Source organism: Amborella trichopoda, chromosome 7, assembly GCF_054954075.1.
Source record: "Amborella trichopoda isolate Santa Cruz 75 chromosome 7, AtrichopodaSantaCruz75HAP2 v2.0, whole genome shotgun sequence".
Classification (NCBI taxonomy): domain Eukaryota; kingdom Viridiplantae; phylum Streptophyta; class Magnoliopsida; order Amborellales; family Amborellaceae; genus Amborella; species Amborella trichopoda.
The window spans coordinates 40894326-40957547 of record NC_142342.1 but is presented as its reverse complement, the minus strand read 5'-3'; the positions used below and the strand labels follow the sequence as shown (position 1 = coordinate 40957547).

The 63222-nt window shown below is 33.4% G+C and overlaps 3 protein-coding genes and 1 long non-coding RNA gene across 9 annotated transcripts; all 4 read left to right on the top strand.

Moving 5' to 3' along the window:
- The first annotated feature begins 7084 nt into the window (after positions 1-7084).
- Positions 7085-15788, top strand: LOC105420987 (cytochrome c oxidase subunit 5C-like). The gene is made up of 2 exons (XM_011626741.3): positions 7085-7168; positions 15367-15788. Exon 2 carries the CDS (start codon positions 15392-15394, stop codon positions 15581-15583), a length of 192 nt encoding a protein of 63 aa, XP_011625043.1. The 5' UTR covers positions 7085-7168; positions 15367-15391; the 3' UTR covers positions 15584-15788.
- Positions 15789-25586: 9798 nt separating this feature from the next.
- LOC18423012 (uncharacterized protein At3g17950) lies at positions 25587-29750 on the top strand. 6 transcript variants are annotated; one of them, XM_020668774.2, is made up of 5 exons: positions 25587-25679; positions 27512-27587; positions 27679-27719; positions 27827-27976; positions 28826-29750. In XM_020668774.2, exons 3-5 carry the CDS (start codon positions 27708-27710, stop codon positions 29327-29329), a joined length of 666 nt encoding a protein of 221 aa, XP_020524433.1. In that variant the 5' UTR covers positions 25587-25679; positions 27512-27587; positions 27679-27707; the 3' UTR covers positions 29330-29750. The 6 variants fall into 6 exon arrangements, with proteins under 6 accessions (XP_020524433.1, XP_006827625.1, XP_020524444.1 ...); XM_006827562.4 differs by lacking the exon at positions 25587-25679 and adding an exon at positions 25872-25993; XM_020668785.2 differs by lacking the exon at positions 25587-25679 and adding an exon at positions 25942-26105.
- A 3460-nt stretch (positions 29751-33210) lies between these two features.
- LOC18423011 (uncharacterized) lies at positions 33211-46695 on the top strand. The gene is made up of 5 exons (XM_006827561.4): positions 33211-33853; positions 34618-34684; positions 41127-41175; positions 42580-42624; positions 46502-46695. Exons 1-5 carry the CDS (start codon positions 33407-33409, stop codon positions 46563-46565), a joined length of 672 nt encoding a protein of 223 aa, XP_006827624.3. The 5' UTR covers positions 33211-33406; the 3' UTR covers positions 46566-46695.
- A 10430-nt stretch (positions 46696-57125) lies between these two features.
- LOC110007831 (uncharacterized) lies at positions 57126-59351 on the top strand. Its single transcript, XR_002282118.2, has 2 exons — positions 57126-57927; positions 58667-59351. It is a non-coding gene; the product is annotated as an uncharacterized LOC110007831 (long non-coding RNA).
- The last annotated feature ends 3871 nt before the right edge of the window (positions 59352-63222 follow it).

Below are 63222 nucleotides of genomic sequence, written 5' to 3'. Positions count from 1 at the left end.
AAAGATTTAAAACAATTAATAACTTAAGGGGGAATCACGAAAATACCCATGTTTTTTTAGGTAACGACAATTAATGAAATTTGTTTAATTCAGAATAGAATTACTTGTATGAAAACGGCGTTACTTTAAATGGTGGAAGGGAGTTAATGGCAATTTTGATAGGCTCTTTGATCATTTTAGAATACATGGAGAAATCCAAAACATTCATTGACAAAAAAAGTCCAAAAGATTTTGTGCCTTTAGTGGAAGCATGTTGTCCACTAAGAGTAATTTAAGGCATGTTTCACAAACCTGAATTTTAACATTCAGATTTTTAAAAATTAGAATAAATGTATTGTTGGCATTTCATTATTAAAATATATATCTATATATATATATATATATATTATTTTGTTCATGTTTGCCTTAGGGTTGGCAACAGGTCGTGTCTGGCTCAAACTAGACCTTGACCCGATTGGACCCAACCCAAAAAATTAAAATATCTATATATTTTAATATATTTTCATAAATTGACACCGGATCTAGACCCAGACACGAACCCAAATAGTGTTCGGGTCCAAGATTTGGATCTTGACCCGACCTACTAGGTCCAATTCTTGTATTCATACCCGGACCTTGTGGAGTCTACTTGTCTAATCTTGGGTCCGGTCCTTGGTCCATTGCTACCCATAATGTTTGGCTATCTACCCGGATTTTTAAAATCACATATACTTTTAATTTTCTACCATTTGGCTAATAATTTTTTAATGAGGTACTGGCTGATGGACTCTTAGTCCTTAAAAAGCTGGACTTCATAGGACACGGTTTTTATGAATCCATGTGGGAACGAGTCACCTCTCAAAAATCTCTCAAAAATCTATATTTTGGAGATGGATTGGTGTACTTAATTTTTAAGGACATGTAGTATCTATCATAAAGATCATGAATATGAAAAAATAAATAAATTATAAAAATTAAATATAATAATTTTATTAAAAAAACATGTGCACTGTTAGTTTCAATTGTTTTGAATGGACCACTTATTTGTATCCATTTTTAATATAAATAGTTTATACCCTGGGGATCGCAAATACAGAAATACGGTCCCTGCCACATGAAACAATTTTCCTTGTTTATATTCACAAAGAGGAACCTAACCGTGCTCGATCAATTTAGCGAGGGACAGATTTGGATAATAAGTTTGTAGCAATCCAAAAAAATTGCAAGTTTGTAGCCAAAGGTAAATAAGCCATCTGAAAAAAATAAAATAATTAAAAATAAGTAATTACTGTCACCTTAAGTGCGTCTTTGCCTGGGCCCCATGGCACCAAATCACAAACAACTTTTTAATTTTTTTTATTTTTTATTAAAAATGAAAAAGTTTACATAGGGTTGCAACCTTACAATGTAAAACTACGGATGCACCTCAAAAATCTATCGAAAAATGTTGTTTTAATGTTGAAAAACACTCTAATTGATCATCTCGACATCAAGATATATGACTATGAAAAATAAAAAGAATTTTGAGTCTTAAAAATAATGCATCTTACAACACTTTATCTAGACCGTCTATTTTCAAGATTTCCGTATGTTTATCTATCTACTTGATTTTAACCATTTTTTAATTTAAAATTTTACAATTAGATATGAAAAAAGATTTTGAGATAATCCTAAGAATATTTTACATCAAAATTATATGGTATAATAAAATGTAGTGGTGCACCGTAATTGGAGTGTTCAAGGTTGCAACCTTATGGAAACCACACCCATTAAAAATTCATATATAGCCACTATTCTCTTAATATTTCGCTATAAATAAATTTATTGCATCCCATTATTAAGGATTCTTTACGCAACAAACATTCAACAATGCTGATTATGTTTTAGTGAATATAACACAAACCAAAATCCTATTTTCAGTAAACGGCATCAAACCCACTTATACAAAACGTCCATACCCAAAACCCTATTTGCATTAAATAACATCAAACCCACTTGTACTAAAGGTCCATTAACACCAGCTAAGTTGAGAGAGAAAAACTCTCATATACAGATAGTAACAGTTATGCATATATACTTATAATACATATCAAAAACACCTAATCTTATCATAATCAAGAGATACATGTCCATACAAGATACATATCCGATACATCTCCATACGATAACAAAAAGTCCACTAAGGTTGCTGCTTCTCAAAACTCAATTGCTCTTCTCATATTGTATTCCAAGTGCTCCTAAAACCACAAGAAAATGAACCTACAAAAATAAATAATCATTAACAATATTTACGGCTTGATCTTGTTCAAACCGATCTTTAAAATTGCTTGACATCTTCCAAATCACTGTTAGATTGAAATTGTTATTAAAAAAGCTTAGCATGTAACTTGCTTTCTCTTGCAATCTCAAGCTTCAACAAAGAGACAGGGAGAGGCAATGGCCATAAGATTAAAGCCTTGGGGTTTGTAGAGAAAGGTTCGAGCTCGAGCTTCAACAAAGAGAGGGAAAGGTGTGGAGTGGCCTGAAGATTAAAGCCCTAGGGTTTTTTTAGGGTTTGTAGAGAGAGAGAGAGGGTCTCACCTAAAGGCCCCCATGTGAGACTTGAAATATAGAAAGAGAGTGTAGAACGTATTAAAACACTCAAAATATCATATCCCCCAAAATTCAACTCCTCCTTGAATTTTTAGAAATATAGATCTTGGTGTTTTACTTATATATTTTGAGATACAATTTTGGGTCACTAAACCTGATTTATTTCCTTTTAGGCTTAAATTTTTTTAAATTGCTCAAAATCCAAAAATATTCATATATTTAAGTACAATCAAATATATGCTCATATGGGAAAGGATGGCGTAGGACCCACTAGCCTACCGTTACACATGAACACAACAGCTTAAATTCAATCTGAGCTGATCTGATAGTCACGACTTCATTTTCATATTTTAATTTTAATTTCTTTTTTTTATAAGTTCAAATCACATGAAATTATAGGCAACTATTATTCTCATCAAGATGCATCTAATAAAAATATTAAAAAATAATTCTCAAGATATAAATTGATCAAAAAAACCCCTAAATGTTTTGTGGGTATTTTGGTCAATTAATTTTTTACAAAATATTTTTCTGATGTTGTTATTGGATTATCCTATTTTTAAAGAACAAACATCCAAAAGTTTAAGTGATTTTGATTTATAAAAATAAAATAAAATTCAAATATGAAATTTAATTGTGATCCTTGGATCTGTCCAGATTGAATATAAGTCATTGGGCTCATATTTATTGTAGGCTAGTGGGCCTACACCATCATTTATCTTATTATATACTAACCTCAATATCGTTGGGTTCTCTCTTTCTCACTCTCTCTTTCTTTCTCTCTCTTTGTCTTGTGATTATTTAAACATCTTAATTAATTAATTCCGTATCACATTTTCGGAGTGTCTAACTATATAATGCTGAAAAATATGAATTTATGATAATCCAAATGGGTAATGCACAATATGAATTTTGAGATTAAGATAAATCACATCGCATGAGTTGCGGTTTCTTTGTCAAATTTATATTGCATGGAACTGAACCAATATGTATGGGATCAATGAATTTTGTTTGGAATAATTTTTATTGTTTCAGTAGATATTCTGATTAGGCAGTTCAGGGTATTAGTTATTTCTATTATTTGAGTACTGTACTATCTTTTTTTAACTAGAAGTGGGCATTTTTCATGTTATTTCTTAATGGGCCAAGGCTCCAATACGATGTTGAATGAGTAGATGAAACCTACAAAGACCTTCACATGGCTGATTGGAGAGATTATTCTTTAGGGAAATTTATGAAATGAGATGAACAATTCAACACCTAACCTATATCTTTTGATTTAATCTCAAAATACTCATTAAAAATACATGGCCTTGAGTTGAAATAGCTACAAATGAGCAAAACGTTAAGACAGTTCACCTGATATGGGTATTTTGATAAATTCCCATTCTCTTTAAGTTTATAAAACTTTTGTGTATTTATACAAATATCTCTTTAAATTAAAGGCAATACAACACTTCATAGTTTTTGCTTTAAATGCAAGTTTTTTAGGTGATTAGAGAGTTTTTCGATTCTATTGCAAGCAAACTCATGTTTTTCGCATGACAAAAATCGTGTTTGGCATAATTATTTTTTTACCCCAAAATTATCTTATAGACAAAATTGTGGTTTTTTAATTAAAAAATAAATAAAAAACTTGCATTCCATGTGTTTGGGTATGCAAGGAAAAACATTAAGGTTTATCCTTCTGTGTATCAAACGCGGAAGTGTTACAACGATGGGGAAAGTTTGTCTTTTGGAGATAAACCTTCTCCCAATCAAACACACATTTAGAAGGGACAAGTATTGAATTTACAACATGTGGATGGATCATGAAATGGTGTACAACTATTTAATGGTTTAGATGAAAAGGAAACACACACATGATCATAATTCAATATAGAAATTAAATTTAATTTTTCTATTAATTGGATTGACATGGAATTTTGTAAGTACTTGTACCACACTTATGCACACCTAACAACGTATACAAATTAATTCGTGAAATTTAAAATAACCCAAAAACCCTTACAATTTGCAAAAGTATTTTTGTCAATTTCCTTTTTGGAAGATGTTTATATAAGGTTGCGACCTTTAAATTATAGAATTGGGGTGCACTATCCATCAGAAAAATATTGTTTTGATGTTGGAAAACTTTCTAATTGATTATTTCGACATTGTGATTATGAAAAAAATAAAAAATAAAAAGATTTCAAGTTTCAAAATAAATGCATGCAACACATTACTTGGAATGTCCATTTTCAAAATTTCATGTATTTGTAAATGGGATTGTCTACAAATAGACTATTTATTTTTTGCATATAAAGGTCACAATCATTTCCACTCATTAGATGTCAAATTGGATGGCTTTGAATGAGTTACAAAGATCGAGATTTTTTTTTTTAACTTTGTGTCTATTTAATAACATTGTTACAACCATCCATTTTTTGCATATAAAGGTCACAATCATTTCCACTCATTAGATGTCAAATTGGATGGCTTTGAATGAGTTACAAAGATCGAATTTTTTTTTTTAACTTTGTGTCTATTTAATAACACTTCTACAACCATCCATTTTGAAATTTAAGGTATAAGAATGAAAGTAATGTGAGACCCTCCCACACCCATGTGTGTAGCTCCCCAAATGACCACCATTAAATTTGGTATAGATTTTTTGAAAAGTCGAGTCTCACACTCATGTGATAAAAATTCTAGAGATATGTGCCAAATTTAATGGTGATCATTTAGGATCCTACACACATAGGTATGGGAAGATCTCATAGGATCATTACTCTAATAATGACTGTGACCTCCATGTATAAAAGATAATTAATCTATTTGTAAATAACCCTTTTATAAATTTACTTGATTCGAACCAATTTTGGAGTTTTAAAATTTATCATTAGAGATGAAAATAAATTTTGAGGCCATCTTAAAAAATATTAACACCAAAATTGTACCTTGTAATAAAGGATGCAGTTTTAGTAAGTCAGTCATAGTCCCTTGCCTATTTAATGTCCATCGCTAAGGTGGATGTAAAAAAATATTACATCTACTAAAAGTTAAAATGGATAGTGAAGAAAGGAATTCAAAAAAATAATATTTATCTTTTTAGAAGAAGAAAAATTCGAAATATAGATAATTGTTATGGTTGAGATTTCGAACCCTAAAAATTTAGATGGATAATACATCTTTGAGATATCTTTTGAGTGTGTAGAGTCACCCTTGTGCAAACTGATACCCTTTTGGGTTTGTTTTTTTGTTATTTATTTATTTATTTATTTATATATTTTGGGCAATTTTTAACGAGAGATTCGTAGAAGCCCAAATTTTTAGATTAATTGGAATTGTAGATCAAATAAAAAATTGATGCAATCGTAATGGTTAATTCTCGATGAGGTTTCTATTAAGCTTAGGTTTTATAAAAACAAAATAAAGCCTCACCTAAAATCTTCGTCTAGAAAGACAATAGAAATCTCCATGACATCAATTCTAATACCGACAATGAAATTTAAAATTAAAAAAAGATAAAGATATTGAAAATCTATGAACATTTATTTTAGGGCAAAGTAGGTAGTCTAGAAAAATAATTACAATATACACTATTTTATAGCTTGAAAGTTTATATAAGTGCTAGGCTCTAAACAATCAAGTTAAAGCGTACATCAAAAATTTCATCAGAAGAGGTTGTTTTGATACCCAAATATCTTCATATTGATCATTTATTGATCTACGCTCTTTTTTTAGCTTGAAATTTTATAAGAGAAATGATCCTATAGGACCCTCCCCCACCCATGTGTATACAACCCCAAAGTATTTCCATTAAATTTGGTATGGATCTATAGAAAAGTCAAATCCGACACCCATGTGCTAACTTTTTTAGAGATCCATACCAACTTTAATGGTGATCTTTTGGGATCTTATACACATGAGTAGAAAAAGGTTCTATAGGAAGGGTCTTATAAGATCGTTACTCATTTTATTATTAGAGATGAAAATATATTGCAAGGCTATCACAAGGATTTTCAATATTGAAACCGCAGTTCTCAAGGGTACGCTTTATTTTGATTGTCTATAGAACCGCACCTATAAAAAATTGATGCAAGATTGTTAAATTCTTAAGTTTGTATAAGGCCCAGGTTTTATGAAAACAAAATAAAGCCTCACCTAAAATCCTCCTATAAATTACTTTCGGCTCTATAAATAAATTGCTCTAAAATCAATTTCCATAATGGCACCAACATATCTTAAAACTAAAAAATTACAATATTGAAATCCGATGAACACTTATTTTTAGGATAAAATAAAAGGTTTTGATAATTTATTACAGTATATAATGAAATCCTGACAACCGTAATGTTCCAGCCAAGATAAACGATTTTCCAATATTTGAGAGTCGCAATTTTCGATTAGTTACTAGGTGAGGCTTTACTTATTTTGATAGGGCTGCAGCCCTATCAAACCATTTTCCTTCTTTTAATCTGCAAATACTTCTCCCTCTTAAAAACCCTTTCTTCAACATTGAAGAAGGGTTGGAAGCTCTTGAGTAACAACCCCAAATCGTCCAAGAAAACCGATTCTCACGTTTTCTCTCTCTTCTCTGAATTCCATTTCTGAGGTATGCAGAAAACTTCATATTATTTTTTGCTCCATTTTTTTATGCTTTTTTTGCCATAATTCTCTCTCTTGCAAGCCCTCTAGTTGTATGTATATTGAAAGCGATCCTCGTCCTGTGAAATTTTTCCCTTTTTTTTGAACAATTTTTTGTTGGGCTTGGGTTTTAGATAACATATTTCCTATTTTTTATTTCCTTAAATTAGTTGCTCGAGTATTTTACTTACAGTCTACCGATGATTTGTTTGCTATCATGCTTTTTTTGTTTTTTTGGATTTGTTTAATAAATCTATTTTTTTGTTTTGTTTTTTGCAAGCAAAAACAGAGAATCTCCATCCCTTTTAAGCTCCCTAGATAAATCGTTTAATCTCCTTTTCTATAAATTTTATTTCTTTTTTTTATGTATTTTTTTGTTTGTTACTATGCTGTACCCTTTTTGGATGAAACATTTCTTCTACTTTTTTTTTTTTTGATGAATCTATTTGAGGAAAAGTTGTATGCACCATATTTAATGCCGGGATCTACCATCTGTTCTCATGATGTCTGGTGTAGATGAACCGCAATTATTTCCAGTGCCGGTGATATTTTTATTTATGCTATATTTTTTATTTTCTTGATGAAGGTGACTATATTAAGCCATATTCTTTTATGCTAGAGAACACTTGTTTTGGGTAGATTGTAAATTGAATGTGATTCTAACAAATAAAAGGGGGGTCATGGCTATCTATTGTCGAAACCGAGTGAGGAGATGGATTTTAGTTTTAGGTGTAGCTGACAACTCTTTGTAGTAGTGAGATAAGTTTTAGTTTCTCTGTTGAGATGGATTTTAATTTTGGGCGCAGCTGACAACTCTTTGTAGTAGTGAGATAAGTTTTGGTTTCTCTGTTCCCAAACTGAAATATCCAAAATTATTAAAACTATGGATAAACTGTGTGTACTGATCTCCTTTTCCTGTACTTTTTATTCTATTTTTTTTGGAGATGTTTCTCTGTTCGGATTGGATTTCTCATTATATTTCACCCCTTGTTTATGAGGTGTCCAAACATACATTTTATATACTTTGGAACAAAGATTATTTGGTCGTTCCTGTTTGTTTCTAGGATGAAATGTTCCATTTTTATCATGAATCAATAAAAAATGGTTTTCTTTGTTCCGTTTTTCAACATGCTTGATAGGTTTAGGTGAATAGAAACAGGATTTGTATTTTTCAGCAGAGGCAAAAACCTCTTATGATCTGTTATTAGAAGTTCAATAAGTTATTAGAAGTTTCTTGTTTTGTATAGTTAAAACCCGTTAAGATCTGTTATAAATTGGGGTTTAGAGGATTTTTTTATTTACTGCAATCCTAGGATCTGCAAACTGGTGACCCAAATAGGTGATTGCATAACTTGGGTTACGCCCATAAAACAGGTTTTGCAAAACTTTTGTTATCGTAATCAATATATGAACCAAAACATGGGTTTGCATATGCAGGGAGCCAAATGAACCATAAGAAAATTGAATTTCTGTATGAAGATCTGATGACAGGATATATGAAAGTTCATATGTTTAAATCTCTCTGCACTTAGGAGGGAGCCCCAGTTGATAATTGTCAACTTCTTGTGGTTGGGTCGGTTGTTTAAGATCCGCAAGAACTGGGTTGGTGATACCAAAGTTTAAATGCCTACTAACTGACTTGGAATAAGTTTAAAACATGGAACAGGGCAGGGCTGGGACCGGATGACTCGGTCGAGTCCTAAGTTTAATCCAGTTCATCTTAAAAAAGCCACATTTTTCCAGATAATATTTGCTCATTTTTTGAAGCTCGGACAGAGTTGTACCAGACTTAGACAAACTCGATCATGATTAGGATCAGATGAGTCTCAGTCATTTGGAATTGGCAGGGTGCTGGTTCCAAGAGTTTTGGGCAACTTGCCAAGTTTTTAAACATTGTTTATAATGGATGTCAAGGGCTTCCCTTGAATGATCATTTTTATGTCTGAGTGATTGATTGCCACTAATCATCAAAAGAATGCGAAATTTGCAGATGAACTTTAAAACTAATTTGTGATCTTGACTTTAAGGTGCTGCAGCTTGACTCCTAGAATTTTGTTTGCACTAACTGTTGACCTTGGATATTAGCAATCACTAGGGAAATGTGGCGGTGCGTTCTCTAACTACCTGTTACATGGGTTTACTTTTCGTTGAATTGACAGAGGCCTCCCACGGTTTGTGTCCTACTTCCCAGTTTTATGTTTCTCCTGTATGTTTCATCTGTGTCATGAAGGTGCGTTATAGCTGGTTGCCCATTTGTTTACCTTGGAAACCATCCGTCCTCCAATGCCAGTGCATCTGCCTCCAATACTAGAGCTCTTATTGAACCTTCAAATAGAGTCTATGTTTGATATCCTTTTCTTTGGTTTTGGTCTTTTGGATTCTTTCTAGAACTGTCATGAACAGTGGTTATATGCATGAATGGTTTTCTTTGTGCTACCCGTAATTTGTAAATAGTTGAAAGTTGAATTAATGAATAATAGTGCATCTGTCGGGTATTGTTTAGTTGCATTTTTTAGTTGAAGTTAGAGAAAATATCCGACAAACCACCATGTGTATAGTATGATTCAATTGCTTGAGGATTTTGTAGTGCTCTTAGGTTGTTTTGTCAGGAAGCAAAATGCAACTCCCTTTGTGAATTGTTCGAAAATAACTTAGGGACCCAGTAAATATGGTTGATTTGTAGGTAGTTGCGGATCAGGTCCTGGACCTCACACTCATGAAGAAATCTTAACTTTGCTTTTGTCAACACTGCATGATTCATGACCTGGTTTGTGCTTCATGGTTTCCAGTTTGCACCTTGAAATCTGAAACCAATTTCAGATCTGGCTTTATTTGATAATGAGATCATGAGCGGTTGCATTTTGGGTATTGCGAGTTATGCGACTATTATTTCTACTTTATCTTTTTTGGTTAGTTACTATGCTTTTTGTTTTAGTGGTACGGTATTTTTATGCTTCTGTTTGTGTATATCTTTTCATGAGATGCACGCAAGGGCTTATTGATGCTTCCCAGTAGTGGAAAAGAACTTATGGCATGTGGGAGTGTGTATTAGAGGATTGTTGACACTTGACAGTAATTTCGAGCATGTAGGGAATCACAACAATTTCATCAATCATAGGGATCAAAGTTTATACCTTGGATTTGGTTGATGCCTTGACATAGCCTCTAGTTTATTTCACAGGCAAGACTTCGGCAGAGCTCAAGAGAATTGGAGGCTGAGTCTTTCCTAGAAATAGAAGAAGAAATTGAGGCAGGTGTGGTTTCTTATGACTTGAATGGAGACTTGGTGGGGTGCCACTCCAAGTGTTTCCTCAAATTAGAGGAAGGGATTGAGACAGGCTTAGTTTCCTATGACTTGGCTTGAGACTTATCAGGGTGGTACTCCAAGTGGACTTGGCAAGTCTGTGTCGACTCTGCGATTTTTAAAACAAAATTTGGTTAGAGAGCTTATGGCATGTGGGAGTGTGTATTAGAGGATTGTTGACAGTAAGTTGGAGCATGTAGGGAATCCCAATGATTTCAACAATCAGAGGGAACAAAGTTTTGTACCCCGGACTTGGCTCAGGACTTGACATAGCCCTGAGTTTAGTTGACTGGCCTCAAGACTTTGGCAGAGCCCAAGAGAATTGAAGGCTGAGTCTTTCCTAGAAACAGAAGAAGAGGCGTAAGAAACTCGGCTGGAGACTTGTTGGGGTGCCACTCTGAGTGGACTCAGCAAGTCTGTGTCGACTCTGTGATCTTTAAAACGCAAGTCTGTGTCGACTCTGTGATCTTTAAAACAAAAATTGAAAGGTATCCATATATTTTTGAGAAAAAATGCCCCATTTTAGATTAGTAAAGGCCCAAACTACCCTTGGTATAGGAGCAGAGTTGCATTATACTGTGCTTTGTACTAGTTGGACAAAGTCGCAACTTTTCTTTCATAGTTCAATTGAAATATTCACACTTCTGGTATGATTAATGTGGAGATGAGTCTTTGTGCCTGAAGAAATGGTGTATGTCATTAGTATTTCATGGAAGGCTGAGAAATTTGGCAAGGATAAAAAGAGTAAGAAAAACATGAGACCAGACGACCTGCATACTTGGTCAAGAAAGTGGTAAAGTTTGTATCTTTTGCAAACGGCTTGAGTCTGCATGTGTCCAATGCCACTCGTGGGTTGTGCTATCTGCAGTCAGTGTTGAACCTTATGGCACCACATGGACATTGAAGATGAGGGTTGCGGTGAAGTGGATTGAACCTCAAGGAGCAAGAAGAAAAAGTGTTACCCGTAAAACAGAAAACATAGAGATGCCAGCAATTTGGAGTTGATTTTGTGAATATTGAATCAAGAAGAAATTACATGACAGCTTTTGTTTCTAGTTTTTTACTCAGTATATATTTCTTAGGGGTTGACCCATTTGTGTAGAGAACTTGAAAGTTTTGTTCTTAGTAAGGAGCACATTCGTTTTTGTAGTTCTAAGGGAATTGGAAGTGACATCATGACTCCATTAATAACAGTCATGGTATCTCATGGGTGCTGCTTGCAGTAAGTTGTGTCTAGCATGTTCAATATTTAAAACCACCCCAATTGAGGAATTTATGGGTCTGATTAACCTTCCTTGGTTGGTATTTTTTGTTGAATATACATTAATGCAAGTGTTCCACTATATTTCGTTTGTGTATTTGTTGTTTCTGCATGTTTTAAATATAAGGCTATGTTATTCCATTGTAAAGATGGGTCTTTCTATATATCATACGAGTATAGGTCTATTTTAGCCAATATGATTTCTTTTTTATTTTGTTTGGAGAGCCAGTAATATTTAGTCTGTGACTCATTTTGTCCCATCCATGGTGGGTCAGTTTTAAGGCTTAGAATGTTCGTTGACATAATTGGGGCATTTTGGATAGACTTCATCATCACCATCATCATCAGAGCTTTATCCCAACTATTTGGGGTTGGTTACATCCTATTCCGCTATTCTGCTCTATCAAGGGCCATACCGCCAGTCAAACCATAAGTCACTATATCTCTTCTCACTACTTCCATCCATATCCTTTTGGGCCTCCTTGCCCTTTTAGAGCCTTCCAATTGCACTAAATTGCCCCCCCTAACTAGTTTAGTACTAGGTCTCAATATTTTGTAACGACTTGATACCTTAAATGTGCCTATTGGTATTGCAAGGTTGTCTAGATAGCGAAGTTGTGAAGCCATTTAGCCAAACTAGCTTAAGAATGCTTCAAATCAAGGAATGGTGAATTGTTAAGAAAGAAAGAAACTAGTTACAAGCATGGTTGTGTTATTTACTTCAACCATGTTGTACTAATTTTGGGTTAGTTACGGTCCACAGAAGGGAGTAAAGCTAGCATATTTATTTATTTTTTATTTTTTTGTGGGCTCTGGTCACCTTGCAGATGGATATGGTAAAACTAGGGTTCTGTTATGCTATGATCGTAGGTATTGTGGGTAGGTGCTCTCTTCTTGGATTGGGTTCACAGTCTCCAACTGGGTGGGATACTTTGATTCTTTATGAAAAGAAGCAAAAGTTTTCTATTTGTTTCCCCTGAAAAAGATGAAATGCAGACAGTCTGTGAGGTGAGGATAGCGAGTCAAAATATTTTGACAGTGAGATTAATTTCATGATATTTTCAGAAACTCCTTTGTTCAATTTTTGTCGCTTGTTCCAGTGATTGTGGAATAGTACATGTGGCACTGTCATGATATGTGAGGAGTTGATGTGAGAGGACTACATTTCAATTAGGCTTGTAACTTCTATAGATACTGTGAGTTTCTTGATGACTCACTTGAATGGCCAAAGGATACATTTGTTAGTTGTTGAGTACTTAGTTGTGGGTACTTGCAGTTGATTGGATTTAGGAAGCATAACTAACACTCCCTGGTCGATACCTAGGTGTTTTGTTGGGAAATTATTGCTTCGATGACTCTCTACTTCGCTCCACGAACTTGGAAGGTTGACTGACCATTTGGGATTGGAAGGTGTAGATGGACTTTAATATGTTTATTTTCTTAATTCAGAATAGTTGAATTTAAGGCAAACTCAGTCACCTGTTATACTCGTCCACATGGGTCACTAGAGTGGTAAAAATGTGGGAAACCTGAGCAATTAAAAAAGACAGAAAAAAGAACCTGGTATATCTGGCCCTTTAGGTAGTCTCGTCGGTAGTGTTTTATTTACCCCAGATTTTTGACATACATATTATTATGGATTCCTAGTCGTGTAACACTCTTCTTGCAGATCTATCTATGTAGTTGTATAGCATGTATGGCATACTATAATGTTTAAACTTTCGCTAATTGTAGATTAGTGTGTTTTATTGCTCTAGCACTTTACATTTGTTTTGGTTAAGTGATGCCTGTTTGTGTAAATTGGTTTAGAATACAAAGGATTGGTTTAGAATACAAAGGTGATAGAATGGGGGCTTTTGGTGGCAACTGTATCACATATTGGTGCATCTTGTGAAATATAAGTAACGGGCACTCTGGGGGAGATCTGTTATATCTTAAGTCTAACAACAGGTGCAGGTTACTGCCCAGGAAATGTCCAATGCAAATGTGTGAAAACTTGTTGTTTTGATCTGAATCAAAACGAATGTGTTATTTAAGTTTTGACTTTTGACACTGGAAGAAAAAGAAGTCAGAACTTAGTATCCCTTTGATTCTTCATCAAAAATTTAATATTCCTTTGTTCCATTTGTACGCCGAGAAAGGAAATTTTTTTCGCCCCGTTGTAGAGAAAAAGGGTCTAATGTCATGCATATGTGTTACTTGATTGCATCTTCTCTAAGGCTAGTAAGAGGAGAAAACCAGTGTGGTTTATTTTGTTTGCAATGTTACAATGCACGGAATGGACTAGTTGGCTCGACCAGTTTGGACTTTAACTGGACCCTGTGCCCTCTGTGAATCTGGAGATGTTATCTTAGTGGGTACACATTTGATTGCACTCATAAAAAAGTTTATGCATAGATACATAGAGTGTAATTTATATGACAATGATCTTCCACAGGACTCAGCAGTGGAACCGAACCAGCAAGTTTTCGAGCCCAATTCCACATTTTTGGCCTTCTGATTTTCTGGCTTGTTTGTTTTTCGTTATTTTGTTTTGGTTTTTTGGTTTTTTTTTTTTTTAATTTATTTTTAGGTTTCTTTCTCTATGTATAGAGTGCTATTCCCGAGCACCATTTTTGTTACATGATCTCAAAGGCTGGGCCTTTTGTGGGGGTTCACATCATGCGTCATAATTTTTTGGTATAGTAATATAAGATATCTTCGACAATTAAAAAAAAAAAAAAATTGCAGAAAACTTAAACAAGTGCCCATGGTGACTTAGATCTTGACTGTTTCCTACATTTGTCTTTATATTTTATTTTTCTGTGGATATTTTGTGGTGCTTGAGACTTTGAGATGCTAAAAGCTTTGGCTTTTAGTGCTTCTGTTGAACAAACTTGAGAGAATAACTCGTGTATTTCCTTTTTTCTTTTGCAATGTCTGATATTATTTCCTTTTTCTTTTCCAATTGATTGACATGCTGATGATTATTGCTCTAGAAAGTTTATCCCATTATAAATACACGGATTATATAATTGATGGAGCTTTGGCAACATTTTCTTTTTTTTTATCTTGATCAAAGTGTCACGATATTGTTAAGCATGTATATATCGTGTGTTCATTCCTTCTTTGATAAACATGCTGATATATTATTAAAGTGTACATTATTTTAAGGGTAAAGTCTTTGGCACGTTCCTATTAAAAGGTGTGCCCTTCGAAAAATCCATCGTAGAGATGGATTAGGATCTGAAACACACTAAGTAGCTCTAGATGCATAACCTCTGAAGATCCATGATTTTGCAGCTAAAAAATTAGTTTAGATATGATATGTGAAGAATTAAATATGATTGGTCTAAAAAGAAATTTTAAAATAGTCTTCTTATCTCTTTCTTTTTTTTTTTCTTTTTTTTTTTTTAAGGTTCAAAAGTCATTTTTTTTCCAGATTTATAATTGCAATAGTCAAGATTGTTGACCTCTGAAAATTTAGATCCAAAATACATCTTTAAGTTGGTTTGTTGGAAGGAGACCACATTGGAATTGGGATGCACCAAAACCCCATCATTGTTTTAAATAAAATGCTCACTCTGCAGTTTAGTAATTGATAAGGACTGTTGTTTTTCAGAGAAGAGGGCCGTTGACTGGTAAGGATGCCTGCCCACAGTATAGGTCACGTGGTCTACAAAGGACCGAGCATCGTGAAGGAGATTTGCTATGGGCTTACTCTTGGCCTCTTTGCTGGAGGTCTTTGGAAGATGCATCACTGGAATGAACAGAGGAAAACCAAGGAGTTCTATGATTTGCTTGAGAAGGGCGAGATCGGTGTTGTGGTAGAGGAGTGAAAGGGGTGATTTCTTTGTTTATGATATTACACGAAGAAAGAGAAACTTTAATAAAAAGCTTTGTGCTATATGATGCTTTCCAATGTTGGGTTTGGTTAGTGAACTGTAACTTTTCTCATTGGGACCTGGAGACAAAACTCTAATTCCCTGTAACATTCCCTATTCTGGTTTTTGTTATATGCCTACTTTAGGTTGCCTTTTTTTACATTGGAAAGGGGTTAGGGTGGAGGCCTCATGGTTGACATACCCCGCAAGTTTTTTAATAGGTTGGATTCTGAGTTGATGTTTCGGTTTTTCTGGTGTGGCGTATCGAATCTGAGCCTTTGATTGTTAGATGAATCTGTGTTGGAATGTTTGGGGTGCCATTGGGCATTAGGCCCGTTTTGATTTTTCTGGCACCATGATAGGAAAAAAATTGCATGAAAACATAATTTTTTAGTTCATGGGAAGGATACAAATTTTCTCTATTTTGGGCTTTAGATGTTTCGGCCTTGATATTCCGTCCTAGATTTTGGATCCAAACAGTAGAAATGTGTCCTAGATTTGGATCCAAACAGTAGAAATGTGAAATGTCCCTAGCAAAACACTATCAAAAATATTTTTCCAGAATCCAAGTAGGCTCTCAGGGGCATTTGAGTAGGACGAAATCAAGAATCTTAAATTTTCATACTCCAAATTTGATTGACAAGGGGTAGCAAATCTTGGATTTTGAAAATCCATGGATGGCATCTTTCTTGGTGTGCCCATGGAAAATACTTGGTCCGCCGATTGGTAGATCGCAATAGTTTTTGCTCTTCCCCTTTTCGTGCTTTAGAGAAATTTGTATTCTGCATGTATTTTTTATTTTTTAGGAAAGGGGCTGGTTCGTGGTGGTAGCACCCCTGTATCTAGTTACCATTGTGGTTTTCAATCTTGTTGACACAACTTATTGACACCTTGAAAAAATTTTGAGTCCCTGTCTGTATGAAAAAACAAGTAGGGACTTGTGTTTACCACTGAATTAAGCAAAAAGAACAAAAAACTCCACACGCAATTCTCATGAATCCTGAAAAGAAGTTCGTGAAAAAAAAACCTGAATAATAATTTATCAGAGGAAAAATGAAGTGAATATAGTGGCCAACTCTTTTAGGAAAGAAAATAGGTGACTTTGTTTGAGTCAAATCTAGTGGACTTCATCATCATCAGATAAACAATTTCGAAAAATAAAACTTGATCTTGAGTTCATAAAGGGGTAGACCTAGCTGCACATCAAATAGACAAACCTCATTGTGTTCGATAGAATGTCTCAAGTATGGGGCAAAACAGAAGCCCCTAGTGCCCCAAAATGGAAGAGAGCATACCACTGCAAAGATTTGTCTAGGGCAAACAAAATGTTTTCCCAGTTTCTTTTGGGTATTTGAACTAAAGGAATGAAACTTGATATGTAGGACCGTTGATCAACTACATTATGATAATTTAGTATAGGGATTGTATACAATGATACCATTTACCTCTATTGTTTCCAAGTGGAAAAAAGGTACTCAGACTTTTTAAATGACAGCAATTGCAATTTTATAATCTCCTATGTGGAAAGAGCTGGGCCATCAGTCAATAATAGGATTAGATAACCCCTAACATTCAATCTACTAAAATAAAGGGTTAGGCTGTGGTGGTAGTACCCCCGTACCTAGTTACCACGTTGTGATTTTCAATTTTGCTAATACCACCCATTAACACTTTAAAAAGCTAACTCCCTAAGCTATGCAAAAAAACGGGGGCGTGTCTTCACCATTGAATTATGATAAATAAAAAAAATAAAATAAAATAAACAATTTGAATTCAATGCACCAAAACTAAGGAAAAAACACTACCATGAAACATCGATGGGCATATAGTATGTTTTGCATATTCAATTCCAATATAATAGAACATACTTGAAATTCAATATAATATAATAGAGTATAGCCTTTACAACTAGAGAAAACTATGGTGGGGTTGGATGACTTAAAGGTATAGAAGAAAATAGATTGTTTTTTGTGTTCCCTTTAGGCAAAAAAGAAAGATAATGATAAAGAGAAAAAGGGCTTGACCTAGGGCTAACGAGCCACACATAATTGAGCATATTTTTTTATATCACCTTCAACATGTGCCATTGGGTCTTTTTGTTTCCAGATGGGCCAAGCTAGAGAATTGGATCCAGGAATCAGGCTTGGGCTTGAGAGGTTAGCAACTGCCGTTTAGCAATGCCGCATCTCAAGTTTGATTACTAATTGAACTACTCAGGAAAAAAGAAAAATTTAAATGATCCAATGAGCCATTCACAAATGGAATACAATGTGTTAGCCAAAATATGATACTTGTTCTCAATATTGGATTCAGAACCAATACATCGGATAATTGATTGGTGTGTGGTACAATGCAAAAATTTAATTTACTAAAAAATTGTTCAAAACTGATGTTTATTGGTTGTCTTTAATTGGTTGAACATGCTAAAGAAAAGCAATTTTTCTTGCATATTCTTTAGCATAGTGTGGGAAATCATGACTAGGCCATGGGGCTTGCATTAAGTTACTTGGAGGCCAAAAAGTGTTAAAAAATAAAAAATACAAAAAATCTGAAAAATAAGAAAATATTTTAAAAAGTAAAATCAAACAAAATACATTTAAGTGAAGTTAAAAAAATAGTGAAAAGGTATATTATGAAAAAAATCAATTTGTCATGGGGGTGTTTTAGAAATAAACCTAAAAAAGGGAAAATGTAAAAAAAAGTATTCATGGCCAAAACACTTTCCAATCTTTACCAAAACATTTGAAAATGTGTCAAAATAATAGAAAACATCATCATTATTGTTTTTTCCAACTAATTGGGGTAGGCTATACAGATCCTATCATTCATACCCTCAGTGAGGTCATAAATCCCTATATCTTTTCTTACTACTTCCATCCATGTTCTTTTGGGCTTACCTCTTATTTTTCTTGAACCTTCCACTTGAACTAACATGCACATCCTAATCGGCGTTGTATTGAGTCTGCTGTACATGTGGTCAGCCCACCTAAATCTACTATCTCTCATCTTATCTTCTATTCGTGCCTTACTTAAATTTTTTCAATTAATTTCAAACTCTATCACCTCTTGTCTCGCCGTTTCAAAATAATAAAAATTATAAAATATAAAAAATAATATCATACATAAAAGGAAAAAAAAAAGTAGTTCAATTGATTCGACCGGTAGTTAGACTAATTTTCACCGACTAGACCATTGATTAGGTCCGCGGCCACTCTGGTTCTAAAAGTGCTGCATCTAACCGTCCACTCTTAGAGTTGGTGGGTTGGCCGATATTCAATTGGTGTCGGACTCTCATTGCATGATCTAGACCAACCACGTGAATGGATTCCATTCAACTTTTTGTACTTCCCTTAGAAGGCAACGAAAAGTCTTCTACATTGTTGCATAGTGGTTTGAAATTCTCTGCCCCTTCCTTGCATTTGTAAAACCTTAAAAAAAGGAAGGGTATTTTGGTTATATAATTTGTACTCTTTTTGGGATAGGTATGTAAAACTCATTATGGATTTTTTTGTTTTGTTTTATTTACTTTTGGGTAATGCAGCGGGGAAGACATTTTTTTATCTGTGTTTTTTTTCAATAGTTTAGGACTTCGTTTTTTTAGAATGTTAGTGCGGTGACAACAGTAAGAATGAAAACCACAACATGATTAAGTAGTGGGGGTGCTATTACCACGACCCCAATCCCTTTTCCAATGTATAGATAGAGGTAAAATTGTATTTTGTAAAGAGAGAATCTAATTGAAGTAAAAGCCCATGCACCATTTAGAAAGGGGGCTTCTTGAGACACAAAGCAAACATGGATATCAATTTTTATGTCTTGTGAAGGCAGCAAAAGAAATATAGAGAGAATAGGCTAGGTTCAGTGATACCCAAATGTCTGTTTTCCTCAAAACATTAAAGGCAATATGGAAATAAGAAAAAGGGATTTTTTTGGGGAGTGAAAAAAACAAACTAGTGAGTCAAAGGAAGGCATAATACTTACCTTTCTTGAGTCACCATTTTTCTCCAAGATAGAGATGTATTTCCAATAGAGAGGGATATGACCTCCAAGAGAGAAGAGGTTTTTCCTTGGAGTTTTGAGTTGGTAGTTTTCACTTCTAAAGAGAGTCCCATGATGGCTCTCAAGGTTCTTTTTCTAGTAGCGGTGTAGTGATGATGAAATATGAAGATCAATGGTGTTCTTCAGCTGGGAGATCAATAAGGTTTTTAATCAATATTTAGATAGAGGTATTTTGTAACCCAAAACTGTAATCTTTACGATGATAGTGAGTTTCTACTTATCGAGACCATAGATATAGCCCTACAGGGTGAACTATGTAAATCGTGTATTGTTGTGGTAATTCTTTTATGTTTGTTTTATGGACAATTGTTTCATGTGGTGGGGACCGTATTTTTACATTTGCGGTCCCCAAGGTATAAAGCATCCATCTTAAAGATTGATGTAAATAGATGATCCATCTAAACATAATTGGAACGAACTGTCCAAATGTTTCTTATAGAATTATTATTTTAATTTTTAAAATTTATTTATTTTTTCATATTCGTAATCCTCATGTTAGAGATTATATGTCCTTAAAAATTAAGTCCAAAAATCTATCTCAAAAATAGATTTTTAATAGGGGACTCATTTCTACATGGACTCATAGAAACCAGTTCCTTATTTTATTTCTCGCACTTCTTTTATTGTTGTATACAACAATTTTGCATCTAACCAACTATGTACGCGATCTTAAGTGGTATCCTTGTGTTTGGTGTTCCTAGTTCCGGAAGAGAGGGATTCATGAGAACTTTATATTCAGAAATAGAGCACAAAGTTTGTATGGGGATTCGGGTGAAAAAAAATGATGAATGACGAAGTTAGATATATGCAAAATTTGAGGTGGAGAAATCTAAAAACAAAATGTTTATGAAAAATTCACAATAGAGATAAGAGAGAAGAAATCAAAGAATCTATGAGTGAAGGTCGACAAGGCAATTCTGGTAATTTTGTTAGTAAATAATGTATTTGACCGTGTACCCTCTCTGGGAAAACCCCCATATTTATACAACATTTTTAATATAGCTTTTATTCGGTGAATAGTTCTTCCTCCACAACAATAGCTTGGAAGACAACCGAAGAGGTAAAGTCTAATAAAACATCCAATTATTCAATTCTTAATTTTTTTGGGTGCCCATTATTCCTTAAAATTGACTAGAGTACCAAGCTAGACTCAATATAAAAAAAAATGTATTTTATCGTGGTTACGGAGCTAGACTCAATATAAAAAAAAAATGTATTTGATCGTGGTTATGGAGATGCTGTTAAGGGTTACAGGTTGTGGGATCCTCTGTCCGCTGACAATTTCTTTGAGCAGGAAAGGTTTCTTTATAAGTCTTCCATGTTGAAATTGAGCAAGGGGATTGCAGCAAATGGGAGATGGCAAATGAAGAAGATGAGGCACTGAAATTCAAAAGAGTGACTTCACTGGCTCGAAAGCCTACGTGCGCACAAACTTCATAAGTCAAAAAGGATCGAGAAAAACCATAAGGGCTTGTTGCCTGTACAACTTCTTCTTTAGTCACTGAAAGTTGGGAAGCTAGCAAATTATAGACAGAAAGTAACTGGGATTGATGCTAGAGCAGAATACATGACAGTCATTGAAGCGATAAAGGAAGTTATAGGGTTGCAGATCTTGTGAGTTAGCTTGGGTTAATACTAGATCAAAACAAGGTATATTATGATCTCCAATGTGCATTATGTTTGGCAAAAAACCTAGTTTTTACCATGCAAGGATCAAAGATATGAATGGGGTATCATTTAATTAGGAAGGTCACTGAAGAAGCCATAATTTCATTTGCTAAAGTTGATACCAAGAAGATGATGCTGACTTCAATTACTCGGTTCGGGCTTGAGACTCGGCCCTAACTTGAGTCGAGTTACTTGTGGTCTAAGTGGACTTGCCCAAGTTACTAAACAATTTGCAAACTAGTACAAAAAAAATTTGTTAAAAATATCAAAAAACAGTACAAAAACTAAGAAGTCAAACAATATTAAAGTCTACAAAATATAGGAAAAACTACGTAGAATATGGATTATGGGAAAATCCGATTTGTTGCTTGTAACAAAACATAAAAGTAAAAAAAAACAAAAAATAAAATAGAGCAAAAATTCACAAATCATTATAAAAAGCATAAAGGTATAGAGAACCCTCCAATTTCTGCATATTACTTGTTAACCCCTTTTAGCGCCTTTTTGAATCTTTTCTTTTGCCCTCACGACATATATCGATAATCCAATGTTATAAAGCCCGTTGATGATTTTGGATTTTCAATATACATAACCATCTTTGAATTTTTGAAAAGTAAATTTGTTAGGTTAAAAAAAAAAACTAAAGGATTTCGGATTATGAAAATCCAAAGTCATTTTGATTTTGGATTTTTAATATCCAAAGCCACTTTGGGTTTTAAAAAAAGAAATGCATTCTTTTGTACCAGATATGTGGTTGGTTGTTTATTTCTTTTGTGTTTATTTCTTCTTTTTTGTTTTTGTGGATTGTTTTCGTTTATATATATATATATATATATAACTTCATGATTAGGATTAGAATTTTATAAAGAGCAAAAATATGAAAAAAAGAGGAAAAGCCACTAATGTTTGAGAAAAAAATGGGTTTCACCAAAAAGACAACATACTAGTTGAAAATCAATTCTCTCTCTATTTAGGAAGAAAAAAAATACATAGAACAATTTCTCAGGGACTAGTGAATTTAATCATCTTCTATCACGAAGATAGCTTCTGTAAAGAAGTGAACAACGTAAATTTGATGTTGTTTTTGTATGTGGTTCGATCTTTTTTTCTTTTAATTTTAATTTTATATTTTAAATTTGTAATATGACTCGAAAAATACTAATTAATAATCTATAATGATTAGATTTGTCTTGCTTTCGCCTTGAAGTGGAGTAGACCTTTTTTATTTTTTATTTTTGGGTAAAGTCAGTGTATAGTTTTTAAACACAGCCCTATCGTAAGGAACCTGCCACATCGAAGGATAAATGGCGGACTTTTGTAGGATAAATCTCTGCCTCTCGAGCTGGAGTGGTGAATTTTGTAACATGTAATGGGACAAAATCATAAATCATAGAAATAATGTAGAGAGAGACGAATACCCTATCTCTAAGTGCACATTATTTTCTTAACAGACGGCAATGTGTGCAGAGGAAGACAAACAACCCTCTCTCTCTCACCTCCAAAGCTTTTTCCGTCGTGTTAGGAAAGGGGTTAGGTCGTGGTGGTAGCACCCCTAACCATGTTAGGAAAGGAGCTAGGTCGCGTGTTAGGAAAGGGGTTAGATCGTGGTGGTAGCACCCCTTACCATGTTAGGAAAGGGGTTAGGTCATGATGATAGCACCCCATACCAAGTTTACACGTTGTGGTTTTCAATTCTATTTACACCACCAACTGATATTTTAAAAAAATAAAAATAAAAAAATAAAAATAAAAATAAAAATAAAAAAATTTCACGTTGTGATTGTTAATCCTACCGACACCACCAATTGACATCTTAAAAAATAAAATTAATAAAAAACAAAAAAGAGGTTACATGAAAAAACGGGTATGGACGTGTTTCCTACACTGAATCACCTTTAAAAAAAAAAAAAAAAAACTCCAAAGCCTTCGCATGCCTTCTCAACAGGTTACGACCAAAAAGCATGCTACTTTCGCTCCCCTAAAACTAGGGTTTAAAAATACGGTATTGTACCTAAGTTGAGGGAGTGATACTCGATGAGAATCAGTGATTTGTTATTCAAATTAACATGCATATACAATAATTGTATAAAATGAATTAAAACAAGAGGAATAGAGACTCAAGGCTATATAGTTAGGGTTCTATCTTGGTTAGGAGACGCCTTAGTCTTTATTTTCAATTTTATATTTCCAATACGACTTAAGTATTATTTTTTTCATATTTTTAAACATCAAAACAGTTTCTTTCAAGGGATTGTGGATGTGCATCTCCTAGATTTTAAGGTGTCAACCCTATATAAACTTTTGTAATGAACGAGTCAAAATTCGAACTTCTCCAACCTAGTCTTGGAGAAGTGCCATGATCTAGGAACATGGTTAAAGGCTTTATGCCATCCTTATTTAGAGAGTAAAATTTTAAGGCAGTTAAATTTAAGATATTATCAAATCTATACCATTCAAATAAAATAGATGGTCTAGATCATGATAACCTTATTTATATATGTGAGGTTTTAACCATATATAAATTATTTTTTCCAATAATTTTTTTTTTTTTTGGGTGAATACTCCTAAGTCCTTGCATTTGTGGTTTCTTAAGCTTTGGGTAATTTAGTAAAAAGTCCTAAAACAAATGGTAAAATCTAAGGAAATTATCATAGATATACTTTAATTTAAGTTTAATTGGAAAAAAATTCCAAATTTTTGTTTGTCTCGTCTACACTTTTTTTTTTTACCAAAATTACTTTCACGTATTGCCGTAATAATTAGTGCAAGTCATACGGTACTTTAAGTACAATAATACTTAGAGAATTTTATATGGTATTTTAAGTACCGTAATACTGAGGCCATTTTATATGGTACTTTAAGTATCATAAACTTACACTGACTTTTATACGGCGTTTTAAGTACTCATAAACACTAACCCATCTTATATGGCAAATCCTTTTTATATTTATCTATTTCATCACTAATTTCTTTTTTTGATCTATTTTTTCTCTCTGTTTATATTTATCTACTTCATCTCTAATTCTTTTTATATTTATCTATTCTTTCTCTCTCATTCTTTTTCATATCTATCTATTTTTTTCACTCTCTCATTCTCTTTTATCTCTTATTTCTCTCTCTACAATCTTACCCTACGAGTCAATTTGGACACGACCAAATATCCCAGTTAGAGAGAGAAAGAAGAGATAAATATTAAAAAGAATAAAAGAGAAAAATAAGAGATAAACATAAAAAACTAGAGATGAAAAAGATAAATATAATAAGGAGAAATGATTTACGGCATTTTAAGTGACGTATAACCTGGGTTAGTTTTTACGGTACTTAAAATGCCATAAAATTGGTTTTAGTTTTTAAAATGCTGTAAAATTGGTTTTAGTTTTTATGGCTTCACGGTCATAGCCATAGTAGTTTTACGGTACTTAAAGAACCGTAATGCTAATTGAAGTTACTACGGTATTTTAAATACCGTATAAAATGGTACCTATTAAAGTATTACGGTATTTTAATTACCGTAATACTCCTTCAACTTATTATAGTATTTAAATTATCGTAATATTTTTTATGATAAAAAGACTACCGTGAAGGTTATTTTTGTCCAAAAAAATCCGAAAATTGTAAGAAAGGGTGTAGGTGAGGTTTTGAAAAATTGAAGGCTTTTTTTTTCTGATTATAATAAAATATAGGTATATTAACGATAATTTTCCTAAAATCTACTGTATGACAAAGAGCCGTTGGACAATTGGAAAATGGTACGGCAACAACTCTATCAAAATAAGTAAATCCACACTCATAACTCATCAAAATTATACTTCAAGCATTGTGAAAACTTTTATATCGCTCATCTTGGCTTGGACATTTTAGTTGTGAAAAAAAAAAGGATTTTAAGCTCAAAAGTAAGTTTATATTGTAACAAATCATCTAGACTGTCTATTTTACCCTAAAAATAAGTATTTATAGATCCGTAAGATTTATATATCTTTTAAGTTTCAAATGTTATTATCAGTATTAAAAATTGATTTTAGAGCTACAGTAGAATTTTTTATCATGAAAGTCCTTTTGAGAAGAGGCTTTATTTTGTTTCCATGAACCCGTGGTAGAAACCTCATCCACAAATTTTGCTACTCTTCCCCCTCAAAGGGCAAGTGCAAGCTTGATATTTTCCAATAAATGAGGGGCTATTAGTTGTTTTCTCTCGAAGTGTTTATAATTTTTCAGCGCTCAAATGATTTTTGTCCTGTAAATTTACTCTCCCTTCTGAAACTCTGGCGTCGGCTCACAAAAAGACACTATTTTCCCCCTGTTTTTGAAGCATTTTTATCGCTAGGTTAGTAACTTTCAATTAATCAAAGTTCACATTTTTACAGTTTTAATCTTAAAGTTATCTCTGACATGAACGCTGTTTTTTTTTTTTTTTTTTTTTTTGTAACTCGGGTTTTTTTTGTTGATTGTTCCTGATCTCTCTCTCAGTAAAAATATTGTTTTTCACCATGGATATGGTTAATTGTACCTTCCAGATATCTCTTTCTGTCTGCCACTTATCTTTCTCTCTCTAAAGTCGCTATAAGTATCTTGTTTATGGAAATTTATTGAGATGGGTCTGTTTTCTCTGTGATTTACTGCGACATTCATGAGATATAGGTGATGCTCTTTAATGGGTTCTTGGCCCTAAAGCTATATGAAAAAGACTATGTATCCATTTTATTTTCTTCCTGTTAATGCTTGGAAATTTGGAATCATTTTAGCCTCTCAGGTGAAAATTGGGTTTTTGGCCATTTCTTGCATTGCATCTTCTTTTACTCTTTACTATTCTTTTTGAATGTTTATCTTCTTTTACTCTTTTGATGGGCTTCCATTTGGGTTTTGAGGGAAATGAGGCTGCTATAATTAACTGAAGTTTCTCTCTCTCCTACTCGTTTCTTTTCTCTCTTTGGTTAATTTGGAGACTCTTAAGGTACATTTAGTAGATTTTTGCTGCTTCAATGTGCTGGTTTTCTCTCTTGGTTTCTTTCTGAGGTTTGAGGGAAATGTGGCTAGATCCCGCATAAGGGATAGTTTAACTGATCTCTCTCTTTCTCTCTGAACTTTCTCTTTGGAGGTTGTGGGAGAGTGAGCATGTCTCTAAGTTTAGGCCATGTCGAGTTCTAGCAGAAATTTTTGTGGGTTTCTCCCTACCATTTTGGGTCTTCAGTGGGATGGATTTTCTTCTTGACCCCGTTTCATTAGTGTTTTTTTTTTAGTTGGTCTTTTTTTGGGTATTTTTGAAGAAAAATACTATCTATTTTTAATGTGCTCGATAGACTGCTCCAATTGGTTAGTGGTCTCTATTTGGTTGATCTCTGCTAGATTTAGTCAAGTTGCTAGCTATATGTTCTAGTTCAATGAATCCCACATTCGAATCCACGGATTCTTTTATGGGGGTTTTCATTGTTTTATATTCCTGTTTTGTGTTTGGTCATGATGACTTGCTTCCTCTTGGTTCTAAATGGGGCTTTTAAAGGATGTAAAACTAGATTGTTTGGATTTCTAGGTTTTAGAAACTAGATTGTTTGGATTTCTAGGTTTTAGACTATTAGTGATGAGTATAAGTTAGCTTTTCTTTAGTGCTCTTCTTCTTCACTCTCTGTTTTCTTTCTTTGGCATGATCTTTAGATCTTGAGTTGATGTTTTGAATAAGAATTCCTGTTTTTTAATGTGGCCGATGAACCGCTCAAAAATGTTTCGTTGCCTAAAGTACTTGGAGGAAGTTTTACTATATTTAGTGGGACATTTTGATTTCGCTCATCTGTTTCCTGCTATTCAGAATCTTCAGTGGGTTTTTAGTGTAGACTCTTTTCTTCATACTTCAATTTTATTTTGTTGGGAAATTCATGCTCTAATTCAACAGGATCACTAATCTCAGCTGAGCAAACTTCATTTTACACTTGTTCCCTTCTTCTTCTTTTCTTTCTCGGAGTACTATTCTTTTTTGTGCAGAGCTTATTTTGTTTTTCATTGCGCAGACTGATAAATTCTCTGTGTTTTTAATTTCATTTGTTTATTCGTATGCTGTCTCTACATCTTTCTCTCCCTCTCAATTCTTTGAGTGTTAATGTCAATTTTAGAAGAATCTGTAAATCTGCTCTGCATATTGAAAGCTGAATGATGTTTCTTCTGCAGGATCGATTTGAACTCATTTAAAATTTCTCAACCATTTTGAAAGGTTCTTCTCAGATCTGCAGCAGTTTCTCAAAAGGTCTATCTTCATACCCATTTGAAATTATTTGCAGGTTCATGAGTTTTTTACTTCAAATATTTATGGAATTTTTTCTCTACTGATTGAGTAGGATTTGATGAACTCAGTAAGGCCAAACAAATGGCGCAGCAGGTATTTTTAATGTTCCCCTTCATGGAATTGTGCTGAATTTAGTGGATTCACTAATTTTGTCCAAATTAAATGCTCTTCTCTTCTTTTCTTTTTTTTTTTTTTTTCAGGAAGGTGGATGGCCTCTTGGTTTACAGCCATTACATGTGAGAGTGAACCTCATGGAAAACCATGTATTGACAGAGCCCAGAGCCTTTAATACCTTAATAGCCGTATCTCCCAGTTTCTCTTCCCAATCTTCATCGGATCTCGACACTGTGGCAAGTTCTCTCTCTCTATATATAATGAATGAAATCATTTAATGTTTTTTGCACTGTTTTGTATGAAGTTATGTTGAATACTCTCTCTTGGTTGTTGATAAAAAGTGAGATAACCACACAGTTCCAGCCAGAAATTATGTTAAAAAACCGTGCACTCGTCATTTGATTGCAATTTCATTAGTTCTTCAAAGTTTGATTTAATTGTATCTGTATCTTTCAGGAATTAATCTTTTCTAGGCTTCTTTCTCTAATTGTTAGATTATAATGATATTTTTGGGTGTTGATGCCAAAAGTCATGTTGTTATAACATGAGTCTCTTTCAGATGTGGACCACTAGTAGCTGTTTCTTTTGGACCATCATTTTCATTTCAGTGTTGCTCAATAGATAGTTGAAAATGAGATGTTTCTACTCTTCCTCTGAATAACATGTCAAAATCAACCTCAGTTTCTACATTTTCATGTGATTTAGGCCGAATGTCTTCTCTGTCTTATGTGTGTTCAGAGAGAGTGTGAGGAAGAGAGAAGGAATGAGAGTGGGATGCAATTGCGAGAGAGATGTCTGTTATACGTTGTATGTATATATTTCAGAACTTATGTAGATACAGAGAGAAATCTATCATCTGTCTTATATGAATATACATATGTAGGTTGGTATGGGTTTTTTGTTTTTGTTTTTGTGGGGTGTTGGGGGAGAGAGAGAGAGAGAGAGAGAGAGAGAGAGAGAGAGAGAGAGTTTTACTGGTGTTTTGACCCATGCCTTAAATCCTACCTTTAGTTTCTGTTGCTAGACAATAAACATTAAACTCCAGATTCGTTATCAGTTGCTTTCTCCACAAATATTTGTTTCAGTCTACTGGGTCTTTCTTTTACGACAAGAGCGTCACTCTCGGGAACCTCATTGGCCTTCAACAAGAATTAGGGGCCTCAAATGGAAGAACCAACACAAGAGACCTCAATCAAACCAGGCAAAACCATAAGAATCAGAGCTCCAAATCATGGTGTTGCCTCTATACAAGAGCTGATGCTCAGAGCATCGAACCCAATTCAACTCCCTCATTGGGTCAATTTCTCGAAGTAGAGAGAAGGGCAGCGGCCCATAACAAGAGGGAGAAACTGTACATCAATTTTATGTACGAGGACCTCACAGCTTCTAACACCATTTTTGAGACTAACCCTCTTTTCTCAGAAGGCCGGGTTGTTCCCCCTCAATCCATGAACTCTCAAGGGAATCCACCTTCTGTGTTACAACCAGATTGGTTACTCTCTCATGACAGGCTTGAAAGAAATACATTTGGGTCGAGGGTTCCGACCCTTCTCTCTAGCATTTGTGGGCGTACAAGTATCAAAGCCTAGTAGTTCTTGTAAAGTATTCTTTTGCTTCCTACTACTATTACCATAACGATGGAGATTTGGGTTTTGGTGTCATTGTGTGTGTGCTCTTGGTTTTGGAGTTGGAAATTTTAAAGTGCACTTTTCCCTCAAAAAAAGAAAAAATCAAAGTGAGCTTGGATTCAGTTCCTCCTTTGTCAGCCCTATTGTGTTATCTGATCTTTTTTTGAGCATGTAACATAATAATGTTTTGTGGGTCTCCAGGCTTTTTGCTTGAAATCTTGATCTGATTTTTAAAGTTTTGTTGGGAATTCAGATCATAGAATGGGCTGTATACATCCCCCCAAACTTCTTTGTATATGTAACTTTGATCACTATGTGACTTTATACTGGTCATGGTTGTACTCATTCATTTTAATAGTAAGTTTCACAAAAGGTCTGAAAACTTCTTTTTTCAATGGATTGAGGACTAAGAACCATTCGAAACCCATGCAACTATACTTCCACCCTCGAAAAATAGATGGGTGAAGCTCCTAAAATAGCGTAATTTTGAGTGATCTTCGATCTATTGAAATGATCAGTCCGAATGAACTGTTGAGATGATATTCAAGATGGAATATTATTAAGGCTTGAATTTTATTATTATTATTATTTTTTTCGAACTGTTGAGAGGATGGATGCGCAAATTTTTGAATCCCTAATCATCAGGAATATAAAGACACCTTTTCATTTGAGGTGAGAGCCTCACCAATTAATTTTCCTTGACTAAATGCATTATAATTGTCATGGTCTTCCCATATACCATCTCTTGAAATTATGATATTTGCCTTGCAAAGATTTGACCTAGGGATTCAAATCATTATTACTAATTTTTGCTGGTAGGGTGGAGGTTACTTTAAGGTTGTTAAGAAAAGGGACCCACAATCTTTTCTGTCATTTGAAAGCAGAATTTAGTAGTTGGGGAATGTAGGCCATAGCTCTAAGCTTTGGATCCCATGTTATTTAATCCCCACCTAAGAAGGAAAACAACAAGAAAATTCCACTCTCTTTCTAGGAAAGGAAACCAACCTGAAGAAAATTCTCTCTCTCTCTCACCAATTGAGAGAAAAGAGAGAGAATTTTTGTAAAAATCGTGTTTTAAATTGAGATTTTTTCTCTCTCTCACTCACCAATTGAGGGTTGGTGAGAGAGGGAGGGCATGAGGCTTATAGAAGAGAGAGATGATTGAGTGAAGAAGATTCATTTCTAGAAAACCCAAATGATTTCCTAATCTGATAGGAGCATGCTATCCATTTGCTCTCAGGTAAAACCCAAACTAGAAGTATTTTCAAGCCCCTATATTTGGGGGATGCAACCTCTTGAACCTTAAGATCTAACTTCTAAAAGAAAGGAGAGTCCAAAAAAACCAAAAAAACAAAAAAATTCAAATACACTCTGTATGTTTCCCAAAAAATAATGTCATGAGATTGAGTGGAGACCATCCAATTGTCCTACAATAAGATCAAAGAATTTAAAAACCCAAATTTGATTTATTTTATTTTTTCAAAAAAAACAATTCTATAGTGATCCCCAGGTGGATCTCAATATTTCAGATAAGAAACCTTCTCTGATGTAGCTCTTTTGCCCAAGAGAGTTGGTGTAAATGCTCATGTTGGAGCATGCAATAAGAATAAACTTTTCCTATTGTTTGAAGATCTTTTTGTCAAAACTTAGGTAAAAACAGAGATGACAGAAAAATTCTCCTCTAATTTAAGCATTAATCGTTGAAAATCATTAGATATGTTTTATTTGTAAAGGAAAATATATTGGAAATTAATTTCAAGGACCCAAACTTGCCCTTAAGCTTTCTACATCGCATCCATGCTACTTTCCTATGTATGGTTTTTCACATGAGGGGAGGATGAGGTTGTGCATTGTTAAAAAAAAAAAAAAACAAGGATTTTTTGAAGATCTTTTTGAAAAATTCATACTTCTTAACAGATTTCAAAAAATTTGAGATTTTTTGAAAAAATAGTGTTTTAAATGGGAACTTACTAATTATGGTTGTGATAGAGTGTTTTGGGGAGCTGATGCCTCAACATAACATCCACCGTCCATTCTCGCCGTTAACATATATGGAAAAATTAAAATATCTTGCCTCGACCTATAAGCCCATCCGTTGCCAATCGTGCAGTTATTTAGCGTTGGCAACGGGTCGGGAGCAGAACTTGGACCCAAAAATATCATGGGACCCCCAACAGGACTTGATTTGACCCAACCCAAAAAAACAAATTAAATATATTAATGTTATGTTAAATATATACATATATTATTTAAAGGGTGCGGTTTGTATATAGCCGAGGCCCTTAGAGCCCACCTTCAAATAGTGTTGACAAATATGATTTCAATACTGAAAATCTTTGTGATAGCCTAAAATTATATTTTCATTTCTAATTACAAAATTTAAAGTTTCAAAATTAGTGAAGATCAAGTAGATCTATGAAAATTTGAAAATTGACCGTCTAAAAATGCATTACAAGTTGCACTATTTCTAAAACTTGAAATCCAATTTTTTTTCTTATGTCCATGCATCTTGATGTCGAGATGATCAATTTGATGATATTTGGGCATCAAAATAACCTCTTCTAGTGAAAGTAGGAGGTTGGCTTGACTTTGATTGTTTAGAGCCTGGGCTCTATATAAACTTTTTCCTTATTTAAATATTATAACTAAAAATATATAGTTACATTTATCTAAATATTAATATATTTTTACATTTATTTAAATATAATTTTATAACTAAAGGAAAAAGTTTATATAAGGTTGTAACCTTAAATATAGGATTGTATATGTGCCTCAAAAATGCATCTAAAAACGTTGTTTTAATGTTGAAAAATCCTCTAATTGATCATCTCAACATTGAAATGTATGAATATTATATATATATATATATATATATATATATATATATATATATATATATATATATATATATATATATATATATATATATATATAGTCCCAAAGATAGTGCATCTTGAAAAACATTTTCTGGACCATCTATTTTCAAGATTTTCATATGTTTATAGATCTACTTGATTATAACCATTTTTGGAGTTTAAAATTTTATAATTAAATATCAAAATAGATTTTAAAGTAATCCTAATACTTTTTAATATCAACATTACATATTATGACAAAATTTGGAGTGTCTTAATTGGATTGTTTAAGGTTGCAACCTTATAGAGACCAAACCCATAACTAAAAATATATAGTTACATTTGTTTGAGGGGAAAAGTTTTATATAAGGTTGCAACTTTAAAATGTAAAACTGCGGATGCACCTCAAAAATCCATTAGTAAAAGTTGTTTTAATGATGAAAAACTCTCGAATTGATCATCTTGACATCGAGATGTATGATTATGAAAGAAAAAAAGGATTTTGAGCCCCAGATAATGGTGCATTTTATAACACATTATCTAGACCGTCCATTTTCAAGATTTTTATATCTTTATAGATCTACTTGATTTTAATTTTTTTTGGAGTTTAAAATTTTAAATTAGATTTGAAAATAGATTTTGAGATAATCTTAGAAATATTTTACATCAAAATTATATGTTACGATAAAATTTGAAAGAAAATAGATTATTTAAGATTGCAACCGTGTAAAAACCACACCCTAATTTAATATTAGTATATTTTCAGTTATTTAAATATTAAATAAATATTAAATAAATATTAAATATCATTTATATAATAACATTATTCACGTCCCCGAACCAATACCTTAATAGTGTTTGGGTTCGGACCTACCCCGACTTATCGGGTCCCACTCTTGAACCCATACGCATACCCAGACCCAGGTCGGGTTCGGGTCCATTGCCACCCTCACTGTTATTTTATGTGAAGGCGCGTTTATTATACACGTGTATAATATTTGGCAAACTATCATTCTGTACTGCCGTCTGTCTGCCTATTGGACGGTGATGATTCCCTATTCCACTGGTTCTCTTCAAAAGCAGAAAAGAAAGGCTCCTATCATCCGTCCCTTTTCTGTACGCACGGGCGATGGAGGTTTAAGACTCCCATAAACATATACGATGCCCATGTTACGGTTTTCGAATGGTTCTCTGTGCACTATGCACCCGTCTTCGTCTTCCCGCGAAACTGAAGTTGCAGAACCCCACAAGGAAACCCTATCTTCCAGTTATGGAGAGAACAATTTCACAACCTCAAGTAGAAACCCTAGCTACCGTTGGTCATGAAACCCTAGATTCTGGGGCTCAGGAAGCCCTTGCTACCAGAAATGGTGAAAATGTAGTTGCAGGGGATCACGAAACCCTAAATGTGGATGATAGTGAAAATGGAGTTGCAGCGGATCACGAAACTATAATTTCAGTCGCAGATGGTTCCAATCAATGTGGAATACCGAAGGGTGAGGATGAATTGGTGCGGCCTTTTTGTAGCGATGAGATGCTCAAGGCTCTGGAATTTGTAGAGAGAGATGCGACCGCCATTGCTGGGAGCTTCACCTCGCTCTTCTCCTCCTTACGGTTAGCTTTATCGGAGGTCTTTTACTGCTTTTTCTCTCTCTCGTTTTTTGCTGATCCTTGCAAGTTTTATGGTTGTTTACCCTGAGAATTCAACACAACAACATTTACGTTAAAAAAAAATAAAAAAATCAACACAATAACGTTTACTTTTTGTGCTCCTTTTGAAATGATTCATAAATTCTTGAGCTTGTTGTTATATGCAAAATTTGACGCAGTAATGTCAGTATGACGCCATTGCTGTGATCTTTTGTCAAACTATGAATTGTTGCATTCAATTATTGTAAGGTAAACCTCCTCTCACGAGATTTAAATATGGAAATTCTTAAAGTTAATTTATTGACTCTAGAAGTTAGAGCTTAACAGGAATGGAAAATGCGTTCCTCTTGATCAGCAATAATATCACTGAATTGAAGGAGTGAATATACTGAATGAAGGATACATCACCAATTAGCTCAGGAACCCATCCTCAAATCAGAACCACCAAGAACATTTGTTAAATTAGCCTTGGGGTTTGCAGAACAATCATCCCATGGAAGCCATGAAATCAAGACATAGAATTTTGGTATCTCATTGCTATTAGAAAGAAAAAGAAAAAGAAAAATTTTGGTCACATGGTGCTGTTTTTTCTTTTTTAATCAATTTTGTTGGGCCACACATGCATTAATTCAGACAGTTTTTGGAATTGACATGAATTGGTTGTGTATTTTATTTTGTTTTTTTAGTGGGTTCTTGAAGCTCAGTTGTAACATATTATTTTCATTTGTTGTCCGTCCTTTTTAGGTCACCAGTACCTCTGTGGAGCACATGCGTTGCTTCAGTGATATTGCAGGGCGCCTTCAAGAATCTGGTAACTTTAATATACGGCAGTACATTTTATACTCGATGCCTAAAACCTCATGCTCTTTATACTGAAATGCTGATAATCTATCACAATTAGATTATGGTTTGCTTTTGAGAAATAATGAGATTATGGTTCACTTTTCTTTTCTTTTTTTCGTTTGGAAAGTAAATGTTGTTCATTATTTTAGTTGCTGCAAAAATGGAGGTACACCAATGTGAGATGTTAGCTCACCTCCATTTTTATGAGAAACTCAATGCCTCGTAAGTTGGATGTGAATTTGATAAAGGTTGAACTGGAAATGACTTTTTTCATCCTTCTGGGATTTTATACTTTTAAGGTATTTATGCCCATATCTTACTTGGATGGTGCTTGTTGTTTCAACCTTGAGTTTATGTTTTCCATCTAGCTTAACCTATAGCGAAAAAGATATGATTTTAAGATAAGAAAGGCATGTTGGTTTTAATTATGTATGCAACCATAGTCATGGTTATTCTTGTCAGTTTATAGGATTCATAATTTGAGCAATGGTAGCTATTGTCTTCTCCTAATATTTGCAAATAAAAGAATTGCTCACTCAGTAAACTCATTTTAGCACACAGCTGTCATCCAAATGGGGAAACAAATTCCATTCTGAAAATTCAATTACATTAAAAATATAGGGCGAAACCTAAAAAGATCAAAATTCTACACATAAGAAAATGAGTATATATTGGAAAATCAACTCAGCAGCATGCCTTCGTGTAGATACACCTTTTCTAAACAGTCAGTGGTGTAGCTCCTGTTGACCTAGGTCAGCCTCCGAAACTTTTTTGAAGCAACTTCGAAAGCAGTAAGCTTTTTGCTCCTAGAAGCTTTATACCTTTCCAGCTTATCCTCATGATCCAATTAGAATGTCTCTATTGTTGCCTATGAGACCATTAGACAACTACAGGGACATTCTAATGGTTCATGGGGGTTGCATTTCTTGTTGAACTAGAGCTTCTATCCATAGTTGTTGGGATCAAGAACAAACCGGGAGCAGGGAATCATGAAAGGCTAGAATATCCCTTTTGTTCAGAGCGTTATCCGTACAATGCATATGTTAGGTATCAAGATCCCGAAATGTTTGGGATCTCGATCCAGAGCTTTTGGGATCTTGATCCCAACCTTTTGGGGAACTTGCTGTTAACATTAGACAATAGGTATCGTTTAGGACAATACGTACTTAGTAGGGATCTCTTTGTTTATAGCTGGCAAGCAATACAACTATATTGAAAGTATAGTTGCATCGCTAGCTGACTTGAAAATCATCATTTTATTGTTATCTTGGTCATTAAGGTAGGGATCGAGATCCCTAACACAGGGGATCAAGATCTTGAAATTTAAAAATCAAGATCCTTTGAAGATACCTTTCCCGAAATATAGGAGCATGATTCTAGAGCCGGATCGTGACTAGGTTGGGAGATCCTAGCAACTATGCTCCTATTTGTTGTTAGCCTCTTCTTACAAATATAAGCTAACTATTATACCTCCAAAGCTCTCAGAGTGTTAGAGAAGTGGTTTCCTCCAAAGCTCTGAGAGGGACTCTGAGAGTTTTAGAGAATTGGTTCATTGATTTTAGGTTCCCTGGAGTGAAGAAAGAAGTAACCTCTCGGAGTCCCTATTTAATATGGTCCCTGAATTTTGTTTTGTTCTTTCACCTGTATCTCTTATAATTATCAATACAAATAGTCAACTTTATAAAAAAAAATGGTCCCTGAATTAGAATTATTCCATTTATGATTGAAATGCCTTTCAATGTTATCCTAATTGTATCCTAATACCATTTGGTCATTAGGGCTTACTAAAATACCTCTCTAAATAATCCCTTGTAAAAACTTAACAAAAATGCCATTGTGTTAGGATCCCAGTTTTCTTATTTTCCTTGCTTTACACTAAGGCTAATGAATTTCTCAACTATATGGAACCTTTTGAGTCCCGACACATCTGCCTGTGGATATATGTTTTGGCAAGATCTCCATGACCAGCCCAGATAAGATCATTTTTTTTTTTTCCTCGTAGGGCAAGAGGAGTTTCCTCTATAAGAACATGCCATTTCCCCTAAACATTCCATGTAGTCTCACTTTCAGAACGTGCATATATATGTGCGTATATATACGCCAGACTTCTTTGAGATTCTCATTAGTTTTAGGCCTTTCTTTTTCTTTATAGTCTACCTTTTAGATCATATATATATATATATATATATATAGGGAAAAGATCCTGTCAGCCCACGGGTTGATAGCTCTAGTGTCAGCCAATGGCTCAGATTGAATCTGGGCCGATCTGACTGTCATGACGTCATTTCGTGTTTGAATTTTTATTTATTTTTCTACAAATCCAAATCACTTGAAATTTGGAGCATATATTCTTCAAAAATAGAAGAATGTAATAAAAATATAAAAAAAATAATTCGCAAAATAGAAATTGATCAAAATAATCCCGAAACATTTAGGGGGTATTTTGGTCAATTTGTATTTTGCGGATTATTTTTTTTATATTTTTATTAGGTGTGCATTGATGAGAAGAATGAACACCTAAAATTTCAAGTGACCGTCAGATCAGCCCAGATTGAATCTGGGCCATTGGCTGACACTGGAGCTATCAATCCAGATTGAATCTGGGCCATTGGCTAACACCTAAAATTTCAAGTAACCGTCAGATCAGTCCAAATTGAATTTGGGCCATTGGTTGACACTGTAGTACTCAGCCTGTGGGCTGATAGAATCCACTCCCAAATATATATATTGTGTGTGTGTGTGTGTGAGAGAGAGAGAGAGAGAGAGAGAGAGAGAGAGGAGGAAGGGGTCAATTCAATTGATAGAGGGGAAGGTAGTACTATAACATAAATCAAACAAGAGCTCTCTAGATAAATCTTGGTAGAAGAAGTCCTCGTATTCGATCCGTTCGCCTTTTAGCATTAACATGAATGAGATTTTGTTCGTTTACTTTTCAATAACAAAAGTCCCAACCCGAACCATTCTGTTCTATGATAGAAGCTTTCAACGTAGACCTAAGGACAAATCTGTTGGGTGTGTGTGGCCATTAAAGGGCTTATGAGTGCTTGTAAATGAAGTTATATGGTGGAACATGAACTCAGTGGGAGTGTGGTCCCGTGTGGATCACACTAAGCAAATAATTTTTGCTCATACCGGACTGAGCTTTAAGAGCCGGGCCAGTCTGGTTGGGAAAATCCCATATTACCTGGGCATAGAAAACAAACCCATAGGGGTTATGATGGGTCATCCCTTGATGAGGTCGGAGTATGCCCAGAAGAGTGAGCCGAGGGGCTGTGTGACCCTTGTATGTGATAGAGGCCTTCAGAGATGGGGCCAAAGCCTCATCCATGTACCATCACACGACATGCACAATGATAACCATTTTCGGGAAAGCGAACTTATTTTCAGGGTAAAGCGTGTGCATGTGCGAGAGATAACCCCTATGCACCATCGAGCAATGGATTGCATCAGGTCTGGGTGACCTTGGTTTCGTCTCTAGGGGAGAACTTGAAATTCATAGATTGGGACTACAACCACTTGCCCATTGGCTAGACTTTGGTGACCCACTAATGATCCCCTGCATGGATGGTAGGTTATGGGCAACGCTGGGTTGGTTTGAGAAAGCAAGTGTGGATCGTGGTCCACAATAGAAGGTGGAGCACCCCAATGTATCTTTATCCCTAGACCATATGGATCATTTTCCCATCAAAATATTTAATTATGTTTGTTTTGATGATATATGATTTTTTTGGAATTGTTATTTAATTTTTTTTAAATCTTTGGATATTTTATTTATCAAATTTGGATTTGTAAAAACAAAGATATTGATTTTACATTGATTTAATTATTCAAATATGATTTTATGAATTTTTAAAAATCATAATATTTATTTTAATTTTTTTATATTGCATGGGAGACCTGATAATATAAATGGGCCCACCATGACAATTTGAGTGGGGCCCACGTGTGCCATCTAGGGTGGCACGCGCCACCTTGAGGGCTTTCCAATTTTGAAGAGCTCAAGCTCTTAGCTTGAGGGTTAAGTAGTTTGTGTTTTGGATAGCTTATGCCTTGAGGAAATTTTGATTCAAATTTTGGTATGTATGAGAAGGTTTAAGCATGAAATAAGAAAGCATAATATTATCATGTATTATTTTCTTATTTGAATTAATTGATAGGAGGAAGTGGGGAATAATGGTTCTAACACATTCCATATGATCTTGATGGCCTATCTATGAAATGGATAGCTTAGATCTCTAACCCCATAAGTCACCCAAGATCATGGTACATATTCAATCTCACATGAAGAGGCAAGTCATAGAAAACTCTAAGAAACCCTAAAACCCTTGATGCACTATAAAAAGGGGAGCACCCTACCCAACTTGACACCTAAAGTTTTTATCTCTCTCTCATATCTCTCATATGGGGTATGCCCCACTCTTAGAAACCTCTCACTCTCTCTTGGAAAGTTTCTCTCTCTCTCCCTTATGCAAACTAAGGGGCACGTCCCACTCTCTTGCTCTCATGGAGTTCTCTCATCTCTCCCATCTGTCATCTTGTGTTAGGGCTAAGGTCTAGGGTGTAGTAAAAGAGACTCTCTCTCTTTCAACGAGGTTATCAAGGGGTTCACCTATGTTTGAGTTTTGTAATTGAAAGGGGGGTTCATGTTCCATTGATTTGGCTTGGCCTAAACTTGCTTTCCCGTTTGAGATTGAAGGTTGACTATTGATCCCACACCATTGGAAGGTGGCGACTCGATGTGGGGTGTAAGAAGCCCGGTTGCGGTAAGCTCCGGCACCCTCTTTTTTTTCTTGCATAGTTATTTATTGTGTCTTTTATTCCCAAGTATAGGTTGTGTCTTTTCTTTGTTATTGAAATAAAGGTTTTGATGGCTTCAAGTTCTTGAGATCCTAGTTGTATTCTTTTCTTTATTTTATTTGAAGTTGTTTTATTGTAAAAGGACTACTTGTAAGTGATCTAAGCCAAGAAGAAAAAGAAAAAGAATTCAAAAAGAAGAAAAAAAAGGAATATATACTCCGGCTAGATCACACGAGTCCTTTCAAAATCTTTCAACACTGAGAAGTGAAAACCTGTGACTATATCATCCTGAAGTCGGATGTGATGGGAAGAAGTGGTATTTAGAAATCTTGTTGGCTTAACATTTAGGTTTCGGCATAACAAAGCTTGTACTGTCTTTTCGCACTTAGGCGCACAGCTTGTTGTTGGTAATGATTCTACTACGGTGCCACAAATTTGCAAGCTGATCCTAAGTAATCGTTCACTTGGATTGGAGTTCTGATGCTTTATATGCAATGACCCACACCAAGCACACAATTGCCTAAAAAAGCAGCCGTCCTTGAACACCATACAAGCCCAAGCCAGTGAGAATGTGCCCAGGATGGGGGCTCTAAGGCTGCTCAATGCATTGAAGGGGCAAGTGAAGGAAGTCAAGCCCCAAGCACGAGATGAAGAGTTCTCAATTGAGGTTGAGCATTGAAAACTCTCCTGGTAGGTAGTTCAATGAATCTTAGGTGACATCTTCATATAGTCTCTGTTAGCAACAAATTTAGAACTCTTTCACCAATCCTGACTTTGATTCCTCGAAATATTTCAAGAACTGAGGCCCAGGAGATGAAGAGTTCCTAATATAGAAAACTGACAAGCCCAAGACTCCTGTATGCTCCTTTGAAAACTTTGTCACCTGTTCCTTCTAAATTCACCGAAAAATGTAACAGGGTAGAGCCTCCTAGGCAGTTTGGCTTGCAAAGCAATGGGGAGACAACCAATGGTAAACAAGGTTCACCACTAAGGTTGGAATCGTCCAAGATGTATTAATAGGCAATACCATCTTTGATGCATCAAAAGGGGGGGGGGGGGGGGGGGGGGACCGCTACCCTAGTCCATTGGTGTGGACATGGGTAATCAAAACAAAGGAAAATCATTCCTCCAGTGTATGGGGTGGGGTGGGGCGTGGAGTTGTTAATCAAACAAATGATCTAATTACAAGAAAAGCCTTGCCGGAACAGCTGAAAATAGAGAAAAAAGAAGACTCTTGTTATTATTCCAGCAACTGGTGCCCAAGTTAGATTGAGACATGCTGGTTTCCAGAAACCTGGTATGACTGGTCAATCATTTCTAGTTTTTAAGCTTGATCTGGCTGCATAGGGCCCGATACTGGTCCATACTGGTTTGACTGGTTAGTCAGGAGCGGTTCTATATTTCTTATAGCACGTGTTCATATGAGTGACACTTCAATGATTCAAGTTTCAATGACTAATGTTCCTTTCAAACGTACAGTTTTCCCTGATTATATAGTGCATAATGTTGATCTGTTATACACTGTATTATGGATGATTGCATTCAGCATATTATGAAAAATAGGCATTTGAATTTTTTGTTTTGTTACTTGGTTTCACAATTTTATTTTGCAGCTCTTGATGCAGCAACCAAGGGAAACCATTTCATAAATTCATGTTTGAGGTATTTTTCTATTACTTTCTGAAGACCTTTTTATTTTTTTCATGTGTATGATCTCTCCATACAAACTAAAATAGCCTCCAAGGGTGTTATCTAAGTGTAAGCAGTGATATTAGTTTTAAGGGTTTTTTATTGTTTGCCCTGGATAGATATTGGTTTAGGATGTATTTTATAATATTATTTTTTAAGGAAGTTATAATTTGGATATGGGCAGTATTGGCTATTTTGTATTGATGGCTCTTCTATTGATATTAGAAACAGCACTTTTGTGCATCAAGCATCATGGAGAGCATCTTGAACTCAATCATATCATAATAGTTATTATTGCTTGAGAACCAAGCCATTCACTATCACATGAAGATATTATGGTCCACTCATTATAGTTAACTTTATAATATTTGAAATAGTCAGCCGGTGGCTTTCAAGTACCATTAGCTGATTGCTACGTATCAACTTCAATTTATTTGAAAAAACTTTGTTGAAGTTACTCCGGCTTTTGGAAAAACACTAGAATTCACACATCTATTACACGTGGGGCTACTTGTCGGGACTTAGAATGGCATTAGTTTCTTTCATTTTTGTGGCAAAGCTGGTTAAAATTATTAATGTTATCGAGAGGGAGAGCTGTGGGGTTTGATTATTGCTGCAATAGATGATTTGTTTAAGGATGATTTATCAACTCATAGGTGTATATTAGACTCCTCAATTTTGAGAAAGTTCCAAAACTTATACTGCAATAACCAATCTGAGGAAAGCATGCTAAAGGAACTTGGTAACTTAATTGATATTAATCTTGTGGACTCAAACTCAGGAATTGTGCCTTAGAGCTTGATATGGAATTGTGGATTGATTTCATCTTTCTCAAGCAAAAACCTGATGTGATGTAGAGCACCAGCCTTGATTCATCTTCCGGATCTATACCAAACCCACATGCACAATGTGGCCATTGATCTGAGCCATGTTGGATATCCCTATGCACCTCATGCTTAAATGCATCTCAGTAGTTTCTTCCCTTCTTAACCTGTGGCTATTGTCGTGCTAGAGCAAATATCATAAAGGGGCATTATGGTATGTGTTGTGTATAGTAACTATACATTTTTACACTTCTCCTCAATGATGGATGATGAAGGAGATGAACCTTTTCCTTCCGCTTGAAAGTCATGAATGGACTTTAGGAGGAATAGTTCATCTTGGCTTATCTATTTTGAGACAAGAGACAGACATTTGAGATGAGTTGTTACGATACTATAATTGCTATAGCATGGTATACCCTACAATACTGTTGCTATTGTATGATTTGACACAGCATTAGGGGGAGTTCTTTTGGGCTTGCTGTTTGCTCCTACAAATGGTGCACTCTGCAGTCTGTTACTTAAGTTGTGATGATTTTCCTGTGTGGTGTTACAGATTAAATGAAGAAATGAAAGGCATGGAAAGTCTTGTGATGCAGCTGTATCCTTTTCATGGTTATCTCAAGCCATTTTATTGTGATGTCAGATGAAGTGTTATTCATAACATATCATTTGCTAAAGTATACCATAATTAAATGGAGTATGGTACATGGTACTCTAAAGGTGCACCCGTCATTTGTTACTGATGATGTATTGTTGAGATTAACTGTGCATTGGTGAATGTCACATTGGTGAAATGTGAATATCTTAGTGGGATCCATTACAGTGAATGTCTGCTGTGTCTCATCAAGACTGAAGGGTCGATGAGTACCCTCTACCATACCCATGGGATTATGGTTTACTTGCTCCTCTATAAAGGCGAATTAGGGATAAAGGGATTCACTTTATAATGGCTACTTGCAATTTCTGCCACACTTTAGCTAATATGTTTCAATGGCACTTTATTTGTGTCTTGTAAGAATCATGCATTAGAGTAAATGATTTTTGTAATTGAAATTTTTCGCAAAGTAACTAAAATTTAGTTCCATGACTTGATATACTCATATAGAGGTTTGGTCATATATTTTCCTTAGTCTTTAAATGATGATGAAGTGGCTATTAAATTATACGTAAGAAAACTTATAGTTTCACATGCATATATAATATTATGACTTCTTGTTTGATGATTGATCGAAATTAAATATTATAATCAATTAAATAATGATGCAGTATAGGGAAGAACACTACTTAATAGGGAATAAATGAACAGAACAATATAAAATAGATAGTATCAACACTTTCAATGTGGTCATAGATTGATAACTAAGGGGTGAAGCTCCCCTAGTCACTAATCTGAGTGAGTTCAAGAATGGATGTGTCAATACTTCAACTCATAACTCTATTGACTCATACATTTTTTAATATATTTATGGAACTAATTGCGGTAGACCATTCAAAAAATAATAATTATGGATAATATTCAAATGTTTATCAAAAGAAAATATGAAGAATCACAAAACTGCTAAAACTTCTTGTTTGATGATTGATTGAAATTAATTATAATCAATTAAATAATGATGCAGTATAGGGAAGGACACTGCTTATTAGGGAAAAAATGAACAGAACAATATTAAATAGATAGTATCAACACTTTCAATGTGGTCATAGATTGATAACTAAGGGGTGAAGCTCCCCTAGTCACTAATCTGAGTGAGTTCAAGAATGGGTGTGTCAATACTTCAACTCATAACTCTATTGACTCATACATTTTTTAATATATTTATGGAACTAATGGCGGTAGACCATTCAAAAAATAATAATTATGGGTAATATTCAAATGTTTATCAAACGAAAATATGAAGAATAACAAAACTGCTAAAACTTCTTGTTTGATGATTGATTGAAATTAATTATAATCAATTAAATAATGATGCAGTATAGGGAAGGACACTGCTTATTAGGGAAAAAATGAACAGAACAATATTAAATTGATAGTATCAACACTTTCAATGTGATCATAGATTGATAACTAAGGGGTGCCAAATGATTTGTTTTCTATCTTACCAGAATGGTCCCCTATTCCCTATAGATAAGCACAGAGAACATGTTTCAGGGACTAAGGCAAAAGATTAGCTCAATTCCAAGATTTTGGTTGAAGTGAGACTGGCTCAAAGCAATAGGTGCAACAAGGGGTTATCTTTTCAGTCACAAAGCTATTAGTTCTGACAAACTAACTATAAGTTGGCAAGTGATAAACACCTATGAATTTTAAGGTCATTTCATAAATAATATGACACCTGTAATGTAAGTAAAGGTTTAGATCAATTCCAAGATTTTGGTTGAAGTGGGACTGGCTCAAAAGCAATAGGTGCAACAAGGGGTTATCTTTTAAGTCACAAAGCTACTAGTTCTAACAAACTAACTATAAATTGGCAAGCGATAAACACCTATTAATTTTAAGGTCATTACAAGTGTCATACTATTTATGACACTTGTAATGTATTTATTTAATTACTAGATATGAACATTAACAATATTAACATGTATACATTAATATTATCATTAATGTGAGCTTTACCAATTTACTTACATATATTATACTATAATCGATATATTCATTATTCATAGTTAATACCATAATTTAATATTCCTATATCCATACATTACTATAAATATTTGAGTACAAGATATGAACATTGACAATATTATATTTATATATTAGTATTATTATTAATGTTAGCTTACCAATTTACTTGTCGATATATGAATGTTCTTGTAATATATTCAAAATATTATAATATATTACTAATGTTTATAATGTAACATATAATTACTAAATAATTATTTACATTATATATAATTCAATAAATTTATTTTCTTATCCTGATGTTCTATAAGCATGAAATTCAATTGTGCCTTAAGAAAATTTGAAGCCATCAAAGATTTCCTCTCTCATTTAATTTGTGGACCTCTATCATCACTCCTAAAATTTGTTAACTCCTAAAAGTTATCATAGAAAAACCTAGAAATCACTAACTTTGGGGGGATTGTATGGGGATGCTTAAAAATTTCTGTAATGAACAAATGCACAAAACAGCTCAGCTAGAGTTGCCCATAATTAGAGGGGCAAGAAAAAAAGAAAATCAAATTCCTGAACTTTCTCTGAAGGTGGCTCACCAGTTTGGATGGTAGACACCAACTCCAGCTGATTGAAATTTATTTGTTTTACTTTGTTATAGTGGCCTTTTGCTTTTCATAGAATTATGTTAGATTATATATCATACAAGCGACCTTGTTTTGCCAAAAACATCTGGAAAAGCAATAACTGGTGGAAGAAAGCAGGTTGAGAATAACAAACCTGGGAGTTGGAGATTCGGCACTCATTCTGCTAAATATTTTTTTTCTTTCTTAGATGGGTTGCAAATTAGGCCTTTTAAAAGAAATTAGTTTTATTTCAAAAACTCAATAAGTTATCTTGTTCGCTACTACTTTTTGTGTATGTGGTGGTGGTGGTGATCGTGTAGGAAAAGAGGAGGGGGGACTAGAGGGCCCCAAGAATTGTGCAAAGCACTCAACCGATTTCAATATTCCATCAGTCGTGTGTGGCTCGACTGATCTAATTCGTGCCTGAGTGATCTTTTTCGGTGAAAGGATACGAATGAAAGAACTGTGATTCCATGGGCCCCTCCTTTTGTGTGAGATTCAACTATTTCCCTATGCTTTTTTTCCTTTTTTGCTTTTGCGTCTTTCAGTCATTTTCTCGGCGTACCCGTTGTCCATCATTTTCCCGGCCTACCCTTTGTCGACTAGTTGCATTGTCCACTAATTGCGATAGTCTCTGAATGGATGGTTCTGATTTATCAAACGCACTATTTTATGGTTTTTGTTCTCATTCATCTTCATCCACTCTTTTTGTTTTTCTTCCATTTTTTCATCTTGATCCCTCTCGTTTCTCTCTCTCTCTCTCTCTCTCTCTCTCTCTCTTATTGCTTTCACCCTTCTTTTACTCTTTCTTGTGGTGAGTTATGACCTAATCTTTCTCTTTTCCTAAATCAATTACAGTCTTCACTTTTCCCCAGCATCTCCAGTAATGGTTTTGACCCCTAGGCTGTGATCTTGAAGATTTTCACCGTCTAAATGATATCACCGATTCTGTTGTTTCTTTAAAGTTATTATAGTGGTACACATGATAAAGCCCATCACTAGCTAAGAAATTGTGAATTTGACAAAAAAGTCTCTCTAAAAAAGTAGCACCTTTTGCTTTTATTGATGGTTTTGGGATGAAGATGATGGTACTTGTTTTTCATTATTAAACTGAGGTTTTGTAGAGTTAACCGATAATGGATGGATGCGATGTTTTGGGAAGGGGTCTTACAGTGGATCTAGACTGTCCATTCTTGCTTCTTTTTTATATCATTTCCTTGACTTTTGATATCTAGAAAACTTCTCAGGAGGAATGTGGATGCCCTCGATTCCACTGTTAACAGGTATCTCAGACTCTGAAATAAAACAATTCTTGATGATATGGACCCTGCCTAAGCAGTTGATGATTCTAAGGGAAGTTTCAGTATGTACCATGTGTACTAATTTTCCATGTAAAGGTTTTATTTAATTATTATTATTATTATTATTATTATTATTTTTGGATTGAGAGAGAGAGAGATTACCAATTTTATTCCATATCTAACCCAACCTTTGGGAGTCAGAGATGGGGTGAATATCATCTTAAACCTCACTCTCTCTCTAAACCTACTCTTTTTGGAGTAATATATATATATATATATATATATATATATGTGTGTGTGTGTGTGGGAAAATATTGGATAAGCCCACTAGCTCATATGAACATATGAGCTCAACGATTCAGATTGAATCTGGACCGATCTGACGATCACGGATGTTCTGTAGTGTTTGAATTTTATTTATTTTTCTACAATTTCAAATCACTTGAAATTTTAGGTGTGTGTTCTTTTCATCAAGGTGTATTTAATAAAAATATGAAAAAATTATTCGTAAAAAATAAAATGATCAAAATACTCCCTGAAGTTTTTTGGGGGTATTTTGGTCAATTTATTTTATGTAAAATATTTTTTTGATATTTTTCGAAGATTCATCTGTTTTTGATGAACACACATCAAAAATTTCAAGTGATTTGAATTTGTAGAAAAAAAAACTAAAATTCAAATACTGTCGGACATTCGTGATCTTCAGATCGGTACAGATTCAATCTGGATCGTTGGATTCATATGTTCATATGAGCTAGTGGGTTAATCCTATCTTTTCCCTATATATATATATATATATATATATATATATATATATAAGATAAGATACTTATTTTGATCACGAGTACTCATATGGGGCCTCTTCAAGACATTGCGGTATCTTGGCCACACGTCAGTAATTAAATCTTCAAGACATTGTGGTATCCTGGCCACACGTCAGTAATTAATCATTTTGGAATGTTAGTTTTTTTATTTTTTATTAAAATAAGAAATATCTATTTTTAAATAAAAAAATGAGATCATGTCTGAACGGTAGACGTCAGATTGCTGAGGCATGCATAATAGCCAAAAAAGAAAAAAAAAAGAAGCCAATTAGCAAATTTGTTTGGTACATGGTACTCGGCCTCGCCAATAGGCTAAGGCCAAGTAACACAGCCAAGTCCAAAAATGGTAATCTATCTGCACTCAAAATCGTACTTGTTGTTTTCTTTAATTTATTGAAATTTTAGAATATTTTATCTATGGTAAATTGAAAATCTACTTTTACATTGATAATGAAATTAGAAATTCTAAAAATGGGTTTGCCATTAGAACGGTCAACTAGTAACTTAACCGGTCTACTCTAAAGCAAACATTGAGTTTAGTTAGAAAATTATCTAAAACCAATATTTGATTAGTTTATCGGGTCGATATTGACTTATTGAATAAAGTTGGTATATAATACCAAATTTAGAAAAAGTTTATATGAGGTTGCAGCCATATTATAGAAGTAAGGTGCGCATAAAAAATCCAATAGAAAAAGTGTTTTGAAGTTGGAAACCTTCCAATTGATCATCTCCAACTTGCAATGTATATATATAAAGAGAAGGCTATCAAATACTTAGAAAAATGAATCTTGTAAGATGTTATATGGATTGTCAATTTTCAAGATTTGTAAGTGTTTATAGATCTATTTAATATGCAATATTTTTGGAATTTTAAAGTTAACCTAGACTTTCAAGTCATCAGTAAAGTTCTTACGTTAAGACTATATCTTCCAGAAACAAATTAGAGGTGCACTTGTATTGCATAAGGTGGACGGGAAAATATATAATCATACCAGTTGTCTTTTGTACAAGGTGGTCACAATTGATCATTGGATGTGGATTGGGTGGTTGCATTTATTATATTGGTCAAAATTTAAAACTTCAAATTAAAAAAATCCTCTCAAGTGAGTCATCTGACCAAGGAACATGGTATATGTCCTCATAGCAATAGGTTAATGGTTTTATTGTATACGATCCTTAAATTGGAGATTGTATACAAACCTCACCTTTTATAGTTGAAGCGATTATTTCAATTTTGTTTTTCTTTTTCTTTTATGAAAATATGATCCAATCAATTTTGACTAAATTTGTGGGCCGGTTATGATAATACTGATTCACACACCTCTCGCTCCCTCCTCTCTCTCTCTCTATCCTTCTTACATTAATGGAGCTCAATTTCATTCATCTATCTCTCCAATTCTCTCTCATATATGTTTTCGTTCACTTCTCTCTCTTAAATTTTTTTTTTTTTGATTTTCCTTTTGAAAGGTTGATAATACTTGATTCTTAATCTCATAGGATTGTATACTATGAGACTATTTATTTTTGAAACAATTAGTCACAATTATTCATAATCATTAGATGTCAAATTGGATGTTTTGGGTGTATTACGAAGTTTTAGAAATTATTTTTGAATTTTGAGTCTAATTTAAGACATACTCGCAACCATCTGATTTGAAATTGAATATGGTTTTTGTGGCCGGTCCGCATATTATAGAAAGGCGAGCTTGGCAATACATATATTTTTTAAATATAATTTGATCTTAATTTTTAAAGAATATATAATCTTTAATGTGGAGATCGTAAATATGAATTTTTTTTAAAAAAGAATTAAAAATAATAATTATATTAAAAAAATATTTGAAAAGTTAATGACATTTAGTTTTTAGATGAACCACTTATTTACATATGGATGCTTAATACCTTTGGACCAATAAATAGGTCCAAAAGTCGTTGTGTCCTCTTTTCCTTCTCTTTTTCCACGTACGGAGAAAAGGTCCTTTGTTCCCAATCACCAGCCATACTAACATCATATTCACTCATCCAAGCAAGCATTGGACCACCGGCTTAGATTGAAATAGTGCCCACTTCTCTAGGGATTCTAAACCATAAATCAAAGAAACTTGTCCTTTCACGCTTTTTCAAATCTTATCTGTAAAATGATGCTCAATCTTTGACAAGACTCACATTTCACTTAAATAATTGATAGGATATAGTCAATTACATGTTATTCTAATTGTGTAACCAATATATGTTGAAAAAAAGAAAAATTTACTAACCAACAATTAATATTTGAAAAAATATACAATTAAACTATTTATCTTTGGTACAAGGTGGTTACAAATAACTATGATCATTGAATGTAAAATTGGATGGTTGTATTTATTTCATTGACTGAGCTCAAAGTTCAAAAATCTTTCTCGAATTTTGTGATATAAACAAGCTATTAGATTTCATAAGTAACTGTGATCTCTTTGTATCAAAGGTAAATGAAAACCTCATGGATGAGTTGTTCTATGGTTAACATCTCTAGTTATTTTTAGAAATGGGTGAGGTTTGTATAAGGTTGCATACTTATACTGCAGAGGTAAAGTGCACCTCTAAGATTTGTTTAGAGATATCATTCTAATGTGAGAAACATTTGATGGCTTGAAAGTCTGTTTTCATCTTTAATTATAAAAGTTTAAAATTCAAAATAGTACAGATCGAGTAGGTCAATAGATACTTGAAAATCTTAAAAATAGATTGTCAACTTGTTACAAGATGTATTTTTTTAAAGCAGAATTATGGGCTTTATTATATGGAGCGAGGAGACTCACATAGGACTTAACAAATGTAGTTATTAAAGGGGATTCTCTAAATGTGATTAAGTGGTGCAACGCTTCAGACACAATTCCATGCCAGTGGATTCAAATATTGGGTTGAATTTTATTGGAGTTTCCGGATTGGGAAGTGTTATTTTTAATCAAATGGGAGAGAAATGGGGTAGCAAATTCTTTAGCCAAAGCTAGTGAAGTGATGTGATTTTGGCTCGCCAGTCTAGTCCTCCTCACATTCTCGTCCTCTTGTTCTCTTGTTCCTTTGTTCTTGTTTGTTTTTTTTCTTTCTTTCTTTTTCTCTTTTCTTCTTTTTTTTTTTTTTTTTTGTTTCAAAACCGTATTTTCTATTTTTATTCAATAAAAAGATAACTTTTTTTTTTCTTTTTTTCTTATGCCATACATATCGATGTTGAGATGAGATGATTAATTGGAGGGTTCTCTAACACTGAAAGGTTCTCTTCTGCAGGGTATTTCCTTTATTAATCGTTGGAAACTATATATGAAATCATATATGTCCCATTTAAAGAATCTAATACGGGACACGATTTCTAAAATTCTAAGTTATGAAAAATCTTAGTTTTGAAAGTAATTAATGCAACTAGGGCTTGTTGAACTCCTTACCATAACTATTTTTTTCCTTAATACTCCTAAAATTTCGTGAAAGACATGAGATGGGGGACTTACCATTTCCCATTTTTTCATATTTAACGTATTGATTTATTTATTTTCGACTAGTTTATGTCTGTATAAAGCAATTGGAGTTTTAGCTATTCCTACAAACAATTTTATTTATTACGTTTAATTTGTAGACAACATTTTTATGATATTTTTAAATAAGAGATATTTAATAGTAAAAAAATAAAATAAAATTGAACATTCAAATTTTGATTTTGAAATTTTAGGAAAGTCATGGCTGTTCTACTTTTCATGCACTTTTGAGAGATGAATGGAGATGGATTTATTGAATGCGATTTGACATAGAAATTACCAATGGAGTGTGAGTAGGAACTCGAAATCTTTCTTTTTTCACATATTCATACGTTTTTTTGATATGATGAATTAGAGGGTTTTACAACACCAAAGCAGCCTTTTCCAAATGACAAAGGAAGAGTCTTCACAAAAAGCAGGCAGATAAAATTAACTTAAAAAAAAAAAAAAAAAAGTTAAAAAGAATAGGCAGGAAAATTTGAACCCAAAACTAATGTGGCAGTTCTCTGTGAATTCATTTTCCTCTTCTTGGTTGTTAAGTCATGCTCAAAAGCCTCTCTACTTCCAAATGAAGGGGCGAGCATATTTGTTACTAAAATAAAATATGATCCTATTTCTAGAGAGAATGCAGGGAAAGTGACCTTGTTTGGGACAAATTTACGGAATTCCATTGCAATTATAAGTTTGGGCTATCATGGTAAAAGCCGAATGCCGACAAGTTAAAATTGGTTTTTTTATTTTTTTAGGAATTATTTTTGGTATAAGAAGGCACAATTATTATTAATCAAAATCTGGTTAGATATGTGCTAATGATTGGGCACAAAGTTTAAAACAAATTTTTTTAAATAATTTTAATTTCATTGTATCAAAGGTAAATAGCCTTATAGTTGACAACCCTTGTTTGACAAACTTTTTATTGTTTGGCAACCATTTTAATCAAATAAGTAAGCACTTGACGTAAAAAGAGGCTGGGGTCATGGTGATAGTACCTCATACTTTAGTCACCACATTGTGGTTTTTATTCATACTGATACCACTTTACGAATACCTTCACAAAACTACCTTTTAAACTATTTAAAAAAAAAGAAATTAAGGACATATCATCCGCATTGAATTACCAAAAAAAAATAAAATAAAATTACAATGCAAAATACAAGGCACAAAGTGTTCACAGTAGCTCAACCTAATGGGGAGACAGAAGTAAAACGCTCACCAAGAATCGAGACGCACAAATTAAATCCAAAAATCAGGGATGTAGTTATTAAAAGTTTGGATGTAAAACCTTGCCGGATGCAAATTTATGTGCTTACAATTGGAATAGCACCCATCTATATATTTTGGAATAGGATACTAAGAGACGGTTTACTTTTAGTAGAAGGAGGTTGCAGTTAATTTTATCCGTCAAAGTTTAATGGTTTTGAATATATCACTAATTATACTCAAAGTTCAAAATAAAATTTTTATACTTCACGGCACATCTCAAGCCATCCAATTTGACCTATATAGGTTAGGAGTCGTTGTTTTGAAATACAAAAGGGTCTAATGGTTTGATCGATATGGAGATTGAATTCCAAGTATGGTTGTGGTTACGAGAATATTAAGTGTAAAGTTTGGTCCCTTGGATCATATGATATTACTTTTTGAATGGACTTTTTCAAAAATCATCATCAGCATTATTATAATTTTTTTTCAATTAATTGGGGTTGGCTATATGAATCTTGGTCCGTCATTTTGATTTATTAAGAGTCACTCAATGAAGCTATATGTTCATATATCTTTTCATTCAGATCTATTAAGGGTCATACCTTCAGTGAAGTTATAAGTTCATATATCTTTTCTTACGACTTCCAATTATGATATTTTAACTCTATTTTTTGCCTTTTTGTAGCCTTCTACTTTTTCGAAAGTATTCGACAAGACTACCTTATTTTTTAAAACTAATTAATTTTTTTCATGTTTTAGTTTAAAAACTGTAAACATAGCGTAACAAGCCTTTTGTCATTACTCAATCGCTATATGACCAATAAAGTGCATTATTTCACTTTTTCCTTTTTTGTTTTGCAAAATGTATTCGACTCATCTATTGGCACTGTACACCATAATGACTACTAGGTGTGACGGGTATTATAAAAACTGAGTGACCCTTGTTCTTAATCAATTTTCAATTATGATTTCTTTTCAGTGGCATATTAAATTTGTTTTGAAGTAAGACATTTATGTGAGATTGAGTTAAATTTACAAAAAAGTGCACCTCCAAATTTTATCATAAGAGGTAATTTTGATGTTAAAGTTTCTTAGGATGGCGTGAGAATATATTTTTATCTCTATTTATAAAAATATCAAACAGGAGGCAAATCTAGAAGAAAAATAAAAAACAAAAAAAAATTAAGATTCAATGTTTATAATATCAAACAGGAGGCAAATCTAGAAGAAAAATAAAAAATGAAAAAAGACCTTGTCATAAAATTTCAAAATTTATGGTTCTGTAAATTTAACCTAATCCATAACTAGCTAATGGCATGTGCTATTAATTTTTGTATATTTTTCTTAGGGAAATTCACAAAAAGTCTTAAGCTATTTCTAGAATTTAAAAATAGTTTGTATTTGTTGTCCTCTTAAGCCCTACTTTAAACTGTATAGTGAATTCTACATGTTGAATTAAGCTCAAATTTGGGGCCACCATACTTGACACAATCTTCCAAAAAGTGGACTTTGATGAAAAATATGAAATACAGAGAATTATTTTTTAGTTCCAAAAATAACATGGGATATTTCAAGTTTCCCTTTTTTATGATTATTATATAACTATTTATTTTATTTTAACTAATTTATGGCATGACAAAACAATACGAATATGTAACCATATTAGTAATTATTATAGTTATGATATCTATATAATAAATTTAAATTTAAACTGCGCTTTTGTACGTAATTAATGGTAATTTAAAAAGAGTGATTGAATTTGGAAAAGGAATTCTAGTATATCGTATTATTTCATATATTTAATTACCACTTGCGAATTTTTTCTCATATAGTTTTTTAACTAACTTATGCCATTATAAACCAGCTAAATTCATGAAATATTCTTCAACAACTTCTAATTTATAACAAGAATTTAAATTATGAATGTTTTCCATTTGAGAGACATTCAAAATCTTAGAAAATACAGGAAATGAGATTCCTAATTTCCTTTCACTCTTGTGATAGAGAGAACCTAAGTAGTTAGTGATGATTAGTTAGAATTAGAGATGGGGATAAATATAATTAATGTGCATAAGATAGAGATTGAGAATGGGAAGAGAGATCAATCTAGGATTTCTCCATGGTTAATGTTCAATAAGAAAAAAAATAAAAAAATCAATATAGGAATTCTAAAAAATAAAAAAAATCAATCTTGGAATTCTAAATTTACTTTGAGTAAAAAACAATAAAAAATTCTAAATTTATTAATTCGAGAGATTTTAGGAAATTACAAAGAAAAACATTAGTCAGGAAATCAAAATTGATGCTCCTATTTATCCTATTTGAATTCTAAATTTAATTTTAGTAAAAACTAATAAAAAATTCGAAATTTATTAATTAGAGAGATTTTAGGAAATTACAAGGAAAAAAATTAGTTAGGAATTCAAAATTGATGGTCCTATTTATTCTCTTTTAATATTAAGGGAAAGCTTTCTATGTTCCCCTTACAATACAGAAGTTATATCCTCCCTTTTATCCAACCATCCATTTTTTAATGGAGGGCTAAGATTGCCCCAATCACAATATCATGTCTCTACATTATTTTATTTTTAATTTTTTTTATAAACTATTTTGACACCAAATTTTGGACGTCCATTCCTCTATTAAACTCGCACTAATGAAAAATATAAAAAAATATTTTCAACAAAATAAAATGATCAAAATACCCCTGAAAGTTTCAAGGGGTATTTTGGTCATTATTTTTATCGAAAAATTATTGTTACTTTTTTTTATAGGTGCACCGCAAAGAGAAGAGGTCACGTACCAAATTTCATATTCAGAAAAATTGTATTAAAAAAGCCAAAAATAAAATACTTTGAGACGTCGGATAAAAGTAAGTGGCTCTCTTGATAAAAAAATGGACGGGCATATATCAAATTTCATGTTCGAAAAAATTGTATTATATATTATTTTATATTTTTTAAAAACCTATTGGATATTTATATTACGCGTAAAGTATTCTATCCTCCCCTATCATCCAACCATCCATTTTTTATCAAGAGAGTCATTCACCATTTTATCTTAGATCCAATGTCTCAAAGTATTTTATTTTTTAATACAATTTTTTCGAACATGAAATTTGGTATATGCCCGTCCATTTTTTTATCAAGAGAGCCACTTACCATTTGATCTTAGATCCGATGTCTCAAAGTATTTTATTTTTAGCTTTTTTAATACAATTTTTCTGAATATGAAATTTGGTACGTGTCCTCTTCTCTTTGCGGTGCACATATAAAAAAAATTAAATCAATGATAAATTACACAACACAATTGTAATAAAAAATTGCATTAGTTGTCATATAAAAATAAAAATAATAAAAATAAAAATCAGTAATCAATGATAAATTACGCAACACAATCATAATAAAAAATTTCACACATCCCTTTTAAGCTCCACCTTATCTTAAGACATCAGTGTCATACAAAAACAAAAATAATAAAAATAAAAATAAGTAATCAATGATAAATTACACAAAACAATTATAATAAAAAATTTCACACAACATAATCTTTATAAGATATTACTAAAATATCAATTGAAATAACATACCTTTTTAGTCTCTTCCAATACCTCAAAATTTTATAATGCAATTATCCAATCTTTTAGTTTACTAATCAAACTTCTTCCCATTTTTTAACTCTTACCCTACCGATTTTGAATTTAGTATCATAAATTTATTGTTTATTTGAAATTATATAGAGAGATATTTGAAAGGCTTCTATATAAATAAATAAAAATAAGGCTTATCATAATAAAATCATGTTATTCCAATCATATTGTTCCAATGACTTATCATGTAGGCACTTAAAATAAGGAGGAAATAGTGTCATGACTGTAAAATGGTACAAGTTATTATTAGAAAATATTTTTGGAATGGTGATAATGTTATTATCAGAAATCCTTTTGGAATGGTGTGATGATGATTTTAATTAAGTATTTTAGTGGAATTTTGTGACAAAAAAGAAATAAATGATAATTCTATATTTTAATGGAATTTTGTGACAAAAAAAAAGAAGAAATGATAGTTTACAAGTACGGGCTGGTAAAATATTGGTAATGTATTTCCTATATTTCTTCTAGACATAGCCTAACAATAACAATGTATTTTGTAGGTTACATCTAAATATTACCCAAACAGTAACAATCTATTTATAGGTAATGTATTACGTAATAATATAATGTATATATCTTAGTAGTTATAGATAAAAAGATTAAGACAAATAATAACATTTGAAATACAAATAAAATAGTTTAAATATTTCTTTATTGTTAGGTTATGAACAAGGACAAAAAATGCCCAGTAAGTATGTAATGTATATATCTTAGGAGTTAACAAATACACGGATTATGTATAAAAGTATGTGTGTAGTTTGTATAGAGCCGAGGCTCTAAACAATCAAAATAAAGCCCACTTTAAAATAGTGTAAAGAAATATGGATTCAATACTGAAAATCTTTGTGATAGCTTTAAAATATATTTTTTATTTTTAATTTTAAAATTTAAAACTTTAAAAATAGTGTAGATTATTTATTTAAAAATAATGCTTTATCAACAGCATGTGTATCATTTTTTTTTCTCTCTCTCGAATCTCCTTTCTATAATTTGACTTTCCTTATAACAAACCAAATCCTCTCTCTAAACATTACCTTTTTTACAATTTTAGATTTCAAATTTGTATTGAGAAAGAAATGAATAAACTTTATTTACATGTTGATTTTTTTTCGTAACTAACAAAATTACCTTTACAGATTGTATTTCTTATATTGAATTTTTTTTTTGTGACTAACAAAATCGCATTTAAAGATTATATTTCTTATATTGATATTTTTTGGTGACTAACAAAATCGCCTATAAATATTAAATTTTTTATAATTTTGGTTTCCTAATTTTTATTAAAAAAATAAAGGGAATTGATCTCTATCCCTAACATTCTCTTCTAAAAATCTCCTATTTGTTAGTTTTTTTTCCATATATTTCTCTATCTCATATCTCTCTCATCCACCTATTTCTCTCTCTCCTCTAAAGATGGGATTCTCATAAATTTTAGGAGTTTCAAACTCTCTCATCCACTTATCTCTCTCTCTCCTCCCTTGGGTACTAATCTCTATATCTCTTTCTCTCTCTAAAGATCTCGTACTATTTCTCTCCCCCCAATGTAGGGGTTTCAAACTTTTTTTCTCTCTCATCCACGTATCTCTCCCTCTTATCTCTCTCTATCTATCTCTCTCTAAAGATCTCATACTGTTTCTCTCCCCAAACTCTCTCTCTCATCCACGTATCTCTCCTCTCCCTCTCTCTCCCCTTAAAGATTGGTACTTATCTCTCTCTCAAATTCTCATAGTATTTATCTCTCCTCCGAGTCTCTCTCTCTAATTCTCGTACTATTTATCTCTCCTCCGAATCTCTCTCTAAAATTCTGGTACTATTTATCTCTCCTCCGAATCTCTCTCTCTCTCTAAAAGTGGGTATCTTATTTAACCCCAAGAAAAAGGGATCAGGAGAAAGAAGGAGATGGACTAGGATTCAAATTTAAAAATATATAAATCATTTAAGAGATAGGATCTATTTATATTCAAGAAAGGATTGGAACAAAAAAAAATCTTTTATTAAGACATAAAAAGCAGTAAATATATATAGATATACACGCACTTTGTTGTAGGCCCATCATTTTGTTTCATTTTAATTTCATTAAGAGTTGTTTGCACCTTGCAAGAAGGTTCTTTTTCTTCATAGATTTCATAAACTTTATAGAGTTTCAGAGATTTCAGGAAGTTTATAGAGTTGGTATGTGCTTCTTGAAACCCTGATTCTTTCTTTTCTTTTTTATTTCATTAATTCTTCTTTTTATCTTTGTTATTTACTTTCTTGATCTCAGAGATCCAAATTCTTTTGCCTTCATGTAATGAATTGTTTTTTGTTTTTTTTTAAACGGTTCTTGTAATGAATTGTTTATAAGTAAGATTATTAGTTAATTGTATTCATTAATTCTTCTTTTTATCTTTGTAATTTCTTTTCTTGATCTCAAAGATCCGAATTCTTTTGCTCTTCATGTACTGAATTTTTATTTTATTTTATTTTTTTTGTGAACGGTGCGTGGAATGCATTGTTAATAAGTAAGATTATTAGTTCATTGCATTTCTAAGCAACTTGTGATTAGGGATAACATTAACGGCCAAGATTTCTTATCTTCCAAGGGCCCACGAAAGGTCGAAAGCTGAGGAACTGGTGGTTACTGTTAAGTATAGATATACAAGTACAGATATAGACTACTAGTTTTAAAAAAATCCAAAAATTTTAAGAATTATTTTCTATTTATCCCATTTCTATTTCTTCTCTCTGATGTATATTTAATTAAAAAACTAAATTTTAATATGATCTAATAAGGCCAAATTTTAAGGAGCTTTTTAATTTTTTATTTAAAGATTTCTACAATAAAATGCAGGTTCATATTTACCTAGTTCTTATTAATAGCAATCATTTTTACCTCCTTCTTTTTAACATCGTTTCTTATTCAAATCATCAGGTTTCATCTGCGATGAAGATACTGGAAGTTATATTGACATTGAAGTCCTCTAAAGAACACCATGCAACACGATGGCCAAACAAGATTTATGCAGTTCTCGCAGTCCAGCAGGCAAAGCTGAAAACAAAGATGATCAAGACAAATCAAGATGATTTCGCATGGAAAGGGAAGTTCGTCTTCCAGGTCGAAGATTTTTTTCTCATAAAACCGGATGCATTCCTGAATCTCAAAATCTACCGCCCGCGCCGACTGCTCAGCAATGAGCTTTTGGGTTATGCAAGAACCCCAGCGAGCGGTGTGATGAGATTCGAGGGTTGGAGTTTCTCTTCCTTGCCTGTGAGCGGCCTGTCCGACATGCCTCTAGGCCTCGTCAACTTCGGTCTGGTTCTGTGGCCTGCACGACACGCTACGATGGAGTTTTTCAAGGAAAAGGGAGGGATGGAGATCTATGGATTATAGGTAGTCCACAAGAGGGATGGATGGATGGATCTTGAAGGGAAGGAGAGAGATGGAGCTCTACGGATTATAGGTAGTCCACAAGAGGGATGGATCACATGAAAGAGCTAGTAGTTATTATCTTCTCTAATAGTTTGCGTCAAAGTTCCTGTAAATCTTTTCTTTTTCGTTCTTTTGTAGTTATTCTTATGCATAAGGAAAGTAGTAAATTTTATTTGTTTTTCTTTCACTGTGAACTTCTTCTTTATTTTCTCATTTATGTGGTGGATTAGTAGATTGAAAAACTCATGATGGTTCGGTGACTTTTCCTTCTAAAGGAACATTAGTTTTTAGTTTATTACTGTTTAATGGTGCGTTGAATAGAAACCTAAATGATAAATACTTTTTTGGGAAAAGACCAATACATGTTTTCGTTGAATCATATGGTTCATTTAATCTAAAGAGATATGATTCTATACCACCTATGTGTATAGGACCCCAAAATATCACCATTAAATTTTGCACTAAAACATTCAAATTCCATACCCATGTGTGATAAGTTTTCTAGATATTTGGTGATCCTTTAAGGTCATACACACACACTTGGAGGAGGGTTACTCTTATCTAAAAAGATAAAATCCTAAAATAAGAGTAGCATGTTGGGGGAGGGTCCTATAAGATCATTACTCTTATCTAAAAAGACACACACCCTCGGGGGAGGATTCTATAGGATCATTACTCTTATCTAAAAAGATAAAATCCTAAGATGGGAGTAGGGAAAGAGTTGGCATATTTGCCCCACAAATTTATATCCTATATCGTCTCAATTACTTGTACGGAAAAGGTTTATATCCTACATCGTCAATTATTTGTATGGAAAAAGTTTTATATCCTATATCGTCAATTACTTGTATGGAAAAAGTTTATATAAGGTTGCAATCTACGAAAAAAGTTTATATAAGGTTGTAATCTACGGAAAAAGTTTATATAAGTTCTTAATCAGTAAAATTAAAGTTTATATAAGGTTGTATCTTAATCCGTAGAATTAAGGTGCACATAAAAAATTTATTTGAAAAAGGTTAGTTTTGATGAACAAGTTTATATCTTATATCGTCTCAAGTACTTGTACGAAAAAAGTTTATATCCTATGTCGTCAATTACTTGTATGGAAAAAGTTTATATAAGGTTGTAATCTATGGAAAAAGTTTATATAAGTTCTTAATCCGTAGAATTAAGGTACACATAAAAAATTTATTCGAAAAAGGTTAGTTTTGATCTTAGAAAACCCTCTATTCGAAGGTGTACATCAAAAATCTATTGGAAAAGGTTGGTTGTTTTAATTATTGGAAAAGGTTGGTTGTTTTGATGTTGAAAACCCTCTACTTGATCATCTCGACATTGAGATGTATTTTTTATCCTAAAAAATAGTGCATCTTGCAATACATTATCTAGATCGTCCATTTTCAAGATTTTAATGTGTTTATAGATCTACTTGATTTGAACCATTTTTGGAGTTTAAAAATTCATAATTAGATATGAAAATGAATTATAAGGTCACCTTAAGGATTTTTTATACTAAATTTACATCGTATGATAGATTATCGAGGTGCACCTTATTTGGATTGTTCAAGGTCACAACCTCATATAAATGACACCCATTACTTATCTCATGTATGGATTACTCATACTCTACATCTACTGTCTAATTAATACTCATAATGTATTCCAAATTTTCAATTGTACAACTTACCCTATCAAGACCACCAAATCTTTTTTAAACTATTAAGAGGTACCAATTTCCTTTGGTGACATGTTAGTTTTGGGACTAGCAATGTCCGGGCTGGCCAGGCTGAGGCAAAAGAGGCCCAGGCCCCGCCCTGCCTTGTTAGAGTTGGGTTGGGCAAAATAGAATTTAAATAATTTTTTTTAAAAAAATAATGGCATGAATAGGCCAAATCAGGCCAGCCCTGCTGTGGCCTTGACCTGGCCCGGCCCAGCTTTACCCTCGTGCTGTGGTGGCTTGGCTCTTGGGCCATATCATGTGTCCTAGGCCCTAATTTTTAGGGCAAGGTTGGACAACTAATTGGCAGGCTTAGTTAGTTATGATCACAAAGTAACCATAACATACCTTGAGATTCTACCTTAAGGCCAATTTGGAAGTCCAATAAAAAGAAATTGTTATCAAATAAAAATACGCTTTTTAAAGTACCAATTGCAAAAATACCAAGCCTTTTTTCTTTTTTTATAAAGCCGTCAGTGTTAAAGTCTATTGTTCTCTCAACGATTCTCTCCCTCAATAAGAAAGGGATAACTACGTAATTAACAGTCTCTCTCTCACCTTGCTGCGTGTTTCTCCCTCTAACCTTGATGCAACCACAAGTCCAAGAGCAGAAGAATGGAGGTGAATAAAGATCTCATTGCTTCCCTCTTCTCCTTTCCCTGTAACAAGAGACCCAAGCTAGCAAACCCGAATGGTGAATTAAAGATATCATTGCTTCTATCTTTTCTTCTCCCCTTTAACAAGAGATCCAAGCCCTTGTTATTGTTGTTCTTCTTCTCTAATCTTCTCTGCCTTATTTGAGCTTTATCTTTTACCTCTATTTTAGAGGTATGATGAGAGGCTACCCCTAGTTTTAGAAAAGAGAGAGAGACAGAGAGAGAGGGGAGGAGCTTGGTCATTATTTAGAGAGATAAACATGCTTTAGTCCAGCCTTTTATAGAACTTCTATGAACAAACAAAAACTTGAGCGTCTGTCTCTTTCATAATTTTTTTGTGACAGTTGATTTTCTTTCGAAGATTTTGGGTTCAAGTAGTTTAGAGAGAGAGTAGATTTGGGGTTTATGAGGTAGAGAAAGAGTATATTTAGGGTTTCAAAGGTAGAGAGAGATAAAGAGAGTAGATTTTGGATTTCTAAGGTAGAAAAGAGAGAGAGAGAGAGAGTAGATTTGGGGTTTATGAGGTAGAGAGAATAAATTTGGGTTTTTGAGGTAGAAAAAGAGAGAGAGAGAGAGTACATTTGGGGTTTATGAGGTTTCACGGTATGGGTTGTTGGGTAATAAGGTGGGGTTTGCATGGGGGTGAGAGAGCCATACTTTCATAAAAAAAAATTTCAAGTCTGACTTGATGTTTTTTATTACGGTAACTTTTATTTTGATACTGCAGAATTTTTTATTTCAATCTAAAAATCTAATAAATTTTTGTGGTTATCCAAATGGTTTAAATCTATTTCACAATATTTTTGGATTGCAATCCAAAAATATTCCAATTTTGGGTACAACTTAACCATTTCAAAATATCTTTTTTTGCTTTTTTTGGAAAGGAAACCAATAAAAATTCTAAGGATGGGCTCACATCCTATTCATACCAACCATAAGAGCTAATGTCAACTTCATTTACCTAAGCTGATGTCAAATTTATTTACCTTTGTCATGTTGGGTTCATGTGGCCTTTAAAGGCCTTATGAGTGCTTATAAAATGAAATGATATAGTGGAACATGAACTCAGTGGGAGTGTGGTCCCTCGTGGGTCATACTAAGCAAACGATGTTTGCAGATACCGGAAGGCCAGTCGGTTGGAAAAAACCCATGTTACCTGGGCATAAAGAACAAACTGAGAAAGGTTCTAATGGGTTAGCCCTTGATGAGGTCAGAGAATATGTCCGGATGAGTGAGCCGAGGGACTGTGCGACCCTTGTGTGTGATGGTGGCCTACAGAGATAGGAGCCAAAACCTCATCTATGTATCATCACACGGCATGCATATCGATAGATTGTTTGGAAAAGCTAGAAATCCATCTTTTAGGGTGAAGCGTATGCATGTGCGAGAGATACCCTTATGCGCCATAGAGCTGTGGTCGCATAAGGTCTGGGTGACCTTGACTTGTCTCTAGGGGAGGACCTGAAATCCACATACTGGGTTGCGATCCCTTGGCTCATCGACCGGACTTTGGTGACCCGCTAATGAGCCCGTGCTTGGACTGTAGGTAATGGGAAACACTGTGTTGGTCTGATAAAGCAAGTGTGGTTTGTAGTCCACAGTTGAAGGCGTAATGCCCCATGATTGTTGATTCCTAAACCATATGGATCCTTTTCCCATCAAATTAATTTAATTGTGTTTGTTTT

Bases quoted from the DNA above. Each gene is read 5' to 3' on its own strand.
- LOC18423011 (XM_006827561.4), top strand. From the start codon at position 33,407: ATGGTTCTCTGTGCACTATGCACCCGTCTTCGTCTTCCCGCGAAACTG. The intron at 34,685-41,126 runs GTAACTTTAATA...TTTATTTTGCAG, and splicing joins AGGGCGCCTTCAAGAATCTG to CTCTTGATGCAGCAACCAAG. The intron at 42,625-46,501 runs GTATCCTTTTCA...TTTGATATCTAG, and splicing joins GAAAGTCTTGTGATGCAGCT to AAAACTTCTCAGGAGGAATG.
- LOC105420987 (XM_011626741.3), top strand. From the start codon at position 15,392: ATGCCTGCCCACAGTATAGGTCACGTGGTCTACAAAGGACCGAGCATC.
- LOC18423012 (XM_020668774.2), top strand. The intron at 27,977-28,825 runs GCAAGTTCTCTC...TATTTGTTTCAG, and splicing joins CATCGGATCTCGACACTGTG to TCTACTGGGTCTTTCTTTTA.